The sequence below is a fragment of the Falco peregrinus genome, chromosome 3 (assembly GCF_023634155.1).
Source record: "Falco peregrinus isolate bFalPer1 chromosome 3, bFalPer1.pri, whole genome shotgun sequence".
Lineage (NCBI taxonomy): Eukaryota > Metazoa > Chordata > Aves > Falconiformes > Falconidae > Falco > Falco peregrinus.
In genome coordinates this window covers 4,161,376-4,233,464 of record NC_073723.1, presented here as the reverse complement: position 1 = coordinate 4,233,464, position 72,089 = coordinate 4,161,376, and positions in this window count along the sequence as shown.

Genomic DNA, 72,089 nt, shown 5'->3' with positions numbered 1-72,089 from the left:
TTCTTTAATTTATGAAGTAAAAATGTTAAAATTATATAAGGAAAAAAAAATATTGATTTTGGAGGCAGTTCTTCTGGCCTAGGGGTACCAGACTTGGTGGAACAATGTCTCTTTAAGTCCGAGTTATTTCAGAAATGTGCTTCCATATTCAAACTATTTAGAAAAAAAACCCATCACAGCTATTTCATATTCAGTATAAATCCTTCCCTGGAGGTCTGCAGTGAGCTCACAATTATAATTGTAAATTTCCAAATGGCAAGTTTTACATGCTAAAATATACTTTGTATTTAGGGGGAGAGATCCAGAAGTCAAGATTTAATTGTTTTATACCTTAAGAGGTATGGGATGAAAATACTAAACAGTAACCACGACAAAATACCTTGTATTAGAAAAGCTCAAGACCAGAGAAGGAAACAAACAAACCTACATAAACGTAACCGGCTCCTAAAAACATACTTTGTTTTAAAATGTAAATGAAATGTGCTTCATTTCACTGTGTAAATTTGCATATTATCTCCTTCTCCCTTTTCAGTATCCTCGACCAACAGCTGTGACTTGTCAAAACTTGCCAGCACAAGGGAAAAAGAAAATGAAGGGGCATATTGGAAACTGTGTCAGCTTATCTATTGCTTTCAGTAAAATGTAATTGCTGAAGATGCCATTAAGAGGTGTCTGAAAAAATGTGTTAAGGCTGCCTAAATTGTTGTTTGTTTGTTTTGTTTTGTTTTGTTTTTCTCTCCCTTTAATAGCAGTGGTGTGATACCTAGGAAGGGCAGAAGCAAGAGAACAGAACATCTTGTGCGCTTTTCTCATAAGTTGCCTCTCTGTGATGAAGAGCTGCTGAAGCTGATATCTTTGCAATGAATTTGACAGAGTCCTTCATCAAGGGTGTTTTGCAGTGCCCTTTATACTCCTTCTTGTGCTCTGAACCCCTTCATCAGCCCTGCTACTTTCTGATGCTCACTTTCACTCCTGAAGCATCATGTATGATACAACAAAGAGCTTGAGGTTTCTGTTACCGCGCAGTGAGGTGAAGGGAGCATGTATGTTCAAAAAAACTCTGTCAGGTGAACCTCCAAGCATTGTCCTTTGTACCAGTGAGAGGGATCAGGCCTGTGTCATTGCTGTTGAGTGTGTACTAAAAGAAGAGGCCATGTCTGGCTGCAGAAGTGATATGTCTGAGAAGATGGACTGAATTCTGAGCCACAGCTTTCTCTGGCTGTTAGGTAGGAATTGAAGGTGGCCATAGAGCAATGCAGCATCTGCTGTCCTCAGTGCTTTATCCATGTGCTTTGTGAGATTCATACTAAGATTAGAGACTGCAGTATTAGTGTGAACCATAGAGGACCTCCATTTCTCACAGATTCCACATCTGGCTCCAGAGGTGAGTCCCTAGTCACAAGCATACCTTATAATATTGGGATTTAGGTGCATTACTGTCATGCAATGCTGCAGTGAGGGTAATACATGAGACACTCTAAGAGCTCAGATTGTTCACTGAGCAGCCTATACAGAGATGGAAGCATGTACCTTTGTCACTGTGGCTTTGCATTTCAAATGAAAAAGGTTCTTAACATCTGACAGCGTTCAGATACGAGTGGGAATGCTCTAGTGGCAGAAACTTAGATTTTTACTTTCAAGGGAAGAGAAGGGAAAGACAAGGAATGATGTAAGGAGTGATGGAATTCTTTTTCACCCTGCAGATGAAGTGTGCAGTGAAGAAGACTCTGAAGTGGAAGTCAGGATGTCAGTGGTTAGAAGTGAAGTGTCTGAGCTGCCATAAGGTGATTTATGGAATGTGGGGTTATCAGATTGCAGTCTAGAAACAGACCGAGCTGCACTAAATTATCTGTGCTTTTCTGATGAGTGGATCAGGCTTCTTTGTGTTTTCTGGCTGGCCTCATTAAGTTTCTATAATTATCATTTTATTGATAAAGTGCCTACTCTTGGTGAGACTCAGGGGGTGCTGCACAATTAAAGTAACAGATTATGTGAATGTAAGGTAATATACTAACAGAACCAAACTTGTCTTACAGAAAAAAAATCATTGGTAGCTGGGATTCTTTCCTAATACTAGAACTTAAGAGAGTGTACTTTTCTGGCAGTGAAAAATCCATCCATTCCAATGGTATTTTCTTTAAAACCTAGCCTATTTCTCATTGGAATGGCTGACAATTAGTTGTCAACCAACCTAAGTACTAATGTCTGTCTCTACAGTCTGTCTCCATGGTTTTGTCACAAACCTATAAAATTGATTTTCTAAATTCTAACTAACTTCTAGCTTTTGAGTTAGATTTCTAAAATTAGGGAAAATTAGTCTAGGCCATCAAGATATTATAGTTAAAAAATCTGAAATTCCAAGTTAGGTTCTCACTCAAATAAGAATGTAGGGACATAGGACAAGGATGGAGATACACAAAGCAATTTAGGCACACAGCTGTTTGTCTGCCAGATTCTCTTTCTCATCATCATCATCAGGAGATGAAAATGACTGATGGCAAGCCTTCACCAAAAGGACTTAGGCATTGTGGTACTTAGTGATGCATAATGTGAGATGGAAGTGCCAAGGTGGACAGGAATTCATAATGATGGGTTAAGCGAATGTGTTAACCCCATGTGGAGGGAATAGTTACGGCTCCTGCTTTGTCATTCATGCGAGCCCAAAAACCCATCAGTTCTCCAACAGAAAAAGTTCCAAAGACATCTGTCCTCACTGTGAGCTCATATACCTCTAGGAAATCACATCCAGATTTGCCTTTCAGAGTGCAGACCTTTGTGCCATAGTTAGGAGTCCACTAGAAATGTTGTTGTTTTTCTCCAAATTACTTCTGTACTGTTTATCCAGTTATTATCTAATTAAGCAACATCTAGTTCTTTTCCTTCTTAGGTGAATGGCCTCACCAACACGTGGTAAATTCACTATTCATTCTGTTTGCCTTCTTTCTTAACCCCCAGATTTTGTCCTTTTGAATATCTAGAGAACAGCTTTACCAAGACAGGAGGAAAGTACTTCAAACCAACTGGCTAGGTACCAGGAAAAGGTGTTGGTGAGATCAGGAAGGACCTACAGATGAAATTTTATGTGGGTCTTTACCGTATCATGTAAAGGGGAGATTCCTTCAGAACAGGATAAGAAGATTAGGCATAGTAATAATTAATCTAGCAAATGGAACATCTTTGGGGATGAAGGTCTGTGTGTCTCCTGCTTTCCTGTTTCTAAGCAGTCTGAAGCAAAAGATAAGTGCTAAACCAGTATCTTGCCAAGATAAAGGCACTCGGTATCATCATTTATGTACCTGCATTTGTTAAGCAAAGTTTCCCTTTGCAGGTGGCTCAGACTCCTGAATGCTGTGTGTTTAGAATCAGTCACTGTCACCAAAGTGAATATAAAGTCAGTAACTGGAAGGTTATGGCAGGATGAAAAAGGCCTTTAAGAGCCCAGACACGAAGGCAGAAGGAGACTCTCATTCATTTTGATGCTGATTGGGTCCATGTAATTATGCTAAATCTTCTTGCTTCTATAAGATTACCTGCACTGTGTAAAATAAATAAATATTTAGCACTTTCATCTTGTAGGTAATGCTATCATTCTTCTTTTAATTACTATACCATTTTTAATAATGATGGGTAGCACTTGTCATGTGCTTGCAAATGTGAAAGGTGTTTATCTGTCTCTGACTTTCTATAATAAGGCAATATTGGAGAAAATTGTTCTCTGCAATTTCTTAAGATTAAAATAACGCTTATATAAATAATAATAAAAATATACATCCTAGCTATGTGTCTGAAAGCAGGTGACTGAATCCTTGGTTTATACTGGAAGTCAAAATGAGTTCCATAAGCAACAAACCTCAACTTCAGAGTATACAGATGTTCAAAATTTCAGTCAGTGTCTAAACTACCATTACAGCCCATGCGAATCTAGCCAACTCAGACAGCAGGACCTCAGTTCAACCAGCCACACACAAATGCTTGTTTTGGACTAAGCTGCATTTCTGTCCAGCCACTGCAGCCCGCTGGTGCCCAGTGTAGCTACACACTCTGCCACCAGCAAAGGTGATCAGGGATGGGAAGCTCAGGAAAGGACAGAGACTGCAAACATGGCAAAAAAAGAAATCCCGACTGACTTGCCTACCCTTTATAAAATTCTTCTATATGTTGGGCCCAAGCCTTTGATGGATGAAAAAAGATTGCAACTCAACCACATAAAACACAGCAACCAGTGGTAGTCCAAGCAAACAATTTCTTGTTTCTACAAAAACATGGTTTGCATTTACCTTACTTGGACAAACAACTCATGACAGACAGACATGTGGATTTGCTGCTTGTACTGTACAGCTTTTCTGTGGTAACTGGGATGGACTTCAAATTTTCACTTAGATGGTTACTGATTTCAGGATAACTTCATATATTTATATATCTAAATTTAGATATAAATATATTTACATGTATGTATAAGTATATACACATATACACGTGTAGTACATACAAAATTATGTAATCTCCATTAACTCTAGGTAGTGGCTCAGGAATTTAGGAATTAATTTTTTCAAAGTACCATTTACAATGCAATGGAGTTAGAGGGAGGGCACCGACTGCAAGCATGATCAAGAAACCAAATACAACCTCTCCCCATTAAAAACTAAGAATAGAAGAGGAAGTTATTCAGAAAGTGGTATAAACTCCCTGTGTTTTGTACCATTCTCTAACGACTCATGAGCAATGGCTTGTCAGCCCTTGACTTACTGCTGTCTTCTTGAAGAAGCATTTCAGAAAACTAGCAGTATTACAAACCAGGGATGCTACCTTCTGGAGAGAATAGTAGAATCTATGCCACATGCCTTTCCATCATTTGTATGCATGCAATACAAAAATCTGATATTATGTCAGGTTTTACTGTTTTTCAAGTCTTTTAAATTTCTACTGCTATTTTAAATATTTTTGTGGTCTATGAAGATCAGTGGTCACCAGTTTACATGTCCTTACTACAACCACAGGAGCACACACAAATACAAACACAAAACCACATACACAGACATATTGTCCTTACATACATATTTGCATGCATATATAGAATCATAGAATCATTTAGGTTGGTGAAGACCTTTAAGACTATCAAGGCCAAAGGTTAAGCTAGCACTGCCAAGTCCACCACTCAACCATGTCCCTAAGTGCTATAACTACACATCTTTTAAATATCTCCAGGGGCTGTGATCCACCACTTCCCTGGGCAGCCTGTTCCAGTGATAGACAACCCATCCAGAGAAAAAAAAAATAATCCTACTATGCAATCTAAACATCTGCTGGTGCAACCTGAGGCTATTTCCTTTTGTTCTATCACTTGTTACTTGGGAGAGAAGCCACTCATTATAGGAAAAAAAAACCAGGTTCAGACCGTCTAAGGAACTGGAAGGTACACAGGACCATGGGACCTGATGAGATGCATTTGCGGCTCCTGAGGGAAGTGGCTGATGAAGTGGCTAAACCACTATCCATCATAATGGCAGTCTAGTGAAGTTCCTACAGACTGGAAAAAGGGAAATGTAACCCCACTTTTAAAACAGGAAATAAGGAAGACACAGGAAACTACAGGCTGGTCAGTCTTACCTCTGTGCCTGGCAAGATCACAGAGCAGATCCTCCTGGAAACTACGCTATGGCACATGGAGAATAAGGAGGTGATTTGTGACAGACAGCATGGGTTCACTAAGGGCAAATCATGCTTGACCAATCTGGTGGCCTCCTGTGATGGGGTTACAGCATTGATGGATGAGGGAAGAGCAACTGATGTCATCTACTTGGACTTCTGCAAAGCATTTGACGCTGTCGTGAATGACATCCTTGTCTCTAAACTGGAAAGACATAGATTTGATGGTTCGACTACTCAGTAGATAAGGAATTGGCTAGATGGCCACTCTCAAGTAGTTGTGGTCAATGGCTCAATGTCCAAGTGGGGACTGATGATGAGAGGCATTCCTCAGGGGTCTGTATTAGGTTTGATGCTGTTCAACATCTTTGTCAGCAACATGGGCAGTGGGATTGAGTGCACACTCAGCAGGTTTGCCAACAACACCAAGGTGTGTAGTGTGGTTGAGACCCTGGAGGGAAGGGATGCCTTGACAGGTTTGAGAGATCACCCTGTTAAGCTCATGAAGTTCAACAGGGCCAAGTGGAAGGTCCTGCACATAAGTCAGGGCAATCCCAAGCAAAAATACAGGCTGGGCAGAAAGGATGGGGAGCAGCCTCAAGGAGAAGGATTGGGAGTGCTGGTGGATGAGAAGCTCAACATGGCCCAGCAATGTGCACTTACAGCCCAGAAAGCCAGCCATACCCTGGGCTGCATCAAAACAAGTGTGGCCAGCACGTCAAGGGAGGGGATTCTACCCCCTCTACACTGCTCTTGTGAGACCCCACCTGGAGTACTGCGTTCATCTCTGGAGCCCCCAGTATAAGAAGGACATGGGCCTGTTGGAGTGAGTCCAAAGGAGGGCTACAAAGATGTTCAGAAGGCTGGAGCACCTCTCCTGTGACAACAGGTTGAGAGAGTTGGTGTCGTTCAGCCTGGAGGAAGGGTCCAGGAAGACCTTATAGCAGCCTTCCAGTGCTTAAAGGGGGCCTACAAGAAAGCTGGGGAGGGACTTTCTACAAGGGCATGTAGTGATAGAACAAGGGGTGAATGGCTTTAAACTGGAAGAAGGTAGACTTAGACTAGATATTAGGAAGAAATTCTTCACTATGAGGGTGGTGAGACACCGGACCAAGTTGCCCAGAGAAGTTGTGGATGTTCCATCCATGGAAGTGTTCAAGGCCAGGTGGGGTGGGTCTTTGAGCAACCTGGTCTGGTGGAAGGTGTCCCTGCTCATGGCAGCAGGGGTGAAACTAGATGACTTTGAAGGTCCCTGCCAACCCAAACCATTTTATGTTTCTATAGGAGAGCAACACCCACCTCACTACACCTCCTTTCAGGTAGTTGTAGAGAGCGATAAGGTTTCCCCTGAGTCTTCTTTTTGCCAGGCTGCACAACCCCTGTTCCTTCAGCCGCTCCTCATAAGACTTGTGCTTCAGACCCTTCATCAGCTCTGTTGCCCTCCTCTGGACACGCTCCACTTTTTTGTAGTGAGGGGCCTAAAATTGAACACAGGATTTGAGATACAGCCTCACCAGTGCCAAGAACAGGGGAACAATCACTTCCCTAGTCCTGCTGGCCACACTGTTTATGGTAGAAGCCAGGATGCTATTGGTCACCTTGGCTACCTGGGCACACTGCTGGCTTATGTTCAGCTTATGTCAACTAGCACCACCAGATCCTTTTCCACCAGGCAACGTTCCAGTCATTCTTCCCCAAGCCTGTAGCTTTGTGGGGGGTTGTTGTGGCCCAAGTACAGCACCTGGCACTTCTTGTTGAACTTCATACAATTGGCCCTGGTCCATCGATCTAGCCTGCCCAGATCATGCTGTAGAGCCTTCCTACCCTCAAGCAGATCATCATTCCCCCCCAACCTGGTGTCATCTGCAAACTTATTGAGGGTGCACTCAATCCCCTCATCCAGACCGTTGATAAAGGTATTAAACAGGGTGGTTCCCAGTACTGAGCCCTGGGGCACACCACTTGTGACTGGCCACCAGCTGGATGTAACTCAGCTCACCACCCATCTTTGGGCTTGTCCTTACAGACAGTTTTTAACCCAGCAAAGAGTACACCTGTCAAAACCATAAACAGCCAGTTTCTCCAGGAGAATGCTGTGGGCTGCAGTGTCAAAGGCTTTACTAAAGTCGAGGTAGACAACATCCACAGGCTTTGCCTCATCTACTAGGTGGGTCACCTTGTCCTAGAAGATCAAGTTAGTCAAGCAGGATGTGGCTTTCATAAACACATGCTGACTAGGCCTGATCACCTGGTTATCCTGTATGTGCCAAATGATGGGACTCAGACTGATCTGCTCCATAACCTTTTCTGGCACTGAGGTCAGGCTGACAGGCTTGTAGTTCCCTGGCTCCTCCTTCCAGCCCTTCTTGAAGATGGGTGTCACATTTGCTAACTTCCAGTCAACTGGGACCTCCCTGGTTAGCCATGACTTTCCATAAATGATGGAAAGTTGCTCGGTGAGCACTGAAGCCAGCTCCGCAGTACCCTTGGGTGGATCCCATCCTGCCCCATAATCTTGTTTAAGTGATGTAGCAGATGGCTGACCATTTCCCCTTGGATTAAAGGAGTTTCATTCTGTTCCGCACCCCTATCTTCCAGCTCAGGGGGCTCAATACCCTGAGAACAACTCATCTTAATATTAAAGACCAAAGCGAACGAGGCATTTTAGTCCTCCTGAGTTGCCTGCTCCTTCTTCCAAAGGTAATAAACTCCTTTTTTCCCTGAGTTCTAGCCAAAACTCTCTGTTCAGCCAGGAGCTGATCTCCTCCCCTGCCAGCTCTCCTTCTGGCACACGGGGACAGCACGCTCCCACGCCTTTAATATGTTCTTCTTGAAGAATGTCCACCCTTCCTGGACTCCTTTTCCCTTCAGGACTGCCTCCCAAGGGATTCTGTCAACCAGGCCCCTATACAGGCCAAAGTCTGCTCTCTGGAAGTCCAAGGTAGAAATTCTGCTGACTCTTCTCCTGACTTCCCTGAGAATCGAAAACTATCATTTCATCACTGTTATGCTGAAGATGAACTCTGACCATCACATCACCCACAAGTCCTTCTCTGTTCAGGAATGACAGGTCCAGTGGGGAGCCTTCCCTAGTTGGCTCCCTCCCCAGCTGTGTCAGGAAGTTACCTTCCACACACTCCAGGAGCCTCCTAGCCTGATTCCTCTCTGCTGTATTTTATTTCCAGCAGACAGCTGGTCATTGAAGTCCCCTATGAGAACAAAGTTAACGATTGTGAGATTTCTCCCAGCTGCTTAATTTTCTCTGCCTCTTCATCCTGGTTAGGTGTTGTATAAAAAAATTCCGCCATGGTATCTGCCTTGTTGACCTTCTGCCTGACTCTTATTGCTAAACACTCACTTATCATCACCATCATTAAGCTCTAGACAATCAACCCCCCTCCCTAATATACAAACATACCTACTGCCCCTCCTTCCTTGATTACCCTTTCTGAAGAGTTTGTAGCCATTGATTGCAGCGCTCCAGTTGTGCAAGTCATCCCACCATCTTTCCATGATGGCAACTGTATCGTAGTTTTGCTGCTGCACAATTGCTTCAAGCTCCTGTTTGTTGCACGTGCTGCATGCATCGGTGTAGATGCACTTCAGTTGGGCTATTGATTCTGCCACCTTTTTTGTGTGGAGAAACCCTAATTCCTCTGTGACCATACTCAAGCATCTCAGTGGTTTCTCACACATCAATAACCCTTGTGTCCTTGCTGCTGTGCGGATTTCTATTCCTTCTACTGAGACAGCAGACTGAAGGACTTCATTAGCACATCATCCCTCAAATACTGGCATGCTGCCCCCAGGATTATCCCTTTCCCCCCTCAAATGAAAAACTCTTTCAATGAGCCTTGTTAACTCCTGTGCAAAGATCCTTTCCCCACTTTAAGACAGGTATATGCTGGTTTTTGGCGGTAGGCTTGGTGTTATATAAACCAACTCATGATCAAAAACCCCCAAAATTCTGCCAGTGACACCATTCACAGAGCCAGGTGTTGATCTGCTAGGTCTTCCTATTTCTTCCCTCATCTTTCCCTGTAACTGGAAGGACAGAGAACACTGCCTGTGTTCCTGGTCCCTTAATCAATTGTCCCAAAGCCATCAAGTCTCTTAATTGCCTTCGGATTTCTTGTTGTAACTTTCTTACTGCCTACCTGAAAAAACAGTAACGGATAATAATCTGAGGGCCATACCAGGGTACAAAGCTTTCTATTCATGTCTTCCCAGGCCCCAGGGACACAGCAGACTTCCCTAAGAAGTGGCTCTGGTCAGCATACCGGGCCTTCTGTTCCCTTCAGAAGACAGTCTCCTATGACAATGACCTGGTTGGTTTTTGGGTTTTGGTTTGGTTTGTTTTTTTTTTTTTTTTTCTTTATTGAAGCAGTTTTGACAGAGGGCATGGGCAAACTTAACCTTAGCAACAACTCTAACCTAGATGAACCATCATCCTCATCATTGTTTGGATCCACTTGCAGAGCCTTGTAGCTATTACACCAGGGCACCTGGGAAGGTGGGATAGTCACAGAGGAGATGCGCCTGCTGCACTGGGCAGGCACTTGTCACCATTGCCCCCTATCCCTTAAGTCACCACGTTCTGCTGGCTGGATAGAGGATAGGGAATCCTCCCTGTCATGTGTCCTGTTTGCATGCCAGGCTTGTCCCAGGGAAGGCGGGGTATGATCTGAGCAATCTCCCTCCCTCTATGATACTCATTAACCTACTAATCTCCTCCCAGAGCTCTGCCACTGAGCGTAGGAGTTCCTCCAGCTGGGTGCACCTCCCACAGGATTGCTCACCGCTGCTGTCCAGTAGTCCGTCAATGCAGGGCACAGCCTGCAGCCTGGCACTAGGGCAGCAGTATGTTCCCACTGGGGCTGTTTGGGCGCCTGCGTCAGTTGTGGTGGATGCAAAGCTTAGAGAGACCATGACAATTCTGGTCGCTAGCACACCACAGATTGCTTCTTTTACACACATTGGGGTTTGGCTGCCGTTGCTCCTGTCCTCATACAGGTCTCTTTGGCCACCATGGCACGAGCTGCAGGCTCCTGGTGGGTGTCTCAGCAACCCTGAGGTTGCCACAGATCAGGAGCGCTCTGCTGCTGATCGTGCCAGCACCAGAGCTGCTCACCTTGGAGATTGAGTATATATTTATATGTATGTATATATTTTATATATACATGTATGTACAATTTATATGTCTATATTGTACACCCAAAAATAGAAATTTGCATCAAAATCTGTTTGGTTTGGTTGTTGGTTTGTTTTTTTTTTTTCCATCAAATGAAATTCTGTTTTTAAAGGCAAAGTACAGAACTTATATCTCAGTCATTACATTGGAGTTGGCTAACGATTCACAACAAAAATTTTTGGAAAGGTTTTTTAGGCTAGGATCATTCTGCTGTCTAATACCTGTGGCCAGAAAGGAAAGATGATGCACAGTGAACACACCAGATGTCAAAGGCAGTTACAGTGGAAAGAGGCTTGATGCTTTGCCATTGTATGGATTGCTCTAGACAGTGTAGCGAGCCAGTAAGGTAATGATGTGGAAAAAGAAAAAAAGGTTACAAAAAAAAGGTCAACAGAAAGGTGCTCTTTCTACAGAAAAGAAGGCAAGAAAATATTCAAGAAAAAGGGGAAATCACAAATGTAAAGCCGTTTTATTTATTTATTGAGATGCCAACTTCACATGTGAAATAGTCATATGTAAGGGAGCTCTGTGGCAAAGTGGAGTGGGCTGCTAAGTGTAATGGGCTCCCAGAAAAAATGTCAGCAAGAAAAAGGAAATCCTAATGGAAGGGGAAGAGAATGAAGGGTGAAGAATGGGAACAGAACATGACAAACCAAAGATCAGAATTAGAATAAAAGCCACAGGCAGCTGTGAGGTTCCTGCCTTTCTGGGGACAAAATCCTGTGGCCCATAGTTTCAGGTGCCTTGCAGGTATTTAATTCAGTGGCAGAAAGCTCTCTCAATTAATGTAGATATAAAGGTTTAAGTGTTTTCATTCCTTCTTGATAACAATGAAGGTCATAAGGAGGACACATAATCATGACTGGGGGGGGGAGGAACAGGTCTTAGTTCATGAAACTTAGAATTTCACAAAAGAATTGATAGAAAAGATAGAGGAAATGAGTGCAGTATCTTTTTTTAAAGAATAAAAAAAATATTCCCCTTGTAACACATAATACCCATTTATGAATTATGACCCCAGTTAGGCTTTATACATAAAGCAAAAAGGTGATCCCTTTAGAAAGAGATTTGTGCAATGACATGCCAAGAGACAGAGGAAGGTAGCACATCCAAAAGTGGGCAAGTACAACAAATGATATAAAATTCCTTAGATCAAAGCAACATGATAGAATGTAGCGACACATAGCAGCAAGTCAAGCACTGTAATTTTGTAAATATGGCATGGCTAGCAAAGGAAAATTAATATATTCTATTACGTCAACTTACATATGTTGGGAAAAAATGTAAAAAGATTAAGGAATACCAATTATTTTACGGGCATTGTGAGAAATAATGATTTTAAGAAGAGGTCTGAAGGAAAGCAAGTTCTGCAGACCCTGGTGGGGAGTTCCTCCTATACATCACAGAAAAGATGATTTTTTTTTTGTTTTAAAACAAAACATAGGACATTTGGTGATTAAGGGAAACCTGACTTTGAGATATCAAAAGATAACACTGGTCAGGGCTGTGAAGATGCTGGATAGGGAATTTTACTTGTGTTTAATTTGGAAGAAAATAATGCTTCTCTCAACCTCTTTTCTTATGATTCAAAGAAATGGGAGTAATTTCTGTAATATTCATGGTCTCAATGAGATTTCCTCTGTCATTTGTCAAAGAGGAAGGCCTTGTTTGTCCCTTGGTGTAATCATGGTGGATATATTCAGTAGAAATCATGGGTTTCATTTTCTGAAGGCAGAAATTGTTAGGTGATTAAAAAACAAAGACAACTAATCTCTCTAACAAAAAAGAAGAGGTCAAAAGGTATCAGAGCAGGCTTCACGTGATTAGTCTATGAGATACCTTTTTTCCTTCCCTTCCCTTCCCTTCCCTTCCCTTCCCTTCCCTTCCCCTTCCCTTCCCTTCCCTTCCCTTCCCTTCCCTTCCCTTCCCTTCCCTTCCCTTCCCTTCCCTTCCCTTCCCTTCCCTTCCCTTCCCTTCCCTTCCCTTCCCTTCCCTTCCCTTCCCTTCCCTTCCCTTCCCTTCCCTTCCCTTCCCTTCCCTTCCCTTCCCTTCCCTTCCCTTCCCTTCCCTTCCCTTCCCTTCCTTCCCCTCCTTTCCTTTTCGTCTTTTCATTCTGTAAATAGTAATGGAGGAAAAAAGAACCCAACAAAAAAGAGACACCTAGAACAACATAACAGATATAAATGGCAAAAAATCATCTTCATTTTATACCTATTTTACATATATATACACAGACAGGTGTGTGAGGCAGGTACATCAGAAACGTATGGTTTAGATAAGATCAGGAAAAAAAAGCTACAGGCAGGCATAATCAACATAGTCCACCTTCAGTGGAAACAGGTGGGATTTACGGATCCTGAAGGCCTGGCCTATAATCTGTGGGTAATGTGGTTTTCAGGGCTACACTCGGATTTTTTTCAGCCTTCCCTACCTACGGAGGAGTTGGCATTCAGCCTCCAGTTCTGCAAATTAGTCTCCAAAGATTCATTTGAGCATCGTGCACCGTGGTCCTTAATGGAGATTTTCCATTGTGCCAGAGCTGAAGTTGCAGCCCTCAGCATTGTTTGCATGGTACTGCTGCTGTTACTTGGTCTTGGAATTGCAAATTTCCTAGTCATGGGAATCAGCAAGCGAGAAGAGTCTCTCTTGTGGGCAAATCTTAACATGTCAACAGAGTGGACGAAAATGTCGCTGCTGGCACATTGGAGAAATGCCAAGGTAAAATGCTAGCTGATAAGTGGAAAATTTCACTCTGTAAACATTTGGCCTGGGACTTCATCAGCCAAAATCAGCGAATATTAGAATCAATAAATGCCCTGCTATCCATCAGAGTCTCTAAGTATGATTTATTTATCATTATATATAATGTTTTTTTAATGAAGAATATAATCAAAAGTTTTTATTTTTGCATGAGTGGATATTTCCCCCCTTATACATAGCTTATTGTTTAATGCAATAAATACATGACCTACTTTTTTAAAATATTATTATTATTATTCCCCTCTGGCTAATAGTAGTAAAAAGTAGGTCAGGTTGAAATGCAATTGCTCCATCTGACAGTTTTACTGATACAGAGCAGTTACATGAAGCTTTCATGAGTCCGTTGTTGCCATTGGTATGCATTTGCTTCTGCTAGATATGGTCATATGGTCTTTTGGTAAAATCTCTCTTTTAAAATGACTGGACAACTATATTTTCACGTTATTCAATGTGTGTGTGTGTGTGTGTGTGTGTGCATGTGTGTGCGTGCGTGTGTGTGTGTGCCTAAGCACTGTGCAATAAAATTAATCCCCAGAATAAGATTTTAGTACATGAACTCTACAATTGTCTCATGTATGTTTTTACAAATGTTCCATGCAACATCTTTATTAATAACTTCATTTTTCAGGATTTTTCTTACTGAAGAAAAACCATCACTTCAGTTGTTAAAAAGCATCTCATTAAGAAATGGATTTGTTGCCTACTAGGAACTTGTGGGAGCAAGGGAAATGGAGACGGAAATAGCAAATAGAAGCAAGTCCCTGAACCAAGTAAGTGAATTCCCTTGTTACCCTAGAGTCAATGGTACCTCACTGCTGAAGACTATGAAGGTCTTGAGACAGTCTCCAAGGGTTTTTCTTTTAGAGGGAGCACTGTAGTTCAGCCACACAGTTAAAGAAGCCCTTACACCACCTCTGTCTGAGTAAATATAAATTGCACGTGAGGCACTGTTTGACAGGTCACAGTTTCCACAGGCTGAGCCCTGGGTAACAGGACTGTTATACAAAATGCTGAGCGAGCAAATAGCTGGATTGCAATCTATCATAGCAGGACGCAAGTCTCGCCATTGCTGGGTCAAAAGATTCAGGTGTTTGTCAAATAACACTATAAATCATCTTATACAGGGGTTCTTTTAAGCATAAGAGCTGGATGCTAAACAAAGCCTAGGAAACTGGCAAATACAACTGCTTCACGGTAGGATTTAGGCACCCAGCTGACATTAGGCTCCTGTGATAATCCCATGGACACCCATGGTAGCCGTGACCATAGAATATTAATTTAACTCAGTGCTAGTTCTAGGCAAGAGTGTAGGTAGCAGCTTTTTCGTCATTGTGGTACATGTGAAAGTCTCATTTCTGTGTCACAGTCTGAAGCCAGCCTAAGAGCAATACTGCTCTGAACAAAAACATTTCAGAATGAACTCTCCCCAGCCATGTGTATAGATCTGCTAACAAAATTCACATACCTGATATTGTATCAAATAGATGCAAAAAAGGTCTAGTGTGGCTATGTACCTTGCTGTTTCTTTTGCTTTATTTTGTATTTGGGATGATTATATGAAACGCTTTCCCTTTAACATCTGCTGCCTGCCTGTAAATGATGAACTGGGCTCCAGACACAATTTCTGCAGGTAACCAGCTGTGATACCCTGCAGTGATTCATAATACTAAAGTGTTTATGGAGATTTTTGAATTCACATGTTTATGAAGTTTACAGTGTGACATAAGAGGAAAGAATTTAATTGATGTTGTTTATTTTACTGCAGCCATGGCTCTGAGGTGTTCAGTACAGTAAATTAAGTTAGAGTGTACACCTCACTATATGGTTGCAAACCTCTACTCAACGGGACATATCTTGAGGAGAGAGAAGTGTGTGAGATCAAGAAGAGGAGTGAAAATACTCTAAAAGCCATTCACAATGACTGTAATGTGATTTGGTCTAAGAATTTAAATTGTTCAAAAATTAAAAAATAATCAGGCAGGGAATGGTTGTGTTTCATTGTTACAGGCTTAAGTATACTTCTGGAAGTCAAACATTGGCTGCAAAAGTGTCTCACTGCATGAGAAAGAAAGAGGTTCACTAGAGAAGATCCCAAAGCAAACTGTTGTCACTTAGTGTAATTCAGTAGCAACTCATCCTGCCTGCCATGAGAAAGACACAGAGAGGAGGCATCTGTTTCTACAGGTGTAACACTAACAAATATGAAGCACTGTATTTTGGCACAAATCACGCGGAATAGGTTCAATACAGTTGTACTGAAGTTTGGGCCTGACCCTGCACTTCCCATCGGTTTATACAGCTCGGTGTGACAGTAGCTCAGTAGTACGGCAGAACCTCATCCTGGTTCCGCTCTTTTGGTGGAAATTGGGGTCTGGGAGGAATTTGGGAACTATGAAGAGAATTGAGTTGTGCTTTCTTTCTTCCTTCCTCTTTCCTGATCCCTGCAATCTCCTCAAAGGGTGATCTAATTTTTGCCAGAGGTGGTATCAGTTCCATGGTAAAATTACTCGGTAGCATGGTATGTGCTGTACAGGCCTGGCTCAATGGTGTGGAAGAAGTGGCTCAGGGGCTTTGCCGTGCAGCATGAACATAGGCTGTGGGATATCCCCCAGCAGCGTGATAATGTGACCCCTATCCCTCTAGGACCCTTTCCCTTTTCCCCATCTGCAATATGGGGTCCTTTATTCCAGAATCCAGGCTGGGACCTAGGTACTTTATTTGGTTCTTACACAAAGGTTCAAACTGATCCTGTATGAACAATGTGTCCCCAGATTTTGTCTTGGCTCTTTGCCAGTAGGTTAGGAAATGCAAGCGGCAGCTTTTCTGGAAGTCAAGAAGGAGAAGACAGTGTGGAAGAGACGGCCTTGTTCGGTTGTTTCATTCCTTCATTTGCTTTGATCCAAGGTACTGCCCTTCCCTTTCGAGCACACGCGCTCTGTGGTTGTAGGAAGAGCGCAGCTGTTAGATACACCTCTAGGCAACCATCTTCTTTTTTTCTAGTTAGTGTTGGTGGCTTTGGCATACAAATAAACACCTTTGCAATCAGGTTACATTAAAAAAAAAAAAAAAAAAAGGAAGAAAGAGAAAAAGGGAAACAGAAAAAAACAGTGCCAGGTATTGTTAACTGATCCCACGTGCAACCCCTAGAGCTTAGTTTGCATCTATATGTTATTATCTCTTGCCTTCCAGAACAGCTTGGTTCCATCCAAACTGATTTTGTGAACAATCCCTGTCCTGTCCAATCCCTAATGCCTGGAAATGTCTAGGAACGATTTGGGAGAATGCTGCGGAATACAGGACAAAACTGCTGGGAACATGTTAAAAATTAATTTATTGATATTGTTAATTGTGGGGATAGTGCCTTGTCCCTCATCCAAACAGACAGTATCTGGATGCATCTCCGAACAACACATCTGCAGTAAGGGAGCCTGAAATCACAGCTCTAAATATTTTTGCTTGTAGAAGGGTAGAATACAGTTTTGTTTAAGTAGAAGACCATTTCAGAGAAAGATTTGTGTTAAATAATCACATCCACATGCTGTTCTTATGCTTGGACTGGTTACCATTCCTGTGGCTAGCCAATTTGCAAATAAAGATGGAAATGAAGCAGCAGAAAGAATTAAAAGAAGTTAAAAAAAAAGTATAGAACTACTTTTAAAAAACAATTATAGGATTAGGATTATAGAAGAAGAGGAGAACTCAGTACTTGATATTGTGTAAAAAAAACCCAAAAGCAGAAAAGCAAAATCAAACCCTCCTCAAAAGCACCAAAAATAAAAAATAGAATAGACAAAATTAACCTTCCAGTCCTTCATTTTTTTCTAGATTATGAAAACAAATAACAATAAATTTTAGATTAACACAATTTTACTGAGGTAACTAAAAACTTTAATTTAACCAATTTAACTTTTTGCAAAACAACACTGTCTTGTCTACATTATAGTTTTAGAAAATATTAGTTAAAATATATTGATAACATATTTTAAACTAATTTAAAATCATTCTGCCTTCCTGCTTCGTGCTTTAAAACATTTGCTTGAGGGAAAACTGTGCAGAACTTAACAGAAAATTTCAAGTATTCAGTAGTTTGTCATTTACCTGAAACAATCATCTGGCGTTTAATACAGATTTAGACCCCTGCTATGAAATTCCATAGGATGACTCAGACCTTCTACAAAGAACAAACTTTTTCTCTATTCTTAGATTTTTAGAGTAATTTCTAGGAACCTCATTGATTAAGTCACAATTAAATCCTAAAGCACTTGCCCACCAGAGTAGAAACAATTAACACAAGCTAGATTTTTCAGTGCCTGACATCTTGTGCAGAGAGAATGAAAAATTCTTATGATGTGATATCATTGTACACACACTTTCTATTTATCATGCATTAACACAGAGACCAGAAAGTGCTCTCTCCTCATTTTTTCTCTCTTCTTAAAAGTCTTTATTTTCAGATTCTATAATAGCTCCTCACACATACTATTCTGTAATCCCTTTATCATTTCAGTTGTGCTTCAGAGTTTTTTCAATAGCTTATCGATGTCCTTTGTATACTGCAGGGACTAAACCGTGCTTTCTACTTCATTGGTAGCTATGCTGAAGAAGGAAATGCTGGAGACAATTCTTCACATCACACTCAAGTAGCTCCTATTAAGCCTTTTTGGTGGCACGCTCAAAGAAAGCTACTAGGAACTGGTGCTTTCACTGTATTAGTCTGAACGAGAAAGACCACAGTCATCAGTAATAAGTGAAAGACCTGCTGAAGTAGAATTATTCAGATCTGAGCTGCAACTCTGGACAAAGAACATCTTTTTATTAGATCACCTACTTGGAAAAAAGCCAGTTTTTCAGGCACTGGAGATCTTTTTTAGTCCTTTCAAATGTCTGAGCCCATACATTTGTTTTGTTAATGATATAGAATCAAAAAATCAGTGAGTTGAGCAGGACCTCTGTAGATTGTCTTGTCCAACACCCTGCTCACATCAGGGTTAGCTGTGGCAGGTTGTTCAGGTGTGTGTCCAGTTGGATTTTTAATATCTCCAAGAACAGAGACTCTACAGTCTAGGTAGGCAACTTATTTGAACCCTCTCAGTAAGGATGCTGTGTGTGTGTGTGTGGTTTATGTTTGCAGGGAGATTTGTATAGTTCTCTCTGTATTCATTCTGGGTCACCTGGCCTGACTTCTGCCTGTTGGGTACTGCCTTTTTATGTTTGAGTTTACTCAACTAAATGCAGTTTGGTATAATATGAGGTAATAATTCAGTTTACAGTGTCTGCCTCACTACTGAGTGCATCATGACCACATGTCTTCTACAATGCTAATCCTGCAAAGATTGTTTAGTTAAAAAACTCTGAAGCAAAACTTATTTAGCTAATCCTGAATGGCCAGTCCTACATCGTAAACATACTTTTGTCACAGCCATGTAGGGTAAGGATCTTGGCCTGGAAAGTAATGGACAGTCTTAATATAAGAAATACTGATGTCTTTAAAAAATTTCCTTCTGACTTTTGCATAGCAGTATTACAGGCAAGAAATATGACTAAAGATTTTCCATTAAAAGAACTGTAGATGACCAAAGTATGCCGCAGGAACATCATTGTAGTAGCAAAAAAAGAACAGAAAAAGAACCTTCTGAAAAGTACCAGAGATTTGCCATAACATTTCATAAAAAGGTATCATGGCAAAACAACACTCCAAGAAATCTGGGTTCTCCGAACACTTTCCCAGTATCAGCTTCTCAGATACATTTTATAATATTTTATTGGGGGGGGGGGGGGGGGGGGGGGGGGGAGGAGGGGGGTGAGCAGGAGGAAGCCAGAACATTTATTTACATGGCTACATCTTAAATATCTCTGAAGTCTTAGCTACAGTCCTATAAAAATAAACTATAAAATTGTTCTTCCACCTCAGTTTGGATAAGCTGGTCAATAAATTGTTAAATCGTATTGGTAACAAATATGTTTTTCAAATAATCTCTTCCTAAAGCAAAATTCCAGCTATGCATTATCACTATCAAATCTGACTTCTGTGCCTGTTTTACAAGATTTCTTGGTTACAATACTTTAAAAATAGACATTAAAATCTTGAGAGAAAATGGTATGCATTAATACATTTTAGATGGTTGCAAATTACAACTGGGCATTTAAGGTCTCTACAAACCAGGACAAACAAACAAACAAAAAAATCTAAGGAATTGCTTTTATACTTTCTCTGCAAAGTTATGAAAGATCACCTTTGTCTGCCATGAAGTACTCATTAGGCCAGTAGGCTACATATATTCACAGCAAACTATATAGCATAGGTACTTTGTCATGCTAAAATAAAGTCCAAAATATTCACACATGGGTCTGAGACAGCTCTGCCAAACCATCTGCAGACCCCGAGGGCTGTCAGCTCACCTCAGAGAAAAGACCAAACTGAAATATTTCGGAATGAAGAAGCCTTACAGCCAGAACTGCAAATCCAGCGTCATGGGGCCAAGCACCCGCGCTGTGTGAATTAGGCAGAAGCAAGACAGCCATTCACAGCTGCAGGATGGGCCACCACTTACTTCAGCTTCCAAAAGGCTGCAGGAACATACGTATATATGAACATTCAAGTGTTACCTAGCTTTGGTTTCCTTTCCATCCATCCTTTGTGAAGGTGCTTCTAAGGTATCTCCAAATTTTAGCCAAACCAGTTCCTGGATGACATGAAGATCCTAGCCTTCAGTCTAGGAAAGTTAATGTGGGTGTTGAGTGTTCTCTGAAATTTGTGACACCGGGTGGAGAATCACCATCAGGCTTAAAGGGCAAAGAAAAGGGCTGGCAATGGCTGGACCTGTTAAGCCAGGTGGCCTTTACTCCTCTTGCCATATGGGTGCAGTATGACAGTCATTTTGTTTACCCAAAACTGATACATAATAAGAAGTCAAACAACTGTAAAAAAATTGAACAAAACAAAAACTGACAAAAAAACCCTCTACTGAAAGGAATTTGATTAGCCTTCTGCATTGCATGGTACTCTGATACAAGAGTGAAGAATTTAAGATGGAAAAAGAACATGGGAGGGAAAGGATGCATAAGTAGGTGTGTGAGACACATAAATTGATTAGATACAGAGAAAACAGCAGCTTGATAGAATTGCGGATGAAAAAAAAAATGCAAAGAGAGGATTTTTCTGATTTTTTCCTTTCACCTTGGAAAAGCAGCTCTGCAAATACACACCAAATTACCACTCCTGTTTATTTAATTTTGCAAGTTGCATCATTCCAATCTTAATCTTTATTTTATTCTTTTTCATTTGTTGGAAAAGAAAGAATGCTGTTTCAGTAGGAGACAGAATTATGAACTATAAGACATAATCTTGCTTGAGGCAAATATTTTCCCACAACCTGCCTGCAAATTTGCAAGACCTAGCGAACTGCTGCCTATCTGACAGTGGAAAAAACCAGTTTATTCAGAACAATGATTATACATATATGTGTGTATGTGTATAGATACACATGCATAGACCGAAGGAAACAGAGGGTAAAGAGCAGGAATACATCATTTAAGGAAGAGAACTTGTATTAATCAGACAGAGAACTAACTGATATCACACTGGGAAAAGCACTCCAGTCTTGTTAGGTATTTCTGTTCATGCCTGGTATAAAGACAGCTAAATTAGTTTAGGTAGAGAAAACTCTTATATTTCCCTTTGCCCCTTCAATTTCTTTACCCATGCTTTGCAACCAAAATTCATAAATAATTTTCTGTGGGTATGAAGTAACTGCAAGCTTCATTATCATGTGCTTTTGAACCTGGGGAAAAAAGAAAATATCCTGCTGGAAAACCTTTACCTGTTGTATTTCTGGTCAGGTTCAGATTAGGAAGCTCCATCAGTTTTTAAAGAAACATTTAGTTTCTTATGTTTAGTAACCTCCAGAGGCTTGGGTGAGTCAGATAAGCTTGAGATAAACATCTGACCTTTACAGGATTTATCCAAAGTGAAGGGAAGCTATTGAAGTGCACCTATCACTAATTCTGCACTTGTTCCAAGCAGGCAATTTTCACTGATGTTAATGGGAGCTCTCTGCACTGCATGAGAGGAGATTATCCAACAGACATCCACACAAAAGAAAAGTTAACAGCATATGAACTGGAAGACACAAGAGTGCCGGAAGATTTGTTCTTGTGATATGTCAGGTAGTTTGCTTTTTAAAATAGCAACATTACCACATAAATATAAATTGGTTAAATTACAAACCGAAAATAACCTTTTGCTTTCAGCATAGAGTTCAGTTTCCAAGACGATTCCATGGACATATGCTTGCAAGATCTAAAAGACAGAAAGAATTTTTAATCACCAAAAATATTTTGCATGATTTACACTTCCTTGAAGTACAGAAGTTAAAACTACTTTTCCCTCTTGATTTCATTTCACTCTTAGCAAGCCAGAATAACACTATATATTCAAGCAGTGTATTCTAGCATGTAATCGGTCCATTTCTTGTTTATACAATACCAAAATGGATTTCCCACCAGCACACATTTAGAAAACAACATGAAAACTTGTATGTTTGAAATACCCCTGCCAGGAAAATTGACTGGATGCTCTGCCACTCCTGGGCCTTGCAACCCTGAGAAGCTCCAGGTAAGAAGAGCAAACACAGCCCCCTCTCTTGGCTCTCTCAAAGCTCCATTACTTCTTGCTCTGTCCTCTCACTTCTTGACTTGTGGAGCAGAGCTGGACACTGAGAGCACTTCAAGGTAGAGAGCTGTAATGCAGGGACTTGTATAACAGAGAAAAGGGAATATAAAAAAAACCAAAAAACAAAACAACCCAAGAAAAAAACAAAAAACAAAAAAACAAACAAACAAAAAACCAAAAAGTTTATTGGCATGAGTTGCAAATTGGGGAGCATTTCTGTCTTGCCCAATCTGCAACGATTACTTCCCTTCCTGTTCTTGGTCTCATAAATCCATTGGGAATATCTACATCATATTAAATGGTGTGGACAGGAGCAGCTCACTGGAGGTTAACAAGCCAGGTTATACTCCCCCAAAGCCAGGCCACAGAAAATTAACAATGGCTTTCAGCAAAACTAATGTACATAGATAAGCTATGAAAAGAGACATCTCTCTCAAATTAATAATACAGCTGCACTAATTTATAGCAGCTGAAGATCCAGGGTTTTTCTATCTTCTTCCCTGATAAAGCTGTCTCTCTTTTTAGGAACAGAAAGTTTTCTTCTTTTTTATTATCATTTCTATTTTTCCATCAATGAGCTATTTGTTCATTGGAATGCAGAGCTGACCTCAGCTGAAAATTCATTGAATGTCCCTGCAAATCAATCCTTATCTCCAAAATCCCAGTTAAAAACACCTGACCTGTGTATTTTCATTGTCCTCCCCAGAAGTCTATTGTATTAATGATATTTTTGACCAAACTGTGTAAGAACAACGCTAGAGATGTGAAAACATTTCCTTTTTCCCTCAAGCAGAACAAAACCTAGCCTGCCTCAGGCCTCCCTTGATGAAAAAAAAGAGTTAATGCATTAAACATAGGACATACCCCAGAATTTTAATAGGATCTTTAATCCACCACATTTGGACATGTAATTGTTAACATTTTGTTTTTCATTATGGAATGTTTTGTGCTTAGAGTACTCCAAGAAATGAACATCTGGTATTAATAACTTTTCAGCATAAAAAGCTCAACAAAATTACAACCTATTGTAGTTGGCAGATGGGTTGCAAAAAAATGAAGGGAAAAAAATCTACAAGACACCAGCTAGATTAATACACTGCATTATAGATCCTGATTTAATTCAAACAATGCATAATGCATTGCCTTCTAACAATAGGAGGCTATTGTGAGAAGTCTTTTCATATTTAGGCATATTCAGTAATGATTATTCATGTAAACAGGCTTTTTGTTTAAAATTAGTCACTGAATTGTTTTGACTGGTGTGTTGGTCCCAGCTTCGATGGGAGATAGTACATGTGTACTGCAGAAGGAAGAGTCTCAGAAAAGTAGAAACAAACTCCCTGTTCCAGAAAGTTCTTGGCACTGATTTGCACAGAAACACTTTGTTTCAGAAGCCGTAAGAGACTGAACAGTGAGTGGTTTCCATCTTCCATCTGACTCGGGATGTAAAGAATCAGGGAGGGTAATTATAGAATCACAGAATGGTTTGGGTTGGAAAGGACCTCAAAGATCATCCAGTTCTACGCCCCTGCCACGGGCAGGGACACCCTCACTAGACCAGGTTGCTCCAAGCCCCATCCAGCCTGGCTTGAACACTTCCAGGGATGGACCATCCACAGCTGCTCTGAGCAACCTGTTCCAGTGACTCAGCACCCTCACAGTGTGGCATGTCACTGTGTGGGATGACATGAGCCACCATCAAGGAAAGCTTGCAGTACAGAGCTGGCTTGAGTTGGAAGCATTTGGCTGAAGGGGAAATCACCACCGACTGTGCTGCCACATCTTTCATTTGAAAAAGGGAGATCAGGCTGACTAAGCACATCACTTATCAGCTCTGCTAGATCATTAACTTTTGGCTTCCTCTACTTTGTAAAGACTTGGGTGCCTTAGTTTGTAATTTATTTCTCTTTTTCTTTCTACACACACACACACACACACACATACACGGGCACGCACATGCACACACACACCCACCCCTTTTCCTCTCCACTTCCTACACACAGGGTTAGGATTTCTTTCCTCACTTACAACCTTGTTTACCTGGAGTGACTCCAGGAAGTGAAACAGCTTTTTTGGATATTTGTATTACAGTAAATGACAAAATTCTAACTGTAAAGTTTTCACCTTGAACTAAGCCTAGAACTGTTTTGACTTTACGTGATGGACTTGATTGGTGTGGAGCAGGTACCTGCCCCATAAGGACCGAGTTATTTATGAAGGAATATTTTTTTCATTCCTAGGGGGAGAAAATATGTAAAGATTTCTTCCATGTTCCTTTCCTTTATAGTCATACAAACAAAGGAGACCATGGGCTTTACTAGGTCAGAAGAAACCCAGTGTGAAAGAAATAGAATACCATAAAACCTGAAGAGGAAGAAACTTGAATAAAAATAAGGTAATGGATGTGAAATTGGGCAGATGCAGTAGTAACTGCAGTTTTTCTCTTAATTTAACTGCTCTAGAGAAAAAAGTCTTTACAGTCCAGTATCCTGGCATCACCTAGTCACTAGTGAATGCTTATGGAATCAAAAACTGAGCATAGGTAGTGTGATCCCTAATATACCCTCTGAGTCATAATCAGATCAGGAATCCCTGAGAAGATGGTTACATCTAGATAATCTTATTTAAAAGCTGCAAGAGGACTGTCCTCCGTGGTTTTGCTAATTCTTTTATAACTTGTTCCTATGTGTGGCCTCAGTAATGTTTTGCAGCAGTGAGCTGCCCAATGCAATTATATATGATATGAAATATTATCTTCTCTGTTTTAATCCTGTTGTCTAATAAATTCCCTCAGTAGCCCTTAAGTTTTTCAGTTGTGGCAGTGAATAATTTTCACCTTTTTTTATCTTCCTTATGCCACTCATTATATACATCACACCTTGGATTTAGAAAAGCAACATCCTTACACTGCAGCTGAAATGACTGAGATTAAACTGAGGAAACAGGAACAATGCTTTCAAAGAACCTGGGAATGTGATCCCATGTGTTAGATGTGGCTGAGGAGTGCCTGAAGAAACTTCGAAAGACAGCAGACTGTTCAAGGAATGAGTTCTGTTGTTGCATCAGCTGAAGGTCTCTTCCCTGAAACAATGCCACAAAATGAAGTTGAAACTTGATGCAGTCACAGTTAAAAGATGTAAGAAACATTTTAGTATGAGAAGTCTTGGGCAAGAAAAGACAGCTGCACTGTCTTGCCGCTTCTATACCCTGTTGGAGTGTTTGCTGCCCTCCTTAAGTGTCATTGCATGTAGTACATCCATAATGTTAAATAACACAAAGCCAAGGATTAAGCTCAATCTTTCAACCATGATTTCCTAAACTGGTTCTTACCACTGTACTCTTGCATTTGGTTGTGGTCTATGCAACAAAACACTCTCCTGGTAATACCTGGGCATGGTTTAAAGGTTACGGCAGTTCCCATCAGGCAGTATGGAGAACTTAAGATCATGTTGATGGAAGATCTCCTTCCATCCTACGTAGTCCTCCAAACTAGCTCAGCTGGCTTTCATCCTCAGTTTAGTATGTAGTGACATTGTGTGCTGGAGTGTGCCACATCAGCTTTTTGTTACAAGAACAGCACTGTGCTGGGCTTCAACACAATTTGACCTGCAGGGAAGAGAGGGGAAGTCACAGGCACAAAAAGTAGTAAGAATGTCTAAAGGCAAAAATATGCCTCACAGAAATGAGGGGTAGCCCAGCACCAGCTTTTAAGTGGTGCCAACGCCCAGTTCATGAAACAGGACACTGTTCCAAACTATCAATGTAGCCGTACAGATGGGCTCCTGGCAGCCATTAAGAATGTCAGACCACATCTCTCCTGATATCTGAGCAGTGAACAAGCAAAATCTGTTCTACAGGACTCAGTTTGCTGAATTTTATACCGAGATATTTTGAATAATGTTAGCGAAGAGATCCTGATGTTTGAGTTTCTTGAAAATGATGTTGCACATTGCAGGGTACAATGTAACTACATACATTTTCTTGAAGCTCAAAGCAAGAAAAGCTGCATAATTTAGTAATCAGATTATCCTGATAAATTTGCTTATCTAGTGAATAAATCACCATATATGTCTCTTTTCCTTCCCTCCCATATTATAATTTTTTACCATCTTACCTGTTTATATTGTAAAAAAACCTTTGGGAATTGGACAGTTTGTTGCAACATAGCTCTATTGCATCTGCTTCTGAGTCCTAGTTAGTGCCTGGGTGTTGTCTTACTGAAAGTAGAAATAAAGAGTGCTTGTTGACAGTCTTCTGACAGAGGGGACAAAACACTGATTCAAGGATAGCAGCTTTAGCTGGAAGGTACTGATTTAAACTAAAAATATTTTGAAATACAATTCTTAAAAATTTTGGAACATTTCAGATTGAAACAAGAGGAAGCTACAGAAATAATAATAATTATAAAAAAATCAAGTGTCAGTTTACCCAAACATAAGGACTCCTTTGTTCACAAGGAATTTAAACTGAAAGGTTGTTTTTCTCACTTGTTTATGAAAAAAAAAAAAAAGTCTTCTGTGCAAAATGAAAAATCTGTCCTCTGCCCAGTTTTAATAATAAATGCTGTAGGGGGTTTTGTTTGTTTGTTTGTTTTGTTGTGTTTTGTCTGTTTGTTTTTTTAATTTGGCAAACAGTGTGTCAGTGTCCAATAGACAATATTTGTGGGGACCCCTCTTTAGAGATATTAGCTGTTTGAATGAAGCAGTGTCATCTTTTGTCTCTGGCAAGGAAGCTTTCTGTGTAGCCGTCATCCTTAAAGAACAATACTCTGAAACTTAGCCTATAATCACCTAACACAACCTATACTATATGCAAATATGTAATTCACATGAGATTGGCTCCTGAGGGAATTCCTATTAGAAGCATGAACTGTATTGAGGGCGACAGTCTTTTTAGAGCCATTAAGGTAAATGAGGTGGTAATGGGAAGTGCAGATTATACTAACTTCAATAATTTATTTCATACTTCCCATCAGGGTAGCTTTTACAAACAGCTAGCATTAATTGAAATGTAAATGAATGATAAATTATGAAAAAAGGTATTACAAAAAGGAAAACAAGGTGAAATAAAGGGAATAAAAGCAAGACTCTTAAAGCAAAGGAAAAACAGGAGCTGACATGTTAATTAGATAGCACAAAATGATAGGAAAACAAGACAGGACACAGAGGAATGCCTGTGTGAATACGAGTCACACATGTCTACAGTTTTAATGCAGTCTTGTTAGCTGGTACTGAGCACACATGAGCAGCAGTGTATTCCCCTGTCTGTCTGTCCGATGACCTAGCACCGGGGGCTCGCAGGTGTACATCCCCTAACAGGGGGTTTGTAGTTCATGACATTGCTCTACAACAACAGAGCGTGAACTGACCCCTCTGAAAACCCCTCCCAAGGCAGTCAACAATTTTCCTTGCTTCGGACCTGCTTTTTCATCCTGTTCACACCCAGGGTGTCCTAGCATGATGGATTCAGAAAAGTGTGTTGGGTTAGGCACCAAAATGAGTCTTCTAGTATAATTAGCAATTATGAAAAATCTTGATGTGTTGTGCTGAAGGTGGCCCTGAATAGCCTCATTCAGAGTCTCATAGACAGGTAGACATGCTTTCTTTCCATAGAAATTTGAAAATAGGAAAGCTTACCAGACTGAGAAAATTTAATGGAGGTATGAATCATGTTGACTTGCACTGCTGCAGATTAGTTACAGTATGCTACCAATTTTAAACTATAAGTCGCACCAACAGAGCCTGGAGAATACAATTAAAGTGTTGGAAGGTTACTGAACCAGGCAAATACTGCATGCTAGAATAAAACACATATATCTCTGCAATTTCTGGAAATGCCTGCACAGGTCTTTCCAAAAGTATTTCATATATTTGAAGTAGAAAGTGTCTGATTAAAAATTAAGGAAATGCCTTGAATTTCAAAAATAATTTGATTAAGCATTTTCAAGAAACTAACATATTGTGCTTTCTTTTCCTTTAATAAGAGATAAGTTTACTGTAAACATTTTTGAAAACCAACAAGTTGAAAAGTCAGCAAGTCTTAAAGTAAATTAGAAATGCATTTGTTCAAAAATCCCTGACCCAATGTAAGCTCTGAGTGATTAAATATAAAGACATTTTTCCTTATCAATGTCATAAGACACACCAGTGCTATAGCTTTCTAAATGCTTTAAAGAATCACTTACTGAGGAGATGTCACACCATCTTGACTGCAAGAATATCTGGACCCTATTTGGCAAATATGTGGAAGCCTTCTTCACTGCACAGAAGTCTGTCCTCTCACAAAACCTTGCAGGTCAAGCATGATGTAAAGAGCAATGTGTGCAAGTCAGATATTTTTGTCTCACAGAAGGCAAAAACGAGCAAAGAAAAAGTGGCCTATTACTAACTGAAGTCTTTAGGTCTCCTTTAGAGACAAGCAGCCTACTGTCCTACCAGCAGAGGAAATCACCAAGATGATTCTCAAAGGAATATTCTTTACTGACAATACTCAGTAAAGAATATTCAGAAAGTAAAAACTTAGTGTGAAAACTACAGCATTAGCTACAAAAGAAATGCCTTCGTCAAACAGTTCAGATTCATTAATAATCAAAAGACAAGGCAAACATAGTGTGGAGGTTGAAACTGCTGGATAACCTGCTCAGAACCGTGAATAAACGACTAAACATTTCTACATACACTGTTTGTTGGGCCAGTTAGCCTCTAAATCAGTCAGGCCAAGATATGTCTGTCACAACTCCAAAATGTAGGGAGGACAGAGAGGTGAATTCAAACAGCATTGATTTTCCTGTCCCATTGACCACAAGAAGTCATAAAGGTAACTGTTGCCATCTCCATTTTATGTCCAAATGTAAGGTCTGACAAACGCCTCTTCTCTCCTTTAAGGAAGACAGATGATCTCTCAGGGAGGTTGTAAGATGCCTCGGGAATCACTGTCACCAGCCTGGTCCTGACACCCAAAATCATGATCCTTGTAAACATCTGCCTTGAACTGCCTTGACAGCTATGATGGATGACATTGTGCCTCCAGGGCAGAAGCAAATGGATGAAGAGAAGCTGCAGAGGTGAAAATCTGGCAGTCCCAAGGCAAAAGTGGACTGTCAGATAAAATCTCTTAGGGACATGCCGTGGTTTAACCCCAACCGGTAATTGTGTCACACAGCCATGGATGGGGAGAAGAATTGGAAAGGAATGTAAAACTTGAGGGTTGAGATAAGAACAATTTAATAATTGAAATAAAATTTAAAAAAACCCAATAATAATACCATTAACAGTTACAATGAAAAGGAGGGAGAGGGCGGAAGGAATGAATTCCAAAGGGAAGCGAGAAAAGAAAATTAGTAACACACAACGCAACTGCTCACCACCCACTGACCCATGCCCAGCCAGTCCCTAAGCAAGGATCAGCAGCCCTGGCCGAGCACCCCCGGTTTATATACCGAGCTTGATGTCCCATGGTATGGAACATCCCTTCAGCTGGTTCAGGTCAGCTCACCTGGCTGTGTCCCCTCCCAGTTTTCTGTGCCCCTCCAGCCACCTTGCTGGCAAGGCCTAAGAAACCAAGAAGAACCCAACCACACTGTTCCCACACCAAATCCAAAACCCAAAAAGAAAATGAACTGTGTCCCAGCTGAAACCAGGACAGGATGACAGGTGACATGCTAAACCCAACATCCAGGGAGGGCTCCCCCTCCTTCTACATTACTGAGCAATATTAAGATGAAATGAGCCATCTTCTCTTTTGACTCAGTAGGAAAAAGTGGTATTCTTACATCTTTCACTATATTGAGAGCTTCAGCCTTTCCTCTTGGTCATGTAAATCGGGAGGCTGAACAGAAGTTTAAGGAAGGAGTAACATAACTGTTAATGGTCTGAAAAGCATACGATAACGTATGTGCTCCAGGAAAGCAGATACGCCCTGGGAAACCCTGGGGCTCAGCACACTCTCTTGATTTTTACACCCCGAAACATTCGGGGTTTCAATATTTGGATCAAAATAAACCCCCAAATTTATCATTCCAAGAGTAATTCCAAACTTCTGTTAGACGATCTCTTGAAGTTAACATCCCTCTCATGCAAGTGTTGTTCCTCATACAGCAGCTACTGGCATTCAGAGCCTCACAGACAAGCCTTTCAGGGATCATGGCATAAGAAATATTAAATATGAACTCTCTTGACTCAAATAATTCAGCTTGGAAAAGGGTTTTTGACAAACCTTAATTAATTGTCTAGGTTGCAATTATGCAATTCAATAATTGTGTCGATCGGAGGATAAGACAGACAACCTTGTAAAAACAAACTAACAACAACTCAGAAAATGTTTTCATGTTTGCTCAAACTCTGAAAAAAAATGACAAAGAGGAACCATTGTTATACCAGTTGATAATACAACTTTTATTTTGATTTAGATTTTTATCATCTACAGCAAAGTGAGCTACTTTCACATGAGAGGAAATATCTGTGGACCAAAGATGTCTTCAGAGTAGATTAGTTTTTAGTTCATCTGAAACGCAGTGACTAGATCTCTGCTAAAATAGCCTTGAATGTGTGGTGAGGAGCTCTGCAGGCCCAGGGAATAAGCAGGAACAGCTACAAGTTATATTTAAAAGTTCACAGAAAATAGTTAAAGCGGGTGGTCTGTGCAAAGTCTTAAGTTCTGTGTGACAACGGGAAGAGAACATCAATAAATCAGTAACTGTCTCTTCCCACTCTATTGTTAAATGTACTCTCCTATAATGCCTTCCCTTTTATTTAAAATACATCATCTGGCATTATACAAATTGATACATGAGAAGTGATTTGTTCTGCCTCCAGAGGCATCTCCTAGTTTTAGTTTTCCCACTTGCCATTTCTAAATTTTATACTGAATATGAAATCAACAGATGATTAGGCTATAACAAGGAGAAAGTGGTGTGTCCACTTCCTAGTCACTTTGGACCATTTTTATCCTTCTAACCTGAACTTTAATCTTTATTGTTCTACTGAGTCTTTCTGTACCTTTCACTTTCAGCTCTCCATTTGATTTCACTTTCCTTTGAACCTTGTCTTGTCATCATTGTTACAGAACAATGGTCTTCTTAATTTTCCATCATGTGTTTCACTTATCATTTCTCGGTGAAAAAAAAGAAAAAAAAAATACAAGGTCACTTTGTCAAAGAATCATAGCAGATATGCATAGGATCTTAACTTTCAGCAAAATAAATCATTTGGATGTTTCACTGCTCCCAAGACAAATAGAATGATTTCCCAAAATGGTTTATAATTTTCATTACCTCTGCATTAAGTTCTCAGTTTTAGACCTCTGTAAATGCATTTGAAAGGGAAGGAATAATGTCTGAAATCAGGTAATTATTTTTTTTTAAGATGACCAGTTGGTCATTTGTTTCATTGCAATACTCAGTAGTTGACTGGATTGGAGGAGAGGACTGAAAATGTCAGGATCTCAGAAAATGATCTGATCTAATTTGACATTATATTTCTCACTTGGGTATTCATGTCTAACTATAAGCATGTAATTCTGCTTATTTTGCTCATTTTTAACCAACGATAGTACCCAAGAACTGAAGGCTAGTATTGAAAATCTGGTTCGAAACAACGCACCTTTTTTTAATTTTTCTTACTTTCAGTGGTTAATTAGTCAGATTTGGCAATGACCCTCCAATGCTGAATGGAATGAAGATGATAGAAAAAGACATGAGAAGAGAGATGGGCAGTTTCTCTATGTATGGATTATCCCTTTTGTCTCAATGTTTCCCAGTAGTCTTCAGTTGTTTCCTTTATTTCTTCTTAGATCTGTCTTTCAGGAGGTTATATTCTTATATATTTGATGGTGATTGCCCGAAAATTTCAGAAATGTCTCAGTAGGCAACTTATAAATGGCTTAAGCAAATGATCAGGGTAAAACTTCAGGTTTGATCGGAGCTACCTACCTTTCAAGACTTTTATGAGATTTACAGATAAATTGAAGGCTGCCATAAGTAGCAGTGAATTAAATGCCCTGAGTGTGGCTTTTAAAGTTTGATTAATTAATATCCATAAAGCATTCTGCACTACTCAAACTAAAGGTGCACAGAACAAAATACAGTCATTTTTAATCCTGTACCTCATTGTGTGTGGGTGTATTGGTAGAGATGCTTAGCACTGGTACTATAAATTACAGAGCTCTAAACTTCCAAAGCCACCTCCCCTTGCTGTAGCTCCATTAGCTTTGCTGCTCTTTTCCTGGAATGAGTTTGCTTTTTGAAAGTTTGATGAAGAATAACAATGAGAGGCTATACAATGTTTTTTTACAGCTGTGTGCTTTGACACACAGAAGATATTTCAGCCCCTGTGATGACAGTGTGCCATTCCAATGAAATAATGCTGCAGTCACTTAATAACATGGAAGGAAGAGATACAACCTAAACATGCAAATATGGTAATTACCAACCTCAAACACAATTATCTCATGTGCTAGTACTCATAATGGGAACAATATTTCTGTACTGCTTTTTCCCAGAGTCGTTTGCAAAACACTCGCTCGCTCTTTTGCCTTCCTCGTGGAAATTTGTCTCTCCCACAAAATTTCATTTTCTGTAATGACACAAAACCCACTGGTTCAGTGACCTTGGCAGCTCCTTCACAGGGTATATAACTTATGCTGTCTTTCCACCTTTATATGAACTGTGCGTTTCAGCTCCCAGAAGCTGATCAGGAAAGCGGGCTTTAGCCCAACACACACGGTTGAGGATGCAATTACTGTAACTGGCTTTCCTAGCTGACCACTGCAAGAGCAAAAGGTTGGCTCTTCTGTGGGTCTAAAACCTGCTCCAGATTCATAAAGACCCTACAATGATTTATTCTAGGAGACAGTGTGTGCCAGCTTGTATGTCTGTATCAAATGTGCTTGTATAATAACTCCTCTGAGATTTTATTCTTTAAAATAATTACAGCTGTTTGGTACATTTTTTTCTTCAACGATGATAATGCATCAGTTACTGCCCAGAGTTACAGAGGTAAGGGACTGTTGTTATGTGAATACAGTCATCTAGTGAGCAAATGTAAGAGATTTTTTAGAGATTTTGCATAAGTTGAATCTTTCCCTCACTTTAGGTGGAAACAAAGGCTAACTTTCTTCTTATTTCATAGAACTGACTATTAGATGAGACTGGGTAGTTCTTGTATTCAGATTATCCCTGATAATGAAGCAAAAAAAAAAAAAAAAAAGAGGCACACTGTCCGGGAGGTTCCTGCAAAGCATTGATAGTAACTTTTTGATGCACTTGGTGGAGAAGCCAACAAGGTGAGGTGTGCTCCTGGACCTTGTACTCACAAAGAAAGGACTGGGTGGGGTTGTGAAGGTTGGAGGCAGCCTTGGCTGCAGTGACCAGGATCCTGCGTGGATAAAGCAGTGCAATAAGTAGGATTGCAACCTGGGAGTTCAAGAGAGCTAACTTTGGCCTCTTCAAGGACCTGCTTGGAGGAACCCATTGGGTTAGGGCTCTGGAAGGTAGGGAGGTCCAGGAGACCTGTCTAATATTCACCCTTCACTTCCTCAAAGCTCAAGATAGGTGCATCTCCATGAGTAAGAAATCAAGCAAAAGGGGCAGGAGGCCTGCATGGATGAGCAAGGAGCTTCTGGCAAAACTCAAACAGAAGAAGGAAGTTTACGGGATGTGGAAAAAGGGACAGGCTGCTTGGGAGGGATATAGGGATGTTGTCAGAACATGTAGGGAGGTGACTAAGGTCCCTTTGGAATTAAATCTGGTGAGTGAGGTCAATGACAACAAGAAGGGCTTCTTCAAGTACATCAGCAGGAAAAGGACTAGGGAAAATGTGGGCCTGCTCCTGAATGATGGGGGTACCCTGGTGGAGAAGGACACAGAGAAGGCAGTTACTGAATGCCTTCTTTGCTTCAGTCTTCACTGCCAAGGCCAGCCCTCAGGAAGCTCAGACCCTGGAGGCAAGAGAGGAAGTTTGAAGAAAGGAAGACTTTCCCTTGGTTGAGGAGGAACGCATTAGAGATCACTTAAGCAAATCTGACACCCACAGTTCCACGGGCCCTGGAAGCTGTGGAGTCTCCTTCTCTGGAGACATTGAAAAGCCACCTGGACATGACTGTGCAGCCTGCTCTAGGAGAACCTGCTTTAGCAGGAGGGTTGAACACTACCAGAGACATTGCTGCAAAAAACTGTGAGGGCTCCTCAGAAGCACAAGACAGTCATAAATCTGAGTGAAAGAGTTTCTGTGAGATTTTTTGCCTATTTTATGTTGGCTATATGTTGGTCTGAACAAAAGCTGGATTTCTGTATGCTCATGGGCACCCAGCTTCTGCATTTCTTTATGCTCATGGGCACCCAGCTTCTGCAGTCAGTGGCAGTTTACACACACACAGCGTATTCATTTATTTCCCATACCTGGACTGTCACAGCTGCAGCTCAGCTTTCTTTGGTGGTCTTAATGTTAAGACAAAGCTGTTAAACCGAGCCGAGGAAGTTTTCAGACTACTCTTTCCCAAGTACACCTGAAAGGATCAAACTTAGATTTTTAATTGTTCTCTTGATTCTATCTTATACTTGAATGTAGGTATGAAAATTAGAACGTGTGGCTTGTTTCATGTTTTGTGCCGGGTGTCAAGATAGGATTGGCTTGGACACTGGACAAGTAATCTGTTACATAGTAAAATGAACTAGTAAGGACAGAAAAAAACCACAACTTTGCCCCTTGAAAGCTGGAGATCAGCTACTGGAACAATGAATATTGTTAGAGTTGTTTGTCATCTCCTGCTTGTCATGTCTTTGCTGCTCTTGTTGCAGGTGGGCACATATGAGAAATCAGTAGCTACTTCTGTGAAAAGTGGCTCTAGCAAACTGTTCATGTTCTTTTGATGTTCTTCTGGGCTGTGGTGGGAGAGTCAAACTGCTATCAGTAAAGCTTTTTCAACTTCTCTGCTCAGGTCCCACTTGTCTCTTTCCCCTGTTCCAGTAGCAATCAGAATAATTATCTTGCTGATTTTTCAGATTAATAAAACATTAGTATACTTTTTAATTTCATTCTGGAAATAACATATGCATGGTGTTATGGATCACTGACAATTTCAAAAGTCATCATTATATACTTTTAGACATGACCAGAATCTGAACACCATTTGTAGTCCATAATCAATTTGTTTGTGGCACCAAAGATCCATGCAGCGCATTGGTAAATAATGAAAATGGAAAAAATTACAGATCATTAATAATTATGTGGACAACAAAACTCATTAATTTAACTCTCATCCAAGATTATCCCCCTCATAGATACCTACTGAAATGGATTTTCAGTCTTCAACTTTCTTGCAGCTATACTGTAAGAAACCCCACAGTTTTCAGAGTATCACCCCTATTAACTCTACATGTCTGTGGCTCTGTGCAATTGATTGGATGAGTGCAAGACACACTCACATGAAAAGAGAGCGCTCTTCCATCATGAGGCCATAATTCGACCCCATTTTTTTAATAAGAAATGCTTCATGGCATTTTATAGCAGACAGAGATATAGCAACATTCATTGAACACAATGCTTTCCCCTAATGCAGTCTGTGGGGCCGGGGAGACACTGAGATGTGAACGGAGCAATGCCAGCAAGCACTGTCAGCAAGTGCAACAGGCTGATTTGAAACCAAAGAGGTGTCAAAACCGGAGGGCTTGGAGTCCCTGAGCACCACTCAGTGCATAGGCAGGGTCATCGTCTGGAAGGCAAAGCCTGTGGATTTGAGCCACGGTAGTATTTTATTCAACATTATCAATAACAAGAGGGAATAATTCATGGCCACACATAGTATAGCGGCTCGCTGTCATTTTTAGCCCAGTTTTCATTACAGGTTTTGGCCTAAGCCTTGCAGGTAACACTACTGACGGAAGAACCCCGTGCCCCATTGAGACTGGTGATACTGAACCCACAACTGAATCTGGTGCATGTCTTCAGCCACTAACCTGAAGCTGGTTCTTGAAAGGTGACTTCAAAATTTCATTAAAATAGGCAAAAAAGGTGACTCCAGAATTTCAAAAAGCATTGTCACTGTACCCAAAAAGCATAATCAGAAGCACCAAAATTAGTATTTTTTAATTTCCTATGCAACCATTTGAAAACTGAGCTGTTTGTATGAGGCCTTACTGAAAGTAGAAATAAAACATTTTAAGTTTGGAAAAGATTCACCTTGAATTTACAGATTTTTCTTTCCTATGTAAAGATTACTGAAGACTAGGAAATTAAAAGATGCATTAGCTAAAATTCATTCATCACTTTATTCTTTCGGGGCAATTGGATTCTCTGCACTATAATTAGAAATATTTTGGTCGTCTTTTTTTTCCCTGTGTTTTAAATTTTCCTTTTAGTTTCCTGTACAATGTCTTTCTCCTACCCTGATTTGACAATGTCCCTTCGGACCAGACTCTAAGTAAGTTTAGTAGAAATTTATTTCCTGAGTACGGCCTTGCAAATTGTACCACATTGCATCTCACAATTCCTGTTTTCATGTCCCACTATATCACTTCCTCATGTCACCTACAGTGTAGTTCATCTGAATAAATTTTGACATTTTCATCTAAGACCTCCTTCTAGTCTATGAAGAGATATAAATCCTTGTAGGGTCTGAATTTAGACTTCTAAAGTAGGTCATGGGAATTGTGCTTATTCATTCATGCCTGTTCTCTCAGCTGAGTACAAAGAGACCTAGGGTGACTAGCACAGCTGGAGGCACCTACACTGAAGATCTCTAAAAGTAGATGAGATGAATCCCACCCCTGTTCCCTAATAAAGGCAAATTGTCACCAACAACAGAAAGTCTGATTCTCACTTGTTTGGCCCTTTGTTCAGTTATATGAATCTTTGCTGAATGTCCGTAGATACATCACCACCGTTTAGGACAGATTTCACTTCCTTATTAAAAAACAACAAAAAAAAGCCCCCAAAATATTATAAATAAGAAACTATGGTAAGGCAAAAAGGAAAATAAAATTAAAGGAAATTATTAGTTATTTTGAAGAGTTTGAAATTGAAACAGAGACTTGGCCTACTTCCATTATTAATAGTCAGGAGAATAATTTCCTCCCTCATCTCTTTTTTTAAAATGAATCCCCCACCACCACAACCGAACACTATTTCATGCAGGAATTATTTCCTGCACAGAGAACAAATTTGTCAGTTAAAATGAAAATATTGAAATTGGATGCATTGTTGAGCTGTTTCTCTTTATCCATGTAATTAATGAAGATTCTTTTTTATTTAGGGAAGAGGCTGGGCCATCAGGCTGTGTGACAGACCCTGCCCAGCTGTTCATGGAGTGTCATTACTATTGTTTATCTTTCATTGTTGGCTATGCCAGTCTTGAATTCCCAGGCTGGGTACAGAACATCTGCCAAGACCCTTACAAATACTAAGTTAAAAAGGAGGATGGAAATATCTGAAGTTCTTGCTGCTTGAGCTTTTACTCCTAAATTTTCCCAGGAGATTATTTGGATGGTTTCTGTGATGCAGATATATCTATTCTTAAAAAGGAAAGCACTGTTCAAAACAATTTAACCTGTTGATTAAGTGGTGACAATATCAGCAATATGAGTTAGCTTCCAACTAGGCACATCCTCTGAAAGTGAAACTCTAGACTGAATTGCCACTCCCTTAAGTCATAGGATCATAGGATCATAGAATCATAGAATACTTTGGGTAGGGGGAGATCTTCAAAGGCCATCTAGTCCAACCCCTCTGCAACGAACAGGGACATCTTCAACTAGATCAGGTTGCTCAGAGTCCCATCCAACTTGACCTTGAATGTTTTCAGGGATGGGGCATCCACCACCTCTCTGGGAAACCTGTTCCAGTGTTTCGCCACCCTCATTGTAAAAAATATCTTCCTTATATGTAGTCTAAATCTACCCTTTTTTTAGTTTAAAACCATTATCCCTTGTCCTGTTGTAACAAGCCCTGCTAAAATGTCCTTCCCCATCTTTCTTATAAGCCTCCTTTAAGTATTGAAAGGCTGCAACAAGGTTTCCTGGAGCCTTCTCTTCTCCAGGCTGAACAACTCCAACTCTCTCAGGCTTTCCTCATAGCAGAGGTGTTCTGTTCCTCTGAATACCTTCATGGCCCTCCCCTGGACTTGCTCCAAAAGGCCCATGTCCTTCTTATGCTGGGGACTCCAGAGCTGGAGACCATACACCAGGTGGGGTCTCATGAGAGTAGAGCAAAGAGGCAGAACCTTCTCCCTCAACCTGCTGGTCACATTGTGATGCAGCCCAGGATATGGCTGGCTTTCTGGGCTGGGAGTGTACATTGCTAGTTCATGTCCAGCTTTTCATCCACCAATACTCTCAAGTCCTGGGCTGCTCTCAATCCCTTTATCCCTCAGCCTGTACTGATACTGGGGGTTGCCCCAACCCAGGTGCAGGACCTTGCACTTGGCCTTGTTGAACCTTACAGGCCTACTTCTTAACCTTGTCCAGATCCCTCTGGATGGCATCCCCCCTCTCATGCATGTCAACCTCACCACTCAGCTTGGTGTCATCTGCAAACTTGCTGAGGGTGCAATCAATCCCATTGTCTATGTCATTGATGAAAATATTAACCAGTCCTGGTCCCAATATGGACTGCTGAGGGACCCCGTTCGTCACTGATCTCCATCTGGACATTAAGCCACTGACCACTACCCTCTGCATGTGACTATCCAATGATCCAAGTCACCTAAGTCTCCTTCATATAACTGGTACCTCCTGGCACAAATCCATCTTTGTCTTTTGCTTTTCATGGTCTGACATTATTTTGCCCTTTTTCTCCATTAATAGAAGTATTAGTCATTTTGCAGAGTGGGAGAAGAAGGGAAAGGGATCCTGAAGATATGTTACCACTGATTATGCTTCCAACCTGACAAAAAAGTTCTGTTCCCAAATTTAGTGCCATGCACTAGATTGCAAGACAGCAATGCACCGTAAATTACTGTATTTATGACATGCAATACAATATATGGACCATTTTGACAAATTTCTGTGACAAGTGCACAAGAATTATTGAGAAACTACCACCCCATTAGGCACCAAATTCAATGGAATTTTATAGCCATCTCAGTTTCCACACCTGCAGGAATTAAGTCTCAACAGTCTATTTCCCCTCCTCCCCCAATCTTGAACACTTCACTCCTGTACCCACAGCATGAAGTAAACAGCATTTATCTATTAGGTAAATAAGTGATGTCTGTGCACAGGTTTCCCAGGGGACTATGCAGATAAAGTAATTTGTAGAAAAGCCTGAACTGGGGAACAGAAAAAGGGAACTTGCTGCAATCTATATGATAGGAAGGCTTCTATCATAGATTTAATTGGAACTCACTGTCACTGTAAACCTGATAAAGACCATTGATATTTGTATCAGAGATAGGTGATTTCCCCTTTCTGTGATTCTACTAACATCTGATATAACTTGCAAATAATGTAGCCCACGCAATAACAGTGTGTCACCTCTGTAAATCAAACCTTACATAAAATAGCAATCAGGAAGAAAAAAAGAGAGAGTAGCTAACGGAGCAGCTAATCATTCTTGACTAACTCCATAGCTAGCATATGCTAATTTTCCTGGTTAGGAGGCTGGGCTGGAATTTCAGCAAATTTTCCTTTGATATCTAATATCCTGTTCCTCAAAAATAACTAAGACTTGATTTTTAACAGACCAGATTAGGCTATTAAATCCATCTGGATGCTCCTAAATCCATCATTTAGATTTTTAAAGGCCCCTACTTAGTTACTTCTGAAAGACTGCTGACATTTCAGATTTCTCCAATACAGCCTAAAAGTATATCACTACCAGACAGGGTCAGAATTGCCTATGGTCCCGGTATTTTACAGGAACGGGTAGAGTTGAGGACTTAGATATCATGCTAAGCAACTTATCAGCAGGGCCCGTAGTCAGGCATCATGGGATGCACCTGCTGGTTTAGGTTCTGTACCTCCTATATCTAAGGAAATACAGGGTAGTGCCTCACCATTTTTCACTGCTTTACCAGTTTGGTGTTCTTCTTTCCTTTTTTCCTTCTTTTCTTCTATCTTTCCTTATTTTCCTGAGTGGATTTGAAAACATTTCTCCTATATGGATCCTCTAATCACCAAGATAGCATATTTTGTGTAAGGCTCCCTCAATCCCTACTGCTACAGCAGTTCTGCTTTGCTTGACACATGCTGTAGACTAGAGGCAACCTGAGTAGAAGTTAAAGTTGAAGAATGAAGGGGATAGGGCTAGCTGAGGGAAATGTGGCTTCGTATACCTGTATGGGGAGCTCCACTACAGCCTTGAAGCATCTTGGAGTTAACCCCTGCTTCCAAATGAAAACAGCAGTAGTTGCTTAGTTGTAGTCACTTAAATAAATTCTGCTTCTCAGAACTCTGTCTGTAAAAACAAGCTATAGTAATTGTTGATAAAGTCACGAGGGGAAACACACCAAGGACTGTGAGATGACCAGTAGCCCTTATGGTTGGCCACTTTTGAGGGAAAAAACCCAAACAAAAAAACCAAAAACCCAGCGACCCATCTAGAAAGTGTAGACATACATATATCTGTGATTTGATCAGACTAATACTGATTATTATAAGTGCCTTTGTATGGTGCTACATTGAAAAATGGGTCTGATTGATTATGCTCTGTTTTCCTTAAGTAAGCTCTGATTTACATGGATGGAAAAGTAAGAGATTAATCTTAATGTTCATTCAAGGTGACCCAATGACTTTGGACACATATGTCTAATACCTCTTTTACAAACATGAGTCTTTTTTTCACATCATACTTTTTCTTTCTAAATTTCATGAGTTCAGTTTCTCTGAAAAAAATACTGTGAAAGGAACTTCTTTTCTTGCCTGAACATGATATCAAAATGCACCATAAAAACATTAATTCTGTTCTTATAGATTGGTCAAGTGACTGTACCATGCTTTGTTCTACATAACACTGGCAATATGACCTGGGTCTTTCCAGATGAGTGTAACCGGAAGATGCAGATGTTAGCCCCAAGGGGACTGTATTACAAGAAAAGAACAATAAATAAATTTATCAGACAATACAACATAATTTATTTCCTCCAGAGAGTATATTTTCAGTGCAGATTTTATTTTAATAAACTTCTCTCATACAACATTTCCCGATACCACTTTCAATCCAACTTCAAACGTATAACAACCTTAGAATATAAATTATAGTTTACCTAATAGAACTTTGAGATTCAGCTCAGACTCAAGACTACTGATTAGTGTTCTCATTTGCAAATGATGATGCGTCTGTATCTGACAAATTTTGAGACAGAATACTTACCTGCCTCTTGTGTCCCAGACTCAGGTTTATTTTTATCTCTTCTTGTCTTCCCTTCCTGTGCTAACTGAATCAACTTACTTTAAACCTCACGAGGCCTGAATGAATCATCAGAGATAAGTTTTGTAATGTAACTAACTAACTAACTAAAGGGAAGAAGACTGTTTCTGGCAATGAAGCACTTGCTGGAAGGTAGTAAATAACAGCAGTCTACTTACTGGGTCCATTTGGTAAAGAAAGTTCTCCTTTTTAAAGAGATTATTTTCCCTCTGTTTGGAGTTTGCCCTAAATTCAGCAGGGAGTAGCCTGTCTTCTAGCATAATCTGTGCTTACATAGTCATAAAATATGGTTGAGAGAGTTTAAGTGGCAAGAGGACATCCTCCTGTTAGTAACACATCACACAATCTGTTTTGATAATGGTTTGGAATATTTAAGCCAAAAGAAACCAAGCTCAGATATAAGCCACATGGATCTAGAAAGCTCAGACATTGCCACTATAAGTAATTTAGGTGCCTCCATGAAGAAAACCAACAAACTGCCCTTTTTCTGTGGCTGTAATACATACTTAAGATTGCACCTCTTACATTCTGGAGAAGTAGGTTTTGGATTTTTGCACTTTACAGTTAGCTTGAGTCCCTTCTGATTATTATAGCCCTTTTGTCTTTGTAACGACTTGCATTGCTAATAACTGCCAAAGGACTGACAACAGGATCCCTGACTGAAAAAGAATTTAAAATAAGAGCACAAAATAAAGATCTGTTTTTGCTGGGTGGGTTTTACTGTGTAACTGAAAACATGCTATTGGAGGAGAGAAGAAAATAAGTGGGAAAGGAGGGAAATGCAAAAGCACTTTGTGGGTAAGTAAGTCACAAGGTTAAAGAAAAAAACCCCACACAGATAATAACACCATGGGCAAATCCATAAAACTAATAACTTGCTTGAAAAGGTGAATTTGACCTAGATATATTTCACGAAGCAAAATATGTTCACTCAATATTCTGATCCCTGAAGACTAATATAAAGGATCCATTAAATTACCCACAGAGGCACATATAGATGAATGTGCAGAGAATGGAGCTGACTACACTGCTGTTTTGTAATCCTGTCAGCTCTGATGATCATCCATGCTTTAGTGATTGTGGAATCAGAGAAAAGATATTACAGAATTATAAAGCAAGATACCTTAATTTCAACCAGTGAGCATTCCATAGCCATATTTGAACTTATAGAATTTCCTATAAAGAGTTTTGGGTTTTCTTGGGGAAATGTTGTGATGTGATTGCAGGATGTGAGCAGTAGAAACTCCTGACAATGCAGCTAGGAAGATGCCGAGCAGTCTTTCTAGTTATTTGTGTTATTTAAACATATTTCATACCAGTTTATTATGTGCTGTATTTTTTTTTTTTGGTGGTGCCATTCCTCCAGCTATGACAAAAACAGAAAATAAGTCCAAGATCTCCTAGAGGCAGTGGCATTCCTATCAGATTCAGTGTTATAACTGATATTACTGTATTTTTTTACAAAGTTTATCAATTACAATGTGCTTAGCTGGCTCAGCAGTAGAAGAGACACCTTAGCTTCATTCCTAGTTGAGTTCTTCCACCAGGACATTCTGATGGAGGAGGACTTACTTGAGGCTTGGAGAAAGTGTCCAGTCACAAATTTAATCAGTGGGATGTAGAAAGTTTGCCTCATGCCATCCCCATCACTTGCACTGCTATCAGACACATGGTAGAGCAGGGAGTGGGTAACATGATACCTGCTGTCCTTCCTGCCTGGGAGCAGGAATTGCCATCAGTTTTGCTCAGGCAAGTAAATGTTAGGAGGATCAGAGTTTGCTTTTTCTAGCTGCAATTTACAGAAATTCAGTCTCATGTATAAGTATCACTTCTACCATGAAGTACTGAGCTGAAGGAGGATTTCAGCACTGCTGAGAGCTCTGCATAGGAGTGGGCACCATTCCTCAATACTGCAGCCCCCAGATCATGTTTGCCTTATCACTCCTTTTGAGTGCTCACCTCTACACATGATAGACTATGACAGAGCTAATGGGGAATGTAGGCTGCAACTGCACCATAGCTCCTTTATTTGGTATATTAGTTTTATCAAGCTATTATCTCCTTTTTCCTAACTTTAAAATCTCAGTTACTCAATACTTTATTTTTTGAAGCTTGCTTTAAAAAAAGAAGTAGAATTACAGCTAAAACCCAACCAAATAATCAAGCAAACTGAAAAATCCAGCAATAAATCCCACTCTCTTGCTCTGTCAGTCTTATTAATTGCCACTTTATTTAATACCTTCCTCTTCTGCTAAAAGGTTATTAAGAAGGATGTTGAAGCCAGACACACTTTCAGGCTGGTATTTTATTAGACAGAGATTACACTGTGAGATTTCCATCCAGGCTATCACACTAGGGACTCCCTCTGCTCACTGGTCCATAATGACTGACCTACATATCTCTGCTGACCAGGGTTTTGCTGGATGACTGCATTACCCAGCAGAATTTGACTCCCCTCACTATATCCATTTGTCACAGCAATTAAACCCGTGTTGATTTATTGAGTGTAGGTCTGGTGTGAAATGTAGGATTGCACATGTCTCTTCTTTCTTACATTACACTACTTCTGCCCAAATTGCATTTGGCTGTCTTCATGTTGCTTTTAGCTTGCCTAGAATTACTTTTGGCTTCTACAGACAGATAATGACCCTATCACTTCATTTTGTGATATCTCTTTCTTTCTTAGAATGGTCAGGGTTGGAAGGGCCCTCTGGAGATCATCTAGTACAACCCCCTGCTAAAGCAGGTTCTCCTAGAGCAGGCTGCATACAGTCATGTCCAGGTGAGTTTTCAGTGTCTCCAGAGAAGGAGACCCCACAGCCTCTCTGGGCAGCCTGTGCCAGGGCTCCATCACCCTCAAGGTAAAGAGGTTATTCCTCATACTCATACGGAACTACCTGTGTTTCAGGTTGTGCCTGTTGCCCATTGTCCTGTCGCTGGGCACCACTGAAAAGAGCCTGGCCCCGTCCTCTTCACACTCGCCCTCAAGATACTTGTAGACACTGATAAGACCCCCTCTCAGTCTTCTCTTTTCCACACCAAACAGCCCCAGCTCTCTCAGCCTTTCCTCAGAAGAGAGATACTCCAGTCCCCTCATCATCCCTGTAGCCTCCGCCGGACCCTCCCCAGCAGTTCCCTGTCTCCCTTGAACTGGGGAGCCCAGCACTGGGCACAGCACTCCAGGCGCAGCCTCACCAGGGCAGAGCAGAGGGGCAGGATCACCTCCCTCCACCTGATGGCCACGCTCCTCCTCATGCACCCCAGGGTCCCACTGACCTTCTTGGGCACGAGGACACACTGCTGGCCCATGGGCAACTTGCTGTCCATCAGAACTGCAAAGTCCTTCTCTGCAGAGGTGCCTTCCAGCAGGTCAGCCCCCAGACTGTACTGGTGCATCCTTCTCTCACTCTTTTGCCTTTATTTTTAACTTTATGTTGTTCATCAATGCTATATTTTCCCTTTAGTGACTGATCTGGAACTTTATCCCTTGACAGCCATTCTTTTATGAAAATCTGTGACTTGAAGATTTGAGAGACTTGAAGACTGGGGATCTGAGTTGGAAATATGTATACAGAACCCCCCAAAATATTCTAGTGCTAATGTCTCTTCAATTAGCTTCTTCAGTATATGGATGACAGCTGTGTCCTTTAAAAATTAATAATTGTAAAGGCTATGGGGTATGCCCTTGGATATAAATGGGTAATTGCCAAATGCAGGATGGCACAGTAAGGAAACTGGGGGCCAAGTTTCATCAGATACTTTGGGTGCAGAGTAACAGAAGAGGGGAAGGCAAGAAAAAAGAAAAAAAAAAAGTATAATATTCTGACAAGTACTAGTTGCACCTGCTATTCTGGGCACACCCAGAGGTCAAAGCAAGGGACTTCAATGCTCTGTCACAAGGTGATTTTCATACTTTTAGTGAATATTCTTGCTATGTTAGTGTTGCATTAAATGCAGACAAGCAATGTAAAAAAGATTGGGGGTTAATTATGCATATTTTCAAGTCCTTACTGTTGTACAATTTTCTAAATACAGGAATTATGTAGCTCCCTTTAGAAATGGGCTTGGGGCAATGAGCGGAATGGACAAAGATGATTTTAGGCTAGTCTTGGGAAAAATGTCCCAATACCAGCAGTAGAAAGGATCTAAATAAACTTTCTTGTCTTTGCCATCATTATGGTGTTCACCAGCTCCCACTGTCTTGGGGCCCTTGGGGGAGACTGACTTGTCCCACTCTATACAGTGATCCTAGACAGGTTTCACTGGGACCTATGAGCATCCATTAGTCACATACATGGAAATCAAGACTATTGATTTTATGCAAGTAAACAAATTATTGAGCCTTCACCTCTGTTTGTCATTTCTCTGTACCTTAAAATAGGGAAACAATACACTTTACCTTATGGTGCTTTTAATTCACCAACCTTTGCTGCATGGTTACTGACCAGTAGGAAGGAATAATGCACTTCACAGTATGTTTAAGACAGACTAGCAACAAATAATACATTTTCCAATTTTTTCTCACATCAGATGTGCACTGTGTGGGATTGGTACAACGGCACAGAATTAACAAAAGTCACAATATCAAGGAAACCTCTCATTTGTTTCAAGAACTGAAGCTCTAAATGTTTATAAGCAACAAATTCACATTCATCCTCTCCACTGACATAAGACTTGTCAATAGTTGTATTAATTTCCTTTTCAAACTCTTCTCAAAAAAAAAAAAAAAGACACTTGGAATTGAGATATATATATGTGTATGTATGTGTGTAAAAATAACTGGCTCAAATCTTCCACTATACAATAGCACATCCTCAAGGTCACTTCTTTCCAAAGAGAGAGTCAGACAAGCAGGATGAAAAGGATAGCAAGGAAGGGTTTCCTTGGCAACATGGCTTGAAAGAATTCAGAACTTCCCCTTCTTCCTAAGACTCAATTCTTTCTTGTTTTTCATTTGTTTGTTCTTTTTTTTTTTTTTTTTTTTTTTTCTCCTTACACAGTCTTGTGCCAAGAGGAGGCAGGAATGTGAATCAAGCCACTGAACCTGATCACTCCCAGTTGCCAGAGGTGGTTGCGTACCTCAGACACCTGATTTGGACTCTGTTAGGGCTCCGAATTGGCTGCTGCTTGGAATGGAAACCACTGCCTCCTGAGTGAGAAGCAAACTTTTGTTGATGTGTTCAGAATCAGAGCTTGTTGTTACTACTGTTGGCATTCACTCGCCCGCAGGTCTCTTATGTTCTCTTCTTTCTCTAAAGGCTAAGCTAAGAAATGGGCTAGGTAAAATAGACCAAATAAGCAACTTAAATGATTAAACGATTTTTAAGACCCAGGTTAATTTCACATAATTTCAAATGCTTAAATGAGAAGTGACCATCAGAGTGGAATCACTGTACATTCCCACTGAGCTGACAAATACCCAGAGTAATTCAGACCTTTGTTGGGCTGTTTTGTCTTCTCCAGGCACAGTCCAGGTATGTTCATTGAGGGCTGCTAGAATGACTGTGCTTTTTTATTATGTGTCTTACTGTGCATCTGAAATTCTTAGAAACTATTTCCATGAAAGCAGTTGAAAGAACAGAACAGTGCAAGCTTACAACAGCTTACAATCAGTCCTCCAGTTGCAAATCTGTTTTTCTTTCTATTCATTTCTTCCATTTTCCAAATCAAACAAATATTATTTGGTAGTTTGAGGCTTCTTCAACTCTGTTCAGGTCTTTGGAACTACTCCAGACTTACAGTAGAGAACTGAGATGACTAGGGCTAATTAAACCTACAGACATGCAGAATGAAATTTTAATCCCATTGAAGTCAATGGGAAATTGCCATCCCATTGACTAGAGCAGTTGTCATTCATAGATTTAATAGGTATGTCTTCAATGTGGAATCAACTGAAAATTGATTTTCTTTCTCCCTAGACAGTCTTGTGGGAAGGGGAGAAGACTATCAAGTTAGTCTAATACGAGTGAGGAAGGCCACAATAATGTACTTTTACCCTTGCTATTGGTTCATTTACTTAAGTGCATTCTTAATTCTGCATCAGTTTTCAGTACAAGCTGTTTTATGAAGTCTTGTCTGCGTATCTCGAAGAAACTATAAGGCGGTTGAGGACTGTGTTTAGTCGTTGCTGTATTTAGCCTATAGGATGTGCATGATAGGAGTTGCTAAATTGTGTTGCTTAGGTTTCTGTCCCTTTTGAACTAATCTAACAAACTTGATTACAGCAATATTGTAGCGTGGAGGAACATTGTGTGTAGATGCAAGCCAGCAGTTAGGGGCAATGGCCAAATAATAACCTGCATTGCTGTTATACTGGAGACAACCTCTTCCTTTTGAGTCCTATGACAGCTTGTCATTTCACAGAGGGAAAAAAAGGACCTGGACAAGAGCAGAGATAAGTTTGGAATAATGGGCTTTCTTTTATAAAAAATATATGTATCACACACACATAAAGGGTCAAGGACAGGCAGCTTGGAGAAAGTAGGCAAGCTGAATTAAGTTCAATATCAGAGACATGGAGGGAAGTTCTGTGACCCTTAGTACTCAGAAAGTCAGACTGATAGATCAGAGAATCATAGAAAAGCCTGTGAAATAAGGAGGGGAAATAAAAACTTTCAGTGAGGAACAGATTGGAACATAGAGCAAGAGGCTTTATTTACTTTGTCTGAGCTTTGATCTTTTTGAATTTAATATCTGGGGTATCATATAAAGCGCTATGAAGCTTACACCCTCCTTTTGCTTATTTGGAATAAAGCTTCTTTGGTCTTTGCAAGTAATCAGGGTATTTTGGCGGCTGTGGATTTTTGCAACTGCTATTCCACACGTTCTTTTTTTTTTTTTTTAATAATAATTAATTTGAACAAATTCCAAAAATATGTTTTAATACATTTTCAATTCTCAATTGAATATGGCAAATTGCTTTTTTACATGAGAGGGCAAATCAGTGACTCTTTCTTCTGGATGCACTAGAATCATGCAAATAACAACCCACAGGGAAACCTGCAAAGTCTCAACTTTTTATTTGTTTAACCGTAATTGCATATTTATAAATTACAGCAGACTTTTCTAATTAATTTTGTATCATACAAATAACATTGGTTTCTAACAACCTGATATATTAGTAAAATCATTGCCAAGAAAACATAGCAGGCTGGAGTTACGTTTCGTTTTAAGGGAAATGAAAGGCAGCCAGAGCAGACACTAGCCTTTTGTTTCACTCATGAGACATAATTACCAACTCCAAAATATGAAGATAAAAGCCTTTCAATAAACTGACACCTTCTGCGCTTCAAGTCCCCAGAACGCTTTTAATTCTGTCAGACACAAAGTAGATGTACAAATAAAAACATGATTTCCAGTCAAGTCAACCAAAGCAATATTATTTGGCAAAAAGGTGGTTTCCTTCTCTGCCTAAGTCAGCATATGTAACAGTGCAAGGCTCCATCCCAAGATGTGTAAAATAACTTTGCTTTGGATGCTTAGGTCTTTCTGCAATCAAACCCGTGGTCTGTGCAGTCAGGGGATCATTTGGATATGAGCTGGCAGATATGACACAGAATTTATGGGAAATCCATAAACCACAGCAGCTGGAAGCGAGGCAGGATGTCTCAAAGGGTATCAAATGCCTGTGTTTAGGTAACTGAATCCTTCTCTTGACCTCTACAAGTCCATAGTACACGGTCTTCATTCTGCCTGAGATCAAGCAGTTTACAAATCCCATCTGTTTTTACAAGAAAAATCTTGTTTACGGGCATCCAATTGGCAAAGCTAAGAATTTCATTTTAGTATAATTAACATATTAACTTTCTAAGCAGAAATACTACCGTTGTTATTAGGACAGGCATACTACAGTACATTTACCATTAATAATGTGCTTAAGATGGATTTAGACAAACTCTAGTATTTGTCCCCTTTCGTGCTGTTCCACTCAGCCTTGCAGTGTCTCTCTGGCTGCTGAGGTCAATGTTGCCTGTTTTTCCCAAGGAGGAAGGGATTATGATGAGTTATCAATGACCCAGGTCCCTCACCCATCTTCACATGATGGTATATGTTCATGTTTTCTTAACACTTTCTGCTTTTTACATTGGTTCACAGCTCAAGTTTGCAATGACACCATCACCTCATCAATTAGCATAAAGACATGATTTTTTTTTTACACAACAGCTACACAGGTTTGCTATACTTTTCCATACAGGGCATTCACAGAGCTAAGCTAAAATGATTTGAGCTAAAACAATTTGGGCAATAGTCACCTGACAGCTAGGCAACTGTTATTACAGGTAAAATAGGCTAAAATCAGCTCAGGCTAAGACTAGCCTGGACAAATCCTGATTCCAGCCTTTTTGAGTCCTTCAGTTATTTTTGCATGATGTCATCACCTAAATGGCATAACTGGAGCTGTCATACAGTGCCATGACCTGTCTGGCAGCTGAATGTGCTCTGAAGGCACTTCTAAGCCAAGGGTTTAGCCAAGGGTTCCTGTTCTGGAAATGCTTACAGGGGTCTTTTCAAAGATCTCCCAGAACCAAGGTACACATGGAGCGTGCATTTTGGCCTGGAAGATACTTGCAGTGAAGAGGTAGCCAGGGAGCCTCCTCTCAGTTTTGCTATGGACCTCAAGGTTTACCTTGTGTATGTGACCTCTCTTTGTCCTTGCACTCTTAACTTGTATCAATAAGGTGATTAAATTGAGAACTGTCCTGCATTCCCAAGACACATAGCACTAGTGCTGCCTGGACATTAAGAAGGTCACCAAAATCACTGGCCTGAGTATGCTAGCTGACAATTTTTGCCCTCAGAAATGTGAAATTCTTTAACTCAAGAGGTTTTAAAAAAAAATAAAATCCTTCAGGTTTTCTTCTCTCTCAGATCTGAATGAATCTCTCTAGAATTCTCATAGAGCAAGGGATCATTGCAAGCCTTTGTGGCTGATTCCGCAACTTCAATTGGGGCTTTTCAATTATTTTTAAAACCTTTGTTTTTAATAGTAACACAAAGCTGCATGCACATGAAACACAGGCAAACAAAACCAGTTTTCTCTCTGGAGAGAAGATGAGAGAGAATAAATTGCATATGACCAATGTTAGTCACCTTATTTGATGTACTGCTGGCAGACATCCAAATAATAGAGTGATGATGGTGGAATAATAACTTATAATGAGCATAGTAATACAAATTATTAGAACTAATACCTCCCTTATCCAACTCATTTGCTTGATCAGTAGCAGATCAGTGTGAAGACTATTTGCAGTGCAGATCTTAATTGCAAAGAGGAATCTGGAGCTCTTGTAGTAAACTTTACTTAGAAATCTAGAATTTTAAAAAAACTACTGCCTGGTTTTTTAACTTGGCAAAGAAACGCCGTTGGATTCTGATTGTATAAAATCTGATTCACAGTCAGTGTAAGTAAGCATAGCTTCATTGAAGCATGCTGGTTAGCCCTCAGGAAACACATGTTGTTGGTGTAAACTGAATAATCTTAATGAATTAACAGAGTTGTGATGATTTAAACCAGCTGAGAATAAGGCCCATACTGTTCCATTCACATCCTATGCTAACAAGCGTCATGAGAAACAGTGTCTGTCCATGTCACAATTCTGCAGAGCCATGTGAGCAACACCATGTGCAAAAAAAACAGTGGGAAAAGCATACGTTGTGCTGCTTGCATTTGTTTTTTGGGTTTTTTTCTGTTGCTTTATGGCAATTTTTGCATTCAGGATTAGCATTCTCGGTTTTAATATGTTTGCTTACATGAGATGCAGATTGTAATTAAATTTTAGGCTGCTTAATTGTGCCTTCATTTGTATAAATTAAAACGTTGCTATAGAAGAAGAGAAGAAATAAACCACCTTTCATTTCTTTCATTTCCCTCTCAATATTATATCTGAATTATTAGTTAAATAAGAGGAGATAAAATATTTGGGGGGGGGGAATCAGTGTTAATTAGTATTTCACAGTCTGGAGAGGATATGTTGCCACAAAGCATGTGTCACTTGATTCACAAAGACAAAATGCTTAAATAAAATGTTTTTCTGCCCAGGGAGTGAGAAATGAGCATTTGCTCAGTGAACCAGAATTCAAAGACTTTGCTTCATCCTGCTCGTTCCAGGTAGTTGTTTGAAGCCAGCTCTGAGAAAGGATATGGGCTTTTAAGGTGGGACCTGAGTAGAATGAAGGCACCTGAGTCCAGAAAGACTAATACAGAAAATTCTTTTACTTGGACTTAAGGCATCTGAATTGGTGGAAGAAATTATTCCCTATGAGGGTGGTGAGGCACTGGAACAGGTTGCCCAGAGAAGTTGTGGATACCCTACAACTTCTTTAGGACAGGGTTGCAGGGAAAGAAGAGGTTTCTCTGTAGTTTCTCTATTGAAATGTTGCAAGTGGGAAATGATGACTTATTCCTGGGCAAAGGTCGGGGAGAGAGAAGTTAGACAATATAGAGCTTTGTAGGCCAGGGACTGGGTTGATGTTTTTGTTGGTCCTGGTTGATGCTTTTTTTTATTCTCTCTTATTTTATGACGGGAAGATAGTTGTCTACAGTACATGAGCAGCCTTGGCAGCCAGGAGCAGACTTTGATGCCCAGGGAACTAGACCATGGTAAAAATCTTGGATGGTTTTGTGTACAGTGGCAGATCTTCCAAGGGATGGGTGGGAGTGATGCCTCCAACCTTGTGTGCAATGACCTACACCAAGATGGTTAGGGCTTTTCCCAGAAGACAGGGCATATGGGTACAAACATTCTTGATGGAGGAAAAGCAAAATAATTCTTTCAATTGCTGGGCAAGATATGAATATTCACTCAATATTCAGTGAGCCTTAGCTGAGATATCTATTAATTATTTCTTCTTTACTGTCACCGTGACAATTCTGGATATTCTGGCTACCCTCATAAATCACCAGTTGCTTATTAAACCACCCTGCGTGTTATCTAAGAAACAGCTGCCAGCAAAAGAGAAATCTGAGGTCTTCAGCAGATTGCTGGTTCCTTGCAGTGGGGTCTGAAATGAAGGTAGTTTGTGTTCATATTAGCCATGACAGAAGGTATTACTGACAGGTGAGGCTGGTTGTAAAGAGAGCATCACGCTAGTAGGACAGAAGGGCCTCCCAGCAGTAAGGCACAACTGAATCATGGTCTCTGTAAAAAGCAACAAGCAGATGGCTCCCTGCGCTGCTGGGATTATCCTATGAATGACGCTGCCAGGACAGAGATTTTGCCGCTAACAAAGGAGCACACACAGAGAAGTGCAGGCACTGCTGGGTCTAGTTTCTGTAGGGTTTCCTTGCCTTAGTTGATTAGTCTGAAAACTGATGGGCACACTTCATAGCAAACAAGCACCACACAAAGAGATGGTTATTTCAGATGCAAAGTAGACAGGGACTGCATCTTCAAATATTTCTTTTGTATTAACGCTGACCTGGTTTACCCATAAGAGCGTAGGGCTCATTCTGCATCGTACAGGACTAGTATTTCTCCAGGCTGACGTATACAGTGGCTTTGGGAAAGTATGTGTGCCTAGGACTGTTTCACAGTGGTAAGACCTAATAGTAGAGAACGTCCTACATCCATAGCATTCTTTTTCTTTCCCCTGTGGAAAGGTGACCACACAAAAAATAAGTTAGGAATGGGCCCAAGGCTGTGCTACATCTTGCACCATGCATGGGAATTATGCAGGAATATACCAGATGGCTTGTGCACAGGCTATGCCAGGGAGCAGCACTGTTCTTAAGGAAATCCTTTGGCATTATTTATTTCATCAGGAAATATATGGCTTAAAAACTGAGCTGGAGTCCAGTGACAGAAAGCAGAGAAAGTTGTTATTCACACAGTGATATTCACAGGTTAAAAAATGAAGCGTAAGTACTAATTATGTTTGAGCCTCAAATTAAATTCACTTTCATGAGTTCGGGGTGGGGAATATTGTCAAAGGTACTTTTAATTGCCCAGTTAAAGTTGAAACAGACTAAAGTTAAAAACTATTTATATGTATCTTTACAAATCAGGCTCTACATGAAAAATGGAAATAAGCCATCTTGCCTTCTGTTTAGTTGTTTTGTATCAAAATATCACAGCAAGGAGTAAAAAAACCTTAATCAAATTCTTCCTAAAATCTACTTTTCAAGAAGAGCTCAGAAGGGATATACAAGGGTTCAGGGGAATTAAATGCAGTCCTCTCTAACCCCCATAATTAACTGTTTCTTAAAGAAAGCTCACTAATTCACCGTGTAAGTCTGAGACATGGGAAGCAGCGGATCCATCTCCACTGTGCACTCAATGAGTGTGTTTCTGGGCTTGTAACCCCTTATGGGTGTCATGACTACAGCTTGGTTTGGGGTGTGCTCCTACAGAGATGCTTTTGACAGAGCAGTGCAGTGTTGCAACCAAGAAGCAGTGTAGATATGGTAGCACTCCATAACCCCTGCTTGCTTTTTGGAATAAACAGTAGTCTTACGCTAACTTTGGAAGTGTTGTGTCATTTCTCCAGATCTCTAATTTTCCATCTTTCAATGTCTTTTAAATATTTTTTAATACATGCTACCTTTTCTAAAGTAATTTGTGCATTACTGAGGCAATCCACTTTTTTGCTGCTGCAGTTCTTATTATTAAATAATATACTGTTATCAGTAGAGTGGTTGAATTATACATTTAGTAACTTAGGAATTTTCATACTATGGTTGAACTCTAAGATTTCAATCAAGGGAATTATTTCATAGAGCAAGATGCTGTACAAGCCATAGATTTCCCCTCTATAGTCACTAGGGAGGTTAGCAAAACAAGATCTTAGCAGTAAAAAAAAGGTAAATTGAAATTAATTTGTTGTAATTATGTTTTCTTCTTTTTTAAAAAGAAACCCCACTATGACAATAGCAAGAGTTGCAACTGGACAAGTTCCCAGATCAAGCAGACTTGAGAACGGCAGTTTCATCTGCTGGTCAAATTTATCTGTGATCCATCAGTTGAAGCATTCTTAATCAAACTGTTCAGAGTCTTTTTAGGCGTTTGACTCATCACTATTCATGAAGGTGAAATCATTTCACATGCAAAATTAGAATGACCTATTTGATAAGCCTGTGACAAAAATGTAGCTGACTACAGCAGAGTGGCAGCACTTGCACCTGGGAGATAAGTCAGACTGAATGAGGCATTTCTTTCCATTGGCTTGGAAGGTCAAGGAGAAGAGGCAGATTTGGCTGTGACATGTTTTTCTCTAACAATGGATGTATGTCTTGTCTTGCTGAACAGAAGAAATAATCTTGTAAAGAAAATGGATCACTTCTGAACAAATAATTGTTCAGTATTCATGGTAGAACTTTATTTAGTATTAAGGATCAGATGAAGAGTATTTTTTCAAGGGTCTTTACTGATAAAACAGTAGAATTTTACATGGTTTTGAACAATTAAAATGTACATTAAAATAAATCTACAGGGCTTTCCTTTCTTCCTTGATTTTTTTGAGGAATTATAACTGTCACCCATAGATTAACAAATGTACATGCATAGTGTTTCAGATCAGGCAAAATACTACAGCTGGTCAGAGTGACTTCCTTAATATCTTTGTCATGTTTGTGTTGTTCTTAATCAAAATGAAAAAACCTTCAGGGAATATCAAGTTTCCATTCACTTCTGTGCATCTAGGTCTTGCACTGTTTCCTTTTTATAAGGGGGTGGAATATGTTTTCAAGAAAAACATTAAAAAAAAAAGGAGGTTTTTTTTTTTCTTAGTGAAATGGCTCCTGAAATTGAATAACATTTTACCTGTTTTGTAAATGCCCATTTCTACTAACATATATGTTATGTTATGCACATTCTAATGCCCATTTCACCAAGCATATTTAGTCTCACTTTGCCAATAGTCTGAGCCAACCAAAAGCCATGTAGCCAAGTAGTCATGGCCACAGAAAGCAAATTACCTCTGACACATGTCTTTTCCTGCATCCTAAAGATCCTTTGAATTTGTTTGTGTACTAAGGTTTATTGGCTGAGATTTAGCACATTAACATCATGCTAAGATATTTCAATGATTCCTGGATCCAAATTAGCCCTTGTCATGCAGTACACAACAAAACTCTGTCATTCAGTCATATTTTAAATCCTTCACAGACTTAAAATTTGATTCCCCATCTCCTACTTGTTATTCAAAAACCTTAAGCACAAAACCCACTTTACACAAGTTGGCCTTACCAACAAAAACTATAAAAAATATTTCCAAAACAGAAAACAACATGATTGTGACTGTCACAAGGTGCAGGGATTTTGCAGTTTTCGGTTGTATGCCTCCCTCTTTTCTCACCTTTCTCTGGAAAATTGATGTGACTTTTCTATTACAGCCATTTTTAATTATGTTACAATAACACTCTTCCCTCCCCTTCCCATGTTGTTACCTGCAATGCACTCTGGAAATGAAATTCTTCCACTTCCAGTGAAGCAAGAAACTAACCAGAGCTGAAATTTATAATAAAAAAATCATAGAATCATTAAGGTTGGAAAAGACCCTTAAGATCATTGAGTCCAGCTGCTAACCTGGTGCTGCATAGCCCAACACTAAACTGTGTTCACCAGTGCCACAACTGCACATCTTTTGAATACCTCCATGGATGGTGGTGACTCAACCACATCCCTGGGCAGGCTGTTCCAGTGCTTAACAACCCTTTTGATGAAGAAATGTTTCCCTATCCAGTCTAAACCTCCCCTGGTGCAGCTTGAGGCCTGTCACTTGTTACCTGGGAGAAGAGACTGACCACCACCTGCCTACAGCTGGAGAGAGTAATATGGTCTCCCCTGAGCCTCCTCCAGGCTAAGCAACCCCTGTTCCCTGAGCTGCTTCTCATAAGACGTGCTCCAGACCCTTCACCAGCCTCACTGCCCTTCTCTGGACATGCTCCAGCACCTCAAGGTCTGTCTTGCTTTGAGGGGCCCAAAACTGAACACAGGATTCAAGATGCGGCCTCACCAGTGCTGAGTACAAGGGGACAATCACTGCCCCTGTCCTGCTGGCCACACTGTTTCTGGTACAAGCCAGGATGTCACTGGCCTTCTTGGCCACCTGGGCACACTGCTGGCTCATGCCCAGCCGGCTGTCAGCCAGCACCCCCAGGTCCTTTCCCACCGGGCAGCTTTCCAGCCACTCTGCCCCAAGCCTGTAGTGTTGCATGGGGTTGTGACCCAAGTGCAGGCAGGACTTGCTTATTTGAAAATATAAGCCTTTTAAATTGATATTTTTCAAATTTTACTGCCAGAGATTGCAAAGACGTGAAGCACACCAAAGTCCTGTTGTCTTTAAAGGGAACTGCATTTAGTCACATGAAGTGGGAACTGGTTCTGCGCCTTTGAGCTGATGTTCACCTTTTCCATATCAGTCAAAACCTGAAGTTTCATCTGTGGACTCCATCTGAGTTCTAAAAACTTCTTTAACTCCTGCAATATTTGTGTTTCCCATAACCAATTATCTGAGATGTGTAACCTTATCAAAAGCCTTTTTAAACGCAAACTTGATGGCAACCCCTGTGGTTTGCACATCTCACCATAGCAGGAATAACTTCAGAAATGTTTTATCTGTTTCTTTGCTCTGCAAATTCCATCCTAATGCACCTGGAAATACGATCACTATCAGTGATATCTTTTTATCTTTCTCTATTATAAAAGAAATAAACAAGGCACTCTGGGCCTAAAAAAAATGCCAATTTCTTAGCCTGGTCTCTGCCTCCCCACTCGCTTCTATATTGGTCTGAAAATGTTGAGTTTGTTTCATCTTCTGCCCATTGAAATGTTCTGGGAGAATCACCTGTGGTTATTTATCCAAATAAAAGTCAAAGCCTACAGTGCAAATCAGTGATGAGTGGGAAGCAGTGTAAAAGTGCAAAATGCTTCACTGGAAATAAAGTATGAAAGAGGAATCAATAAATGTTGGTGAAGTAATTTAACTAATTTGTTTATTTTTAAAATATCCTAAAAATTGTAGTAGTCATATTTCAGTCTGAGAAGTATTTATCTTCCTATTCTAGGGTGTTAATTCAGCATATAACTCTTTCCTTCTTTCAGTCACTAACTCTATAGATGTCTGCCCTCTCCTCCACTGAGCCATCTTTGTACCTTGCTGTTTCTCTTTTCTATTGTTACCTTTCTATAAATTCACAGTGACCTTGACTGTCCCTTTTACATTTTATTGGAATAGTTTTAATTTTTAGTGGCCCTCAAACTGTTCCTTTCCTGCTTTTGAGTATTTGATTTGTTACCATCTTGAAGAAAAGGTGAATGAACTACTGGATCATTATATCTAAGACACTGTATTGACACAGTGTTTATCCTACACTTTTGACCTTTAAAAGGGTCATGAAAGCATTAAACTTCTCCCCTGCCCTCTTTTTTTAATACAGCTGAGAGGTTTGGAAGGCACTTAAATTTCAGTCTCTTTCTTTGAAAGGTATTGGCCCCTGGTAGAGATCTATTTGGACTAAATAAACTGTAGCTCCTAGTCGTATGGGAAGTTCTTGGGCACATAGCTTGTATGTCTTTCCCATACACTTAAGATTTACACACATTTGGGATAAGAAAGAATTTTTCCTTCAAAATTTTAAGGGACTTGAAAGCGTGATAGTATCCTGGAATTTTGTTTTTGTCTCTTTCAACAGTATAGGATACTTTTTATAGACTTCTGGATTTTTGCCCTAATGGCATAAGGATGCTACTCTTACTATGTGTGGAATGAAAATTTTTGTGAGGAATTTCTATCAAATATCTACCACATGGTTGCCAATGACCCTATACCATGCAGCAGTTCTGTGTTCAGCCAGTTATTAACTGTCTTATTCTGCTACTCAGAATACAGGTTGTGAATAGCATGATTTTAAAATGACACACAAGAAGAGGGAACAAAAAGCAGTTACTCTCCCCATAGCTCTCAAACCTAAGGACTGCTAGGTAGATCAAAATGCTCTTGGTAGAGTCTGAATGGTTCCCAAGTTCCTCTAACTTACACCAGATAGAGTAGCCCTATGTGTGAAAATTATGGGACTGCAACATTTAACATGCCCTTTTCATCCTTACATTTGTCCTGGAAACGCCCTTGAAAATGGGAAGGAAATTATTGCACTGGTAGATAAGAAGACTTCATCAACGAGCATATTAAAACTGCTTTTCTCTTTATCAGAGTGATTATTTATGCCACTGATTTCATATCTGGGAGTCTCATTTCCAAGACGTTCCTGGTTGCAAATATACAAGTACTATTGATGGCAATGGGAAAGGACCTTCTACCCCCACTAATGTGGAATGAGCTCCAGTTCTAATCAGTGAGGTTTCCCAGGGATGAATTTCCCCCTAGATACCACCAGTCTTGGAGAGTATCAACTACACTCCCAGAAACAAAGAGAGTGAGAATTTTGCTAGCAAATTTGCTGGAGCCTTTATTTCATCTACCTACACTCTCACCATGTTATGAGTTGTATGAATATCTTAACTCTAACTTCCTCATTACCCCTCCAATTTAAAAGTTTTGAAAGATCCAGTTCATCAACCACAAATGCAATCAGCTCAGCCAGCTATGTGAACACAACAGAGAAATCTATACTGGTTGCCATGCAAGGAAGAAACGCTGAGATTGATTCATTAGAGTCAGTCTTTCTTTTGCTAACCTGTTCAATCAGAAAGCACATCCTGTTGAAAATTTAGAGGCCTGCATGATAACTTACTTAATAAAAATATGGAAGCAGTTCCCTCCCTGTCAGCAGATTTAACATTGTAGTTTTCAGTTTCCTTCAAGTTCCCTGGGTATAAATCGCTCCTCCATATTCCTCGGCTGTTGGAAGCAGAGGGTCTTGAGACATGTAATAATTTATAACTGGTCAACAATAGTTTGTAAGAATGCCTTTTCTCAGGAGAAAAAAAAAAAAGGCAAAAAACAAAAGCAAATGAACTAGCTAAATTAATTCTGCTGCAGTATATTTAGCATGAACTGGCAACAAAGGCACAGCCTGGGGGTACCATGCATTATAATCTATCATGACCAAGTTAATTTATATACAGATTTCCTGTGCTACAAGAGATCAGACTAAGGAGAGAAATAAAGGACTTTCGTTGTTCCTATTACCTTTAGTAAAAGTCTGAGCATTTGTTTACAAACTCCAGACTTCTGTCTGGAGCATTTACCTAAATGTATATCCTCAAATGGTTCTGCTGAGTTAATGAAGTGTCAACGGGCTTCAGTGATGAGCACAGGGCTTTTTGTATTCAAGCTCTCCATGAATAAAATACTGTGGTCCAGATAAATGGGCATTCTAAATGAAAGGTGCAGTTACTGTGTTGGATCATCAGGCCCATGTCCTTCCAGCTCAGAAAAAATATATTTCCAGAAGTTTTTTTGTAAAGAATTAGAACTGTCTATTTAATGCATGAACTGGTTCTTGAGAGTCCTACTGATTCACCAAAAAGCATCTTCCATAGTGCATCACTTTAGAGGTTGCCTGCGACTCAGTAGTGCAGTTACTGTGAATTACAAACACCTACAGCAGTGTATGCCAGCCCTCTTGCTTTACTCAACTCTCCCAGCCTGTGTAAACAGTACAGTCCTCTTACCTGCATGAGTCAAACTTCAAATGCCTGTACTTATACTAACAATGTAATACTGACAGTAGTTGCTAATTTTATTTTCTTTAGACTCCTTGTGAGTAACATATTGAATTTTCCAGCTGATAAATCTGATGTTTGGTGGTAGTGGTGGCATTGTTGTTTGTTTCTTTCAGGTTTTAATTATTGTCATGTAATCAATAACCTTTGTATAATTGTTCTTTCTGAGGCTCCCTCTTACAGGCATTACCCATTCAGAACAGTCAGTACGAGATTTAGCTCAAGATCAAGGTCCTTCCATGTAGGATCCTGTATATAGGGGTCTACATATGAGCGAGATGTCTAAATTCCCATTACAGTGTGCAAAGATCTAGTTTGTTGATTAACCAGGATGGACTTAATTATTTTTTTTTCTTTTTTTCTTTTCCTTCCCTACCCATAGGCATTAAAGATCTCACAGTGCATCCAAGGCATCCACCTAGCTGTTAGATACGAACAGGTGTGCTGGGAGATTTGCAACCAGGAGTCATACCCTATCTTCATGAAACTTGATCAAGCCTTGCTATTTAATACAGGCAGAGCGAATTTCTATGTACTGTTCAGGCACCTGCAGGTAGACATCTTCACTTAAAGGTCTTTAAGTGGAGCTAAACTCCATCCTAAGTCTATAGTAAAAGCAACAAAGAAAAGCTGCATCTTTAATTAAAGTGGATACAGTTTCTGTGTTTCCTTGAAAAGAAAACAAGTTTTCGTACATAATCCTAAGGTTGTAATGTGCAAGTTCTTTACAACAATACACAGATTTTTTCCCAAGAGTTGAGAAGGATTTTCACATGCCTGCTATGGTGGAGCAGCTGAGTTGAAGGGTTCTCTGACAATTCATTTTATCTAAGTGTTCACTTATCTAGACTATCTGGAGCCTATGCCCACCAAATATTCTTTGTACATACCCACAGCAGTGAACACGGAAACTGAAATGTTTGACTTAGCTCAGGGATAAGTGTTGTTTGGCTGTGAGCCAATACTTTCCAAAAAAGATTGTCTGAAGTATGAACCTATTGGTTAAACATTTGCTCCTTTCCCAAAGTACTTGAATCCATTTTTTTTCTGTTAAACGTGAGGTTTGTTGCAAAGCTGCAAAACTAAAGCTATTGCTTTAAACATCGTAAACCACCTGGTTAGAGCACAAGCCACTCATCATTAAGATCTGGTAGCATTCTGCATGTGAATATCATCTTAAAAACAAAATTGGAATTGGACAAACAAAACAAGAAAACAAACAACAAAAAAAGCAGATGAAAAACTGAGGTGTAGGTTTCAGCAATTTAAGTCTTGTTCATCTTCAAACAGACTTAATGTGCTGTATTACAATCCAGCCAAATTACATTCAGATCTGCCATGAAAACAAATTCAGGTGCACAATAGGCTTAATTATGCTTTAGAAAATAGGAGTATCACCAGCAGCAGAAGGGGGCACTAGAAACTAGCTGCTTTATTTTCTGATCCTTTCCTTCTTTTGCAATCACCTTAACATTTATAATATATATTGTGTGTGTGTGTATATATATATATATATATATATGCATATAATCTCATTTACTAAGTAGTTGTCCTTATACCCTTCCTCAAGGTCTTAGTGGATGTACTATGATGTGTATCCTGTCTTCAGGGCAGGACTTTTTGTGACTGGTACCCTTTAGCTGCTTTAAAGTTGCGTAAGAGACGGCCACTTCAGCAAGCCCGGCAGGGGTAATTGGACCCAACAGCAGTTTTCTTTTAGGAAATTATGACAGCATGCTTTCAGTGATGCAGAAACAAAGCATTACCTTCCAAAGAAAGTATTGTCTATTAACTCTTTAAAGGAATTAAAGCATTTGAAGTAAAGTGCAAAACTAATAGAAGGGCTGAAAGCTGAGGCATTGCTTACAGCTTTTTGGCACTTCCCTTCAAAGAACCTGTAAAGTTCTCCAGAAGAAAGAAGGCTCACCATCTCCTCTCAGCATCAGCATCTCCTTGTCTATCCCATGGTAACTAGATCTTTTTTACTTACTATATTAATCTAGTTTTAATGAAAAACTCTTATCATTCCAAGACCTTGGTGATTTTGCGTTTCCTTTGATTGCAAGCATGACCTTAGGAAAAGAAAAGCTATCAAGACAAAAGACATCTAGAAAGCAGTGTTATCCTAGCTGATCTAGCAATAAGGCTGTGCAGAACTTCTTCTCCTAGTAATTATTTCATTTTCTTTGCCTTCATTCATTTTTGGCCTTCTCTCATTCACCGCCATTCAAAAACAACAGGTAACTATTTGAATCACATTAGGCTGTCTAACCTGAAAAGTTTCTCCGTGCAGTATATTTTCTCAATTTTTCTTTTCTTTGCTAGTTTAGGTGTCCCAGGATCTTGTCCCTTCCTTTGAGAAGCCATAGACCTTTCCATAGGCCAACAGTATTAAAGCCAGAGAGACTTTCTTAATTTCTTTTTCATCTATTAGCTGAGGTGAGGAAGATCCTCCCCAAAGAAAAAAGGCAAAACATAAGCTCAATTTCATCTTTTGGACTTTTTTATCTAGTTCAAATTTTCCATTATTCAATTTCAAGCCATTACACTTTTCTTTTGAACAGATATACAGAAATCTTTCCTCTCCCAAGTGTCCTGAAATGTAATAAGAAAGGGAAGGAAATATTCTTTAAAAATTTATATTGAGGGGTTATATTGGATGACATTGCAATTAGAGGTTAAGAAAATGCTAAAGGCATGTTGTCCTTTTAATGGAGGTTCCAATTCAGATCTTTTATTCTCCCTGGGTAGAAGCAGGTATACAGGGACTCTGAAATGGATGCATGCAGGATCTGCTAAATGTGTTCTAATTGTCTGAGTTTAATAATTGATAATATAGACATAGCTTGTGAATTTTTCTTTCACATAAAAGATAATTGTGCCTGAGTATAGCATAGTCTGAAATTAAATGTGTTAAGTGCTCCAGGGACTAACATGTACGTGCTATGAAAGATCATTCCTCTTGATCAGTGTAAGTTAGAATTTATTTATTTGGATTGTAGTGGCATTCTAAGAGCTAAAGCAGGGCTGATGAGCTATGATGACAGGTGATTTCTATTCTTTTCCCCATAAGGAGGCAGTAATAACTGTTGCCTACTTTCAGCCTTCTTTTCTCCCCATCTGGAAGCTCAAAAAAAGACCTCTGGCCTTCTAGGCTGCTCCTTCTAAGGTGATCTGCCTGTTTTATGTGCAGACCTCTCTTTTATCCATTCTCTTTCAGTCTCCTGCACTTCAAGGGAGTGAAGAAGAGGCAGAAACAACTGCTTCAGGTTTCTCCTATTTTCTACCCTGATTTGGAGGAAGGATTTTTCAAGGACTGAGAAGAGCAAAGGGCACAGGGCTTATGAAGGATGTCTTAGGAGGATGTAAGATCCTAAAAATGTGAAGAAAACAGAATCTATGAAAAGACAACAAGGGAGGTGAGGTTAAATCTGGTCATTGAGAGAATTTTCCAGGAAACAGAGAGGTCAGAGTGCATTAGAAGGAAAAGAAATAAATTTATGGTGAAATACAATAGATGAGAAAGTGGGCAAGAGAGAGAAGGAAAGGAAGCAGAGAACTGTAGGCAGGCAAGATTTTTAGTCTGTGTTTTTAATGCTTGTATAATCATGGCAACAGATGTGTCAGAATCTTTATATATTTATAGAAAAAGAGATTGAAATCATGGGCCAGGGAGGTAAAAAGGATGGAAGAAGGGAAGGGCTGTGGGATACAGCAATTATTTCTTTATTTTTTCTAGATTTCCAGAAGAAGGTGTAAGTGAGCAAAAGAAATTGTAAACAGGCAGCAATAATTTTAGCAAAAAGAACCTGTGTTTAGAGAGATTAATATTAGGTCTGCAGAGAAACCCGTCAAAATCTAGAGTGGTATTGGCTTCAAAGGGCTTTTAACTGGGCTTCAATGGACTCTGTCTGTTGAGATACCTGATGATAACTTTTTCTAAAAAGATGGTGAGCATTTATTATTGAGTAGCATTTTGGTTTAGCAAATGAAACATACCCTAATTTTATAAAGTTCCTCTTATGCCTGAGACAAAAAAAAAAGGTACTTTCACCACAGTTTGTCAGCAGCAAAGTGTCCACAGGTGATCTGTAGTATTGCTTCTGCCCATAATGGCTCACTGCAGTGGGCCTGGATGATGTGCCGATGAGGGTAACCACTGACAATCTTCTGATGGTTTTCCATGGTGCTTGCTAAGCACAAAGATGATTTTGCAGGACCTGGTATTCCTGGAAGGTGAGCAACAAGACATCACCTTCCAGATGGCAAAAGGCAGATCTTTTCTCCCAGATCTGTTCTGTATGGTTTTGCAAGACTGTGCTCTTGAATCATCAATAGCCAGACAGCAAAGTTTCAGGAGATGGCTTGGTTTCTTCTAGTTTTATTTTGTTTTGTAATTATGCTCTTATCTATAGCCTAAACAGCACAAATAATACCCTGCTGGCAAAACTTCTGTGGCTTTCTCAAGTATGCCCACATCCAATGCTTTTATGCATTTGAAACCACAAGCTTTCATCTCCCATTCTAAGGCACAGCAGTCTTTAATGTGTGTGGTCAGGTGCCTGCAATTGCTTTCTTTCAATACAGAGAACCAGCACTCCAGAAAATTAGACATAAATCCTATATACAGGAATAATTCTGGATGAAAATGACTCCTCTGTTGCACTTCTGAACTAAAACTGGCTTAATGTAAGGATTTCTCTCCCCACTTGCACCCCCTTCCAAGCAAATCAAAGAAATTCAGTGAAGCACAGGAAGCTGCATGCCAAATAAATAATAATAATAACAACAGCAACAATAATACTAATAATAATAATCTGCAATTTTAAATCATAGGCAAAAGCTACCCATGAAATTAAGAAATTAGAATGAAATACATAATGGTCAATTTAAATGCAAAATTGACTCAAGAAAAGCACTATTCTAGTTATGAGCAAATATGTATGCAATTACATCAGTGAAATAAAGGACACTGATAACCGCATAGATTCTGATAGTGAAGATAAATGGCAGCAATGCACAAGATGATCCTAAAGGCTGGATAAAAAGAAAATCACTGCCATATTACAGCAGAAATAGATGATATTTGAAATGATTCATTGATGACAAAGCAATAGTGATTAAACCAAACGAAGAAGAAAAGCAGTGCTAGAAATATATTTGTGTTATTAAAGAAATGCTCATAAATAGTTTGTGAAGATTTAGGAAGTGGTTAATCAATTCCAGGAGACTGTCCAAGAGGTCTGTAAGTTTGTGATAACCCTTATGTACACTCATCTGTGTAGTTTCTAATTAATAGACCTTTGGATCAGCGCATACATTATTAACACGTACTAAAGAAATTACTATTATGAATCCTCTGTATTATCTACTTAAGTCTGCTTTATGGGGTAAGGTGTATTAGGGTAAAGTGAAAGCCCAAATACATTTAGAAATATATTCAGTGATAGACGAAAATATAGAACTAATAGGACTCGAGATCTATGATAAAAAACACTTTGCAGTTGATTAAATACTATCACTGATGAATACTAAAGTTAATACCAGCTAGTCCATTCACCACTCATATTTCCTGCGTCACATGAGCACATCTACTCTGGAAAACAGAAAAAATACTTACCAAGTCCTTTCTTTTCTCATCAGTATTATGGCCTCAATAGACCATTATGATGTTTAGATCAAAAAGTTCTTTAGATCATTGGCTTCTTTTCAAAAATAGCAACTTTTTTTCCATTCTTGAATTAGTCTCAAAGGTTACCAGTCTTAAAAGTTCAGCACAGACAATTATTGCTTTGATCCAATGTCATAGACTCTATAAGTAATTACCATATATTTTCAAACAAGAAGTCACTTGGAACAAAGGAATTAATACTTTCATTTGTAAAAAATGCACACAATCTTTTATGACAATTCAGTAATTTTTTTCAAGAAATGTATGAATACAGGAGACAAAGGTATCTTTCATAAATTTATATTTCCTAACAAAATGTTTATTGAACATGAATTCCAAAAGCAACATTCCTTCTATGTAATTCATCAGCTGCATATGATTGAGAAAAATGCTGCTCATCAAAGGATGAATACAGACAGGTCAATGTGAAGTAATTGTGGAAAAAATTGTCCTTCTTTTTATCAGAGGATGAAATTCCTCTAGAAATACCAAAGTCTTTATGCCATTTTCCAGTAAAACCTCTATTGAAATAATCTGTGCAGTTGTGGCAGGAATTATGGGACTCTAGTTACAAGTTGGAATTATGAAAATCAAGTTTATTCTTTAGTTATAACAGCGACATAGCTGTGTGTCAGAGCTGTGCCTGTGTGCACACCCAGTACACTTACAGTCTTAATGCCAGGCTTCAAAAGATTCCTGGACAGGCACCTGCATAGATGAGATAATGGACTGCCTTGAGACAATGTGAAAAGTCAAAACAAGGTGACTGACCCAGCCTTCACAATTAAGTATTGAGCTAATTGTTACAGAAGCTGTTCAGAGGGGAATTTCAAACAGTTCTATAAATTCCACCTGAGTCAATCCCTGCTGCATCAGGTCCAATCTGGATGCCTAGGTGGGCTGAGTAAACTCCCAGGTGAACTATCCCAAACATTTATGTATGTCATTCCTGCTGCAGGAGTGTCATGCAGAGATAATACAATTGTAAGTAGACAATAGAAATGTTTTATTGCAGAACTGGTTGTTTGGACTTTTGTATGCAGTTAAGACATTCAAGACATGGTTTGTATGTATTTAAGGTCAAGAGTTATGTATATACTGAGGTGGTCATTTCAGAGTCTGGCCACCTGGATTGTACGAATTGAGTGAAGCAGTGGTTTGGGACATCTTTCTGAATTCAGGTGAAGATACTGATGCAAGCACCCTTGCAACACAGATTCTCAGCACCATCAGACAGCAACTGACTATTCTATTTGGGAGAATTAAATTATCAGGGCTTTATCAACTGCCAGAATCCCAACATCCTTCCTTCCTCCCTTCCTCCCTCCCTCCCTTCCTTCCTCTCTTCCCTCCCTCCCTCCCTCCCTCCCTCCCTTCTCTCTCTCTCTCTTTCTTTCTTTCTTTCTTTCTTTCTTTCTTTCTTTCTTTCTTTCTTTCTTTCTTTCTTTCTTTCTTTCTTTCTTTCTTTCTTTCTTTCTTTCTTTCTTTCAACAGTCTGTATAGTTGTGTAACAGTTCTGATCATTCATGTGTAAGTAAAAAAAATAATAAATCAAATCAAGCTAGAATAGGTATTGAGACAAGCGATTGTACACAGGGACTGAAAAAATAAACCTCATGAGAGTTACTGAAAGAGCTTGGCTTATTTAGCATAATAAAACAAAGACTGTCAAGAAATATAATTGTGATCTATAAATATGACAGGGGAGTAAACATTTGTGAGAGACAAGTGCTGATAAAGGACAATGTGTTTACATAGCTACTGTAAAGTGGCTATGGATAGACAGATACTGAAATCTAGAAGCTGATTCCCATGGAAGAAATGAGACTTAAAAAAATATTTGGGTGAGAACAATATGGGTTAAAAAGCTAGAGTTTTATGCTGAAGTGATTAGATTTATGAGAGGGATCATAAGATGTACGACTTCAACAGCAAAGCACTGAACTTAGCCCAGGAAGTCTCTTCCTTTCAAATAGGCACCGTTTCTCTTCCAAAATGTTAAGAGATAGACAGTCTTTTACCTGTTGGATTGTCTGTTCTCCTACTAGACTGAGGAGTATATGAAGACTACCACCACTATTGTAGCTTGTTATTTCCAGCCTAAAACACAGGCCCACAGGGTTTTTCACAGCTGGAATAACTCTGTTTTGAGGCAGCTTGCTGAAGGAACCATGGTGATGTCTAGTACAGCAGTGGCTCCTGTGTTCCTGTACTGAGCAAAAGAGGGTGGGTTCAGAATCATGCAAAAGCTGAAGAGGACCATTTTTCAAGCTGAATCCAGCACTGCAACCACAGCCTCCATAGCCTTGACTGACATTATATATTCTAAAGTATCAATAAGCAAAGAAATCACTGATTTCTGGTGGAGGCTGCTACCGTCCCTCTGTGTTGGCGATCCTAATTGAAGATGTAGTCAATGAATTTAACAAATCCATCAAATTGCTTTTAGGTTTCATTATGCTTCAGCTGCATCTGATAACCTATCATCTGGACAGGGGTACCAAAGCTCCATTAAGCTGCCCTGCTCTGTGCTGCAGGGCACTGAGGGCACTATTTGTATGACTATAGCGAGCCATCTGCAAAAAGAAGGAAGCAAGACAGGGATATACATGTCCTGTCTGGATTATTTAATAATACCCCTCTTTGGTTAGACTTATTCCTAAGGACACCTGTGCAGTGGGCTACACCTGCAAGATGGATTTATCAGAGGCTGTGTCTTACTGTCCTCTGGCTCTGTTACAACACTCTTCAAAGTCATAAAATTGAATTTCTGCTTTTTGGCACTAAGGCAACACCCTTAGGAGGAAAAAAAAAAAAAAAAAAAGAAATAAACCAACAGCTGAAGATAATCACAAGTCATGTGCAAGCAACACTCTCTTTTTCAGAGATGGTCTTTAATAATGATATTTTTCTGGTTTCTCTCAGATTTCAGCAGGCACTCATCAGCAGCATAAAAGTCTTATTACAAGCAATAGCGAGCTTTTTGCTCATTTCACTGAACACTCTTTACTTCAATGACTTTCAGTTCAGTCCAATTAGTCAGTGCAATTTGGTTTGTTCAATGCAAATCACCAGGTTTTAATTGAGTCCAATTAGACACAAATCAATAAAAGTCAATTTAAACTAATTATCTTCTATACAAATCAATAGGATTCAATTAAAATCAATGAGGGTCTTACTCACTTTAATGACTGACCTGTTCCCCCTCTTCAGTTGTTATAGAGTCCATGCATTGTTCAATGTGGTAGCTTTTGGTGAGTGTATCTCCTTTAGTAAGGGAATATAAATCATTAGAGAAACTATGGAGAAAAAGATATGTAACTGGGTTATCCATCTCCTATTCTGACTCCTCTGCAGTGAAATCTCCTCTTTCAGATTATGCAGGGTGGTTGAATATGTGTGCAAATTTAGCCATACCTATGTGAAAACTGAGCTCTGCAGTCACAGAAGTTTAGAAGTAATGAATGCATTTACTCTCATTCATATTGATTATTTTTAGCCTAGAAATTTATCTTGATTTTAAAAATGTGATTTGGCTTTGAAAAATTGATCTGAGGTTTGTTGTTAGCCGTGTGTTTAACTGCCTAGCTTAACTGACCTCAGCCTCTTGCTGGTGTCAATCTATAGCATAAGAAGCCTTCCAGTAAAGACCTTATTAGATGTTTTTATAATGTGTACTACAAAGAAAACCTTGTTATAAGTAGAGGGGGGGTGGTATACAATATGGTTCTCAAAGAATCATTCAGCTCGTGTACTGGTTTTGGCTGGGATAGAGTTAATACTCTTTATAGCAGCTCATATGGTGCTCGATTTTGGTTTTGTGACCAAAACAAAACAGAAAACGCAGTAATGTCCCAGCTTTTGCTGAACAGTGTTTGCACAGCATCGGGAGATTCTCTGTTTCTCACCCGGCCTCCCCAGTGAATAGACTGGAGGGGTGCAATAGGCTGAGTAGGGGCACAGCTGGATGGCTGACCCCAGCTGACCACAGGGATACTCCGTATCAAGGGACATTGTGCTCAGCAATAAAAACTGAGAGAAGGGAGGGACATCTGGAGTTACCGTATTTGCCTTCTCCAGTAATTGTTACAAATGATGGAGCCCTGCTTTCCTGGAAATGGTTAAATACCTGCCTGCCAATAATAGTGAATTAATTCCTTGGTTTGCTTTGCTTGTGCACACAGCTTCTGCTTTACCTATTCAACTATTTTATTTCCAGCCGTGAATTTTCATACTTTTACCCTTCTGATTCTCTCCCCCTTCCCACTGCCCGGGTGGGTGGGTGGGTGGGAGTGGTGGTGAGCAGGCAGCTGTGTAGTGCTTAGCACCTGTCCAGACTTAAACCACAACAGTTTTGAAGGGACATTTTGAGATCTTCTGGTCTAGTTTGTCTAGAACAGGCTGTCCAGAACTGCGTCAACTCACATTTTTAAAATCTCCAAGGAGAAACTGCACAGATTCTCATCACAACCTCTTCCAGCGTTTGAACAATCTCACAGTCCAAAAGCGGAGGTTTTGTGTTCAAATAGAACCCAATGTGTTTTAATTTATGCCCTTCACCTCTTATGCTATCAGCGGACACTACTGGGAAGGGTCTGGTTCCTTCTCTTTTCATCAGGTATTTTTACACAGGGATAAGATCCACCTGAGCCTTCTCTTCTCCAGGATAAACAGTTGCAGCTCTTTCAGCCTCTTCTCATATGGTAACACAGATAAATAACAAAAATAACTTATGTAGCAAAACTGTTTTTCCTACTCTTACTGCATGCAAATGTCATTTTTAGAATCACATTTCTGACTTGTGTTTTTGAATCCAAATTTTTCCTTTCATAATTAGCATCCAGTACTCATTAATGACCTCTTTTCTCAGGTAAATACAAAGCATATAACAAAGGTATTTCATGCAGGTTTTCCTTACAGCTGACTAAACATATTTCATATTTAGGATATGCCTACATCTGCAAGTTTGCTCGAAGGCAAGACTCAATTCCGGGTAAAAAATGTGGCCCTAAGACTGATGCCTGGCACAATCCACGATCACTTTACGATAAACACGGAAGGCAACGATTAGTGACTTAACTGGTTGCTGAAGATGTTGTGAAACACATCTGGGTCTATCCACCCCGATTATATGCAAACATGCGGTTAGGACATGGATACCTTATAGACCCGGGTATGCCAAGCTTTGCCCTCCACTGAGGCACAGACATAGTGTTAGAGGCATGGATATGTTACAATTCAAGACAAGATAGTGCCTGAATCCCTCGGGCATCTATGAAACTCTCTCTATTCTGGTAATGCTTTCCCAGCTCCACTTAACTACCTCCTAATGAAAGGTACACACTGCCTCTGAATTCAGCAAAGGTTTGGTCAAGCTTCTGGGAGGGGTGGACCTCAGGGAGTGCAAAGTAGGTGATGTTGAACCCATAAATGAGAGCAGAGAACTGTGTAAGCCACTCACAAGGAAGCAAAGAAGGTGAAGGCATACTGAATAATGAGAAATGAAGCAGAGAAGCTGATAGACCATCAAAGGCAAGTACTGCCTCCCATGATGGAAGTAGAAGTTCCTTCCAAAACAGCCACATCGATATTCCTTCAAAATGAGGAGATAACAAGGAAGACAACAGGGTAAATATTTTCTAGATTAAAAAGCAACTGATTATTAGGAAATTGTACCCTGTTTCTGCTAAGAAACCAAATATAATCTGTTCAGAATTTTAAAATACAAGAAGTTGGTCTTGTGGTAGAATAGATATGTACTTGGCAGTTTTTCATGTAAAGATGAGACTATTTTGCCATGAATTATTTTTATTTGTGGGTTAGATGTCATTATGCACTTTTTTAGCAACTAGTTTTAAAATAAAATTTTTATAGAGAGAGATCGTGCATCAGATTGAGGTAGCCCTTGAACATGGAATAAAGCAGCAGATACTGATTTCAGATTTAAAATTATCTTTTGCTTTTTATTTAATACAGTGTCTAACATTCATTCTTAAGGGTCATAACAGTTGTATTTTTGAAGAAGAAATGATTTTTTATTGTATGAGCAATAGAGGTGTACATCCTGGGCAGTTTTCAAAGCTTGGATTTAGAAAGAATCTAAATGTAGAGTTCAACATACAGATACAGGATGGTAGATTGCTTCAGTTTGGGCAGCTTAAGCAAAAAA